The sequence below is a fragment of the Rhipicephalus microplus genome, chromosome X (genome assembly GCF_043290135.1).
Source record: "Rhipicephalus microplus isolate Deutch F79 chromosome X, USDA_Rmic, whole genome shotgun sequence".
NCBI lineage: Eukaryota > Metazoa > Arthropoda > Arachnida > Ixodida > Ixodidae > Rhipicephalus > Rhipicephalus microplus.
The window spans coordinates 255,405,965-255,478,053 of NC_134710.1; the positions used below are offsets into that span (position 1 = coordinate 255,405,965).

General features: G+C 43.7%; 1 protein-coding gene across 4 annotated transcripts; it reads right to left on the minus strand.

Moving 5' to 3' along the window:
* Positions 1 to 3,187: 3,187 nt before the first annotated feature.
* Positions 3,188 to 44,072, minus strand: LOC119186092 (inositol polyphosphate 5-phosphatase E-like). Of its 4 annotated transcripts, XM_075878962.1 has the most exons (6): positions 43,822 to 44,063; positions 32,386 to 32,490; positions 28,350 to 28,514; positions 12,522 to 12,568; positions 6,546 to 11,081; positions 3,188 to 3,683 (listed from the first exon to the last, which is right to left on the minus strand). In XM_075878962.1, the coding sequence occupies exons 1-4, from the start codon at positions 43,835 to 43,837 to the stop codon at positions 12,525 to 12,527; spliced, it is 330 nt and encodes a 109-aa protein (XP_075735077.1). In that variant the 5' UTR covers positions 43,838 to 44,063; the 3' UTR covers positions 3,188 to 3,683; positions 6,546 to 11,081; positions 12,522 to 12,524. The 4 variants fall into 4 exon arrangements, with proteins under 4 accessions (XP_075735077.1, XP_075735074.1, XP_075735078.1 ...); XM_075878959.1 differs by lacking the exon at positions 6,546 to 11,081 and having other exon boundaries at positions 43,822 to 44,072; XM_075878963.1 differs by lacking the exon at positions 6,546 to 11,081 and having other exon boundaries at positions 3,188 to 3,670.
* Positions 44,073 to 72,089: the final 28,017 nt, after the last annotated feature.

A 72,089-nucleotide genomic window follows, 5' to 3' on the forward strand; every position in this document is an offset into this window, starting at 1 on the left:
CTTTTAAGGACCAGCGGTTATCCTGCCAACACGCTACATGCCCGGCCCATGTCCATTTCCTCTTCTTGATTTCAACTATGATATCCTTAATGAATCCCGGTATTAATGATATCCCGGTTTGGTCCCAGATCCACTCTGCTCTTTTCTTGTCTCTTAAGGTTACACCTATCATTTTCCTTTCCATCGCTCACTGTGTCGTACTCAATTTAAGCTTAACCCTCTTTGTAAGTCTCCAGGTTTTTGTTCCAGAGCTAAGTACCGGCAATACTACTTCCTCCTGAGGCATAGTGGCAATCTACCAGTCATGACTTGAGAGTGCTTGCCAAATGTGCTCCACCCCATTCCTATTCTTCTATAGTTACTCCAATCTTGTGGTCTGGCTCCGCGGTTATTACCTGCCCTAAGTAGACATAGTCTTTTACAACTTCAAGTGCACTATTACCTATCTCAAAGCGCTGCTCCTTTCTGAGATTGTTGTACATTACTTTCGTTTTCTGCAGATTAATTTTAAGACCCATTTTTCTACTCTCCTTATCTAACTCTGTAATCATGAGTTGCAATTCGTCCCCTGAGTTACTCAGCAATGCAATGTCATCGGCGAAGCGCAGGTTACTAAGGTATTCTCCATTAACTCTTATCCCTAACTGTTCCCATTCTAGGCTTCTGAAAACCTCCTGTAAGCACGCGGTAAATAGCATTGGGGAGATTGTGTCCCCCTGCCTTACACCCTTCTTGATTGGTATTCTGTTGCTTTCTTTATGAAGCACTATGGTAGCAGTTGATACCCTGTAGATTTCTTCCAGAATGTTTATATATACTTTATGTATGCCCCGATTCCGCAGTGTCTGCATGACGGCTGATATTTCTACTGAATCAAACGCCTTCTCATAATCTATGAAGGCTATGTATAGTGGTTGGTTATACTCTGAGCATTTCTTTATTACCTGATTGATAGTATGAATGTGGTCAATTGTTGAGTAGCCTGTTCAAAATCCTGCTTGTTTCTTTGGTTGATTGAATTGCAATGTTGTCATAATTCTGTTACCTTTGAACTTTGTAAATAGCTTGTGTACGGTAGAGAGAACGCTGATCAGCCTGTTATTCTTCAAGTCACTGTCATCTCCTTTCTTATGTACTAAGATGATGTCAGCATTCTTCAAGATTCTAGTACTCTTCCTGCCAGAAGACACCTTCGCAAACAGGGTGGCTAGTTTTTTAACACAATCTATCCTTCATCTTTCAGCAGATCTGATGTCATCTGATCCTCACCAGCAGCTTTGCCTCATTGCATTCCCTCCAAGGCTTTTCTGACTTCTATAATTACTGGTGGGACGCCATCCGGGTTACTGCCAGTTCTTATATTAAAGGTCGTGGTTGTCCTGGCTACTGTACAGATCTCTGTAAAACTCCTTTACTATTTTAACTGTCCTATCCGTATTGGTAGTTACATTGCCTTCCTTGTCCTTTAGTGCGCACATCTAGTTTTTGCCTATCCCAGGTTTTCTTTTCACTGCTTTGACGCTTCCTCCGATCTTCAGAGCGTGTTCAATTTTTTCCATGTTATACCTTCTTATATCGGATACCTTACGCTTATAAATCAAATTAGAAAGATCTGCCAATTTTATTTTGTCTGTTGTATTTGAGGGTTTCACGCTTTGACGCTTTCTAATGAGGTTCTTCATCTCCTGGGACAGCTTACCAGTGTCCTGTCTAAGTAGTATACCTTCAACTTCCAATGCACACTCCGTAATGATACTCGTCAGATTATCAATCATTGCGTCAATGCTAAAGCTGGTTTCCTCGATAAGAGCCGAGTAGCTGTTCTGAAGTAGGAATGAATTCCTGTACTTTCCCTCTCAGTGCTAGCTCATTTATTGGCTTCTTGCGTATCAGTTTCTGTCGTTCCTTCTTCAAGTCTAGGCGAATATGGTCACTGAATCGTACCTTGCCAAGCACTTCCACATCCTGCACAAGGCCTGGGTGTGCAATTAGTGTAAAGTCTACTTCATTATTACTTTCGCCATCTGGGCTCCTCCATGTCCACTTACGGTTCCCTCGTTTTCGGTAGAAGGTATTCAATATCTGTAAATTTTTGTGTTCTGCAAATGATACCAGTAGCTCCCCTCTGCCATTTCGAGTACCGTTGCCATGATAACCTGCTGCCTGGTCCTGAGACTGGTTTTTCCGTAACTTGGTACTGAAGTCGCCCATCATACGTTAAACCCCATCAATTGAGCATTAACAGCCATGTTTTTACTGTTGTTCAAAACACCTCAATCGAAGAATAACTTCAGCTAACTTTCATCCTTGATTAAGCTGGCGCCTATAGTTGATATTACACGCACATTCAGCTGAAGCCGGCTACGTTCCTGTTAAAGAACAGGCTAAATGTCTTCCAGACGAACTTGTAGTTCACGGTGGATGTTCAGAGAGCGATGCCAAACAATCTTTCATGTGTTGTAGCTCTCAGGTACCACTTTACGCGTCTAAGCGATAAAAAAAAAAGCGTTGTGCTTCAGCTGTGCTTAGTGGCAGAGTTGCCGGAATCTTTAGAAGATGGTGCACATTTGGGAAGTTAACCTCTGGGCAATTGGCAACTGCTTGCATCGCAGACATGCTCAGCGTTTCTCCCTTCCATTTCGTAGTCTATACTGCAAACTCCTCTTGCAATGCTGAAGTTGAGATAATGTTCGAGTATACACGCCAGTAAACTTCTCGGCAGTGAGAAGAGTGGCAGATTCGAGTGTGTTCTGTGGCACAAGCGAAGAAAGCGTCTTCAAACCGATCCCTCTTAAAGCGCTTATTGAAGTGGTCTATTAAATAGTCCAGAAAAGGCCAAAAATACTGAAAGCCTAAAGTGCTCTTCCATGCAAGCCACTGGCACGTTACTTCGTTGAAGCTGCCTGTCTGTGACAAATGGCATTCTTATTTTCCCCAGCTGTCAAGTGTGCAGTGGGAGCAGCGTCGCTTTTCGAAAAATATTCATCAAGCATTATACCGTACAGCGTTTTGGCGCAATCATTGAGTCTTACAGAAGGGTGCTGACCTAACCAGGACATGAACTACTAAGCAATAGGCTGTTAGGAATTCGCTGTTTGTTGCGATGATAGCGGTAGCGGAGAGCGGCGAGCAGTCGAACAAAGTTCGCTGAAGCCTTCCCCCAGAGGCAGAATAGGAAGACAATTGGTTTTGAAAACAGCAATAGGAAGAAATGTTTACTAAAGCAGGTTATAGTTCGTACAGAGCCAGCCAGCACGACAATGTCGGCTGGGGTAAAATCCTATAACATGGGGTCGGCACGGCCTTAAATAACATTTTTGAATCTTTTTTCTGAGACCAGTTCCCGGTGCTCGGCGGAAGGGATGCAGCCATACCCGGAACTGCAAGGTGGCTCGGCGGAGGAGGCGACGTTATCCCCGGAACTGCACGATGCCGCCTTCTGCATGGAAGATGGTGCTGGGAGGGGGGAGAAAGTTTGCCAGAACAGCGCTCAATCTCGTGAGAAGCGCTCCTGAGCGAGGACCATGTCTGTGGCATAACAGCAACCCCGCCGCCAGACAATGCATCCGGAGTTTCGAGCCATCCAGCGCGGCTCGAAAGGAGGGATGTTGCTTGACCGTTGAGAATTGTGGCTGTTCTGCTCTCTCCGCCGGTGGTGACTTTCAAAGCCCTGGAGAAGATCACTGGAATGACGGAGTCGAGCACAAAGCTAAACCACTCTGGCCAAAGCAAGCGCTTTCCAAATGCTGATCAAATCGTCTAATCAGCAGAAACGAAAATATTTCCTCGAGATTAAGCTGAGCTAAAAAATAGCATCACGAGCAACGTATCTGAGGAGGAATATGCAACGTGGACTAACCTTTAGCTAAGTGTCAGTGCGTGACACTGCTAAACAAAACAGAATTTGTTTTTTGAGCGATTTTCAAATGTTACTTAGGCAGATTGTGGATGATCGAAGCTGCTGAGGTTAACTCAAATTGGCCTCGAAACTACAATTTGAATATCTAGCACTTCTGAATCACACACATTGGTGTCGCTTGCAAGCGTCAGACTGTTAAACAAAACAAAGTCATTCGATAAGCTCTAGCTCAAGGCGCTCAGCCAATGAGCATCCCAACAAGATAAATCACGCTTGAAATTGTAAGAAAATAACACTGAAAATCAAACTTGTGCGCATTACACAAAACAAAGGTAAAAGTTGACCAACACTGATGCACATACTAACACGTATTGCCAAACACAGAAGGTATTTTAAACAGTGGCTTTTACTCAGCCTTCTCTGTTAAAATAAAACTTTTGAGTATTATGAAAACAAAATTCTGCCTCTCCGACGCAAAGTCTGTCTCTCCGATGGCAAGGAAAGTAAAACTTACGAAAATCGAGACTCATTCCCTGCTCATCGGCAGATAACAAATTAAAAAAAAACAATTTTTAAAGCTGATTACAATATTCATTCTTAGTAATAGCAAGACCGGGCCCCTCTCAGACCAACTCTGAGGAGTCGCGCACTCCATAGCTTTCGGGGGATCCGGTCTTGACAAAGGCACAACGAACAACGCTGTTTGCTGAACTCTAGCAGCAACTTTTGGTGTACAACCGCTTAATTCGAACAAGGGGGCATCTGCCCTACGTCCTTTACCCCGCCCGTTCGACCCGCGACCCTATCGCCACAGTGGGGAACAACAGCCTGTGTTACAGCTCAGGCGTAAGCTATGCTTCCCTTCATGGTTGCCTCTACGCGGCAGTGAAAAAGATGAGACCAGGCGAAGATCTCGGCGTCCGAATTTTCCTGAAAGTCGGTTTTTCTCAACACGCTTCCCGTTCAACCTCAAACACTGAGACAATCTGCAGTTCAAATATTTCATAGAGGACCCTTTCGTTCACTTAGCCTTGAACCTGGCATCTCGAATGAAGACGTCACGGCACTTAACAATGGCTTTAGTGCACTTGGCGCCTGTCGTCTTTTCCGTGTTACGCTTTCGCCGATGCCTCCTTTTGACGGAATGGCTAGGAATGCCGGCTACTTCGACACACCTAATTTCAAGTTCACTGCCTTTGACAGGCACTGCCAAAACTCTAGACTGGTTAGCTAGCCTTTCTTCGAGCCCATTGCTACTGTCTCTGCTTGCGACAGAACGGGATTTCCAATGCCTTAAATGCTAACAAACATGCCTAGAGAGCTTTTGATCTGTGGGGGTCTATGGCTGTCGTGGATAGCCCTTGTTCTCTGGCTTTTGAAGTCGGCCTCATGCTCTCTTTCACGAGCTTTATTCTGTAGCACTTTATGTCGGGCATCCTGCTCAAGCTTTTGTCGACAGGCGTCAGCCTCTAGCGCCCTGCGACGCGACTCATTGTCAAACTCTTTTCGACGTGATTCATCTTGATCATTTGCGCTGTGAAGCGGCTCCATCTCCAGCGCTTTATGATGCACCTCGGCGTCCTTAGCTATGCGATGGGCCTCGGCCCCTAACTCCTCGCGATGCACCTCAGCGTCTGGCTCTGTCCAACGTACTTCGGCGTCTTGTACCTTGTGAGGGGCCTCAATGTCAGGCGCCTCGCGACTCTCCTCGGTGTCCCGCTCTCTCTGGCGCACTTCGGCGGCTTGTGCTTCGCGACGGGCCTCAGTCTCCATAGCCTTTCGGCATGCCTTATCTTTGCGCACTTCTTGATGCACTTCTACTTCTAGCACTCTTCGGCGAGCCCCATTTTCACGCACTTCCAACTCCATTGCCTTACGCCGTGCCTCATCTCGCTCTCTCTGATGCACGTTGGTGTCCTGCGTTTTGTGATGGGCCTCAATTTTTAGCGCTTTGCTGCGTGCCTCAGTGCTGTACTTGTATTCTCGACTTTCGCAGTCGGCAGGACTCAGAGTAGCAAAGTGGTGGAACAAAGCATGTTTAACCATATCAAAGTCATGCGCTTCCTCGGCGGATAAGCGTTCCAAAATGCTTGCGACTTTGAACGGAAGCAATGTGGCCAGTTTCTCCGACCATAGGTCTCGCCCAACAATGATCGTTGCAGACCTTTTCGAAATTAACGAGAAAACACATGATGTTCTCGTGCATTCTGAAGAGTTTGAGTCGGCATTGTGCTCGCTGCCACTTAACTGCTTCAATTTTACGATCAAGCTTTTTCATTGTGAGAGCATGCTTGCTCCTTTTTCGACTCTCCTCAGCCTTCCACTGTTCATGCCTTTGAGCTTCAAGCTCTTCATGGGCTCCCAAAACTCGTCAGCTTCCTCGGCCGTCGCCGTCACATTCTCTGCCCGCATCACCTCGAGAATCGCTTCCCTTGTTTTAGTGGACCCAGCAGAAATCCCCAAGGCTCCATAAATTTCAAGGAAGTCCTGCACAAGGTAGTGCCCTATCACAATCTCGTCCCTCGTGATGCTCTACTACTGATATTCACCGTACTCCAAAACTAATCTCGTGGTTTAAAGTAGGTGAATATTGAACTATAGCCTACAAAAAGCACAAAACACTCTCCTAACATCTGCCTGTGCTTGAGAGGTCTGGCGAAATGAACAGTAAACGTTGGGCACTCACCCAACCAAAGTAGCCAACGATGGTCCAACTTGTGGCTGCTGTCGAACAGTGTCGTGAAAGTGCTCTGGCCTTCAGGGATCCGGCCCAACTTGTCAGTGTTGTAATCCGGGGTAGCTTGACCCAGCTTGCCGAACGATGAGAACAGGGTAGCGTATTTCAGCGTATCCAAACGATGATATCAGGTCGGTAGTGCTCGAGCTTCCAGGGGTCCGATCCGGCGTGCCAAATGTAGAGTAGCGTATCTCAGCGTAGCCAATTGCTATCACGACGGTCGTCCTCGTGCTCAGAGATCCGATCAGACATCCCGAAGCTGCCAACCACTGTTAGGAATTCGCTGTTAATTGTGATGGTAGCGGTAGCCGAGAGCGGCGAGCAGTCGAATGATGTTCGCTGAAGCCTTCGCCCAGAGGCGGAATAGGGAGGCAATCGGTTTTTAAAACAGCAACAGGAAGGAATGTTTACTATAGCAGGTTATAGTTCGTACAGAGCCAGCCAGCACGACAACATCGGCTGGGGCAAAAGCCTCTAACATGGGGCTGGCACGGCCTAAAATAACGTTTTTGGGTCCTTTTTCTTAGACCAGTTCCCGCTGCTCGGCGGTGGAGATGCAGCCATACCCAGAATTGCAAGGTGGCTCGGCGGAAGAGGCGACGTTATCTCCGGAACTGCACGGTGCCGCCTTCTGCATGAAAGGTGGTGCTGGGAGGGGGGAGAAAGTTCGCCGGAACAGTGCTCGATTTCGTGAAAAGAAGCGCTCCCGAGCGAGGACCATGTCTCTGGCACAACAATGTGTAGGCAGTGTATTTAAAGGGGGTGATTTCGCGTTGCTAGCAAGCAACAAGCTAAGCAATGTTCAGGCAGTGACCCTGAATGCGAGAAACGAGAACTTTAGCGACGATACATGTCAGCTGGTAAATCAACCTTAAGCACTAGCACTCGTTTCTCGCCTGGTGGAAAGATTCACGGGTATAAATTTCCTCCGCTTCCCTTCAGGTGCTGATAAGGTCGCGCTCGCCCAGAATCTTACTCTTCGCGCGAGATGTCTCACGTTTGTTATTGCGCCCAAATGGAAGGCTGGTAGTTTCTGTCACGTTGTGATGAAATACCACAAATGTTAATGAACGCGAAGGAGGTGATAATAGTAGTGAATTCCAGCAACTCGCATCAGAATGCCTGAAACAAACAACCGATAGGCATGGGCCGTGCACAGTAGAGCGTAAGTAAACTCGTGTTGCATGTGCCGGCAGTTTTTGCCAGCGTTCTAGCATTCTGAGAAACGGATTATGATGCACTATGCGCTGAGCAAATCCGGAGTTCATTCCTTCTTCACTGGTGAACTGATCACTGAAGATTTTGTGTGATTCAAGGCTGCTCCTTTTCACGCTGGTGTAAGTACTAGAAACATGACTGCAAGTACTATGCTGTGCAGTAAAATATCTCGTACAGTTCTGAATCTGTTCAGGTAAAGAGAAAACTTGGTTGCATGCTTGCAAACAACAGAAGACACCTTGCCGCAACGCAATCGTTTCAGGGAGCTGAGTGAAGAGAGCTATGAAAAAAAAAAAGTGAACATACCATGTTTTTTGCATGTATTTGAGTGTTTTAGTGCATATTCGCAGCAACCAAGTTTTATGTGAGTAGGTAAAGTCCGCTCGCATGTGCACTTTTGATTAAGACCAAGTGAAAATTTCTCATCAATGACTACCTTGGGCTCGCAGACTGCACAATAAAAAGTCTATGATTGGAGTACTTTATTGATATCAGTAGTCGCAGTGTAACTGAAAGTCTGTCTGAAAACTAACGTGTGCAAAATAGTGTTGCCAACATGCAGCATATCTTACAAAAAAAATTTTACATTGCATATCGCAAGCATGCTTGGATGAACACAGTAAAGTAAAAAAAATTAACTAAAAGCTACCACTGCATCAGGACGACTTGACATACAGAGATTAATATAAAAAATAATTCCCATAGGCATGAAGTCACAGACATCGACAGGAAGAAATTCGCTCAGCAAAGTAAGCAACATCAAAATGTAATTATGAATGTACAAAAACATGCTGCGTATACCTCTCATTCTACGTAGTAAGCGGAACCCTCCTTGACCTGTCAAACGCGCTTCGCCCCGATAAGGACTTCGCCATCTACGCTTAACAAAGATTAACGATTAACGATGCTTCCTTCGATCGAGTGGGTAATCCCAATAATGCATTTTCAAATACTAGTCCATTCAATGGTGCGGCGAGAGGATACTTTTACTTAATCCTTTCACAACCATAAGCATGGGAAGAGGAGAAATCTGATGACTTGATATACATGTGCACCATCTGTTTAAACTACCACCGATAGTGACGCCACAGTAAAAAGCTGATGCCTGTGCCCTCCCTCTTCGAGTCTGTGTGACCCCCCTCCCCGAAAAAAATTTCCTATTCTGCCCTTGGGCAGAATAGATAAATTTCAGGACGAAAAGCATGGGCCTGAGTGTATCATACTCTGGCTGATATATCACAGCAGCCACATATCATTCCTTCTTGCACATGAGGCCTTGATTAAACAAGTGTGCTCTTCATTACACTGAAGTTTGAGTGCATGTGATCATAAGTTTGGTCAGTTGCAACAGCTACAGTAGGGCACTAGTTTATGATATAAAAAAGTGATGCTAAAAGTTTATTATAATTGATGATCCTAGCAAATCATAAGTCACACTCTAGTATTTGCAGTTTAATTTTACACTTATCAGATGTAGTATACCTGCTCATCAAAGAATAAAAGTCACACAGAAAACTATAGCTGTCAGTGGTACAGCAAAACCTCGATTCAACATATCTCTAGAGACCACTAAAAATCATTCATTATTTTGAGGAATTGTTCAAGTAAAGGTATTAAATATTTGCATCAAAATCATCACAACTACAAGAGTTGCCTAAGTATGCTGTGTATACATCTGTGACCATGTTATGATAGTGGCAGGTATGAAGCTGAGAATTACTTTCGCAGCCACGAGTAACTTTTTCAAATCGCTATACATTGCTTTGAAGTGTTGTTGAGATATAAGGGGGATAAAGTTGATAGTAGGTTATTCTGAAACAGTCAGTATTCTGAAACTTGTAGTTGTGAAATATTTTTCCTTTGAACCAATGGACATATGAAAGGAGATTTTCAAAGAAGCTGTTAATCAGAGGTGCACTATAATGAAATTTGACTGTACATCTAACAGCCAAACAACCCTTTCCTCTCCCTGCCTGCCTTTACTTCACAGTGCGCACCACCCAGTGTCACATTTTGCAATAATTTTATTATTCTGGTCACTTAATTACAGTATTATATCCGGAGCCCTCCACTACGGCGTCTCTCATAATCATATGGTGGTTTTGAGACGTTAAACCCCACATATCAAAAAAATTTTGATTGTTAGTTAACTAGAAGAAATCATATAAACTATTATATTAGTGGTTTACCACTTAAGGGAAGATGCGATTAAAAAAAGTTGCATTAATCTGTAGCCAAAGGCAATAAAATATTTTGCTGTATATATACTATTTTATGCTGATTTCAAATATGTAATTAGTTTTAGAGTAAGTTGCACAGTTTTCATTTGTGCCATGAAAATGTGTATTAGTTTGTTTTGAACAAACTTTAGAGTTCTGTGCCAATAATGGCTCATATTGCTCTACATTAAGTGTAGAATGCAAGTAGCTATCAAGAAAGTGTGTATAAAACATTTTGATGGTCAATAAAAATTGTAAGATGAGAACTCTTAGAATCCTCAGCCCATACTATCTGCTTACTTTAGGTTAGTAATTATTATACAGGCAATATCAAGTTTTAAAGAATATACTTGCACCCTTAACATACTAAGGAATATGTGGGAAAAATTTCAACCTTATTGAGGTATCAGAAGTACCAAAAACATGATGTCCAAACTCAAGAAGTTGCTCGAAAATGGATCTTGAAAAAAAACGCATCTTAAAGGTATAAGTGAAAGCTCATCTATGCGGAACAGATATGTTTGTTTGAGATGATATTTTCTATCACGAAAGTTTGGCAATCAAAGGTATTTTGAGCGTTTGGTTTTAGTGAACCCCTCGTGCAAAATGCCACGGCAAGTAGCCAGGTGACAATTTCCAGGAGTCTCTAAACAATAAGCTCTTTTTAGTTTTTCAGTAGCCAACTTGTGCTCTTTAAAAGCACTTTTAACTTGCTTCAAGTTTAATTACAGTCTTAAGTTTCTCTGTCATGATTGTAGAGAAACTGTACTTGTGAAAGCAAATAAAAACAATAAAATATGTATTTTGAAGAAAAAAAATGTGTATTTCAACTCATATCTCCCCTCAATACTGAATCATACTGTTGTTTCTAATATTTTTTTGCAACAATTCAAGGTACTACATCACACTACATATACATATACAGTTAATGTAGTCCACCTTTTATTAAGTTTTCACAATCACATTTCTTTTATGTGCACATCACAGGATAAGCATTTGAAGACTGCAACAGCAAAAGCTTACATCACAGCATCATGCTGTGCTTTTACTGTAAGAGAAGAAAAAAGGAGGACTTATGGCAAATTACGACAACGATGTAGGCACTAGTGAGGACTATACCAAAAAATGATGCGCATTAGTATGGGAGACTACAAAATGACATGGAATACTATATTTAGCTTGAAAGGTCCACCAGTACACCACAGGGTATTTTTACACCACTTTTTCCAAGCGTGAGTTGACAGCCTAACATCTACACAAAATTTGACAAAACAACACAACACTTGTGTACACTACATGCAATGAGAAAAGAAAAACAAACATAGGTAGTGGTGAACGTCAAAACCTTCCTCATTACAGCACACACTTGACTGGCTTTAAGGCTCAGTCAAATTTCAAGAGCAGCAGCTTGCCTGTGTACAGCTGCATGCAAAATAATACAGACTTTTATGACCACTTCATTGAATAACATGGAACCACACAAACTACATTTCAAAGTAGTCTGCAGAGTTAGATTTATCTAACAATAAATATTCATATATTTCTTCTTGTTCATTTTCTATGGCAAATAAATTTTAAAACCTACAAATTATAAAAAAAATTAAGGCTCAAACTGGTTACTTAACGTACAAGTGATGCTGTTTCCTGAGAAGCACCACATGAGTACAACTCCATTTTATCATTGAGCACGAATGAAGAGAGATATAAAATTTTTAAATATGGTACATTTTAATGATTAATGCAAGTATATAAATCTGATCTGACTGAGATAGACATCAAATGGCATTGAAAATGTCATTTGATGTTCCAGTTATATACCCCTGAGCTGTGGCCTTTTTTTTTTGTTTTTGCTCCCTGTTTCAATACAATATGCAGGTAAATGAAAGACAACACCCAGTAAAGCATTACATTTACCATCAGGTGCATGGCGAGCCATTAATCTGATGCAATAAATTGTATTTAAATGCAATTTCTTTGCTTTAATTCTCAGTAAGACCATAGAACTTAATATAATACAATGAATGACAACAGGTAACAGATCTGGTGCTCAGAGATGAATGAAAGATCCCCACACTGCATATTACATGTGGGGCCACAGGACGACACAGAATTCAAAAAGCTAACAGCTTTACCAGATAACCCTGTTCAAAACCTGTCCAGTCGCCTGCCTTCCGTCAATTTGGACATGGCAAACTTAATGCTTTTTTCTAACAATCTCTTGCCATATCACCAGTGTCAACCTAGAGTATCATCAACTTCTGTCTATTGCACAAGTTGATTGTATAAGTTTTGGTCAGGCAGAAAGCAAACTAACTGATATGCAAGTATGTAATGAAGCATTAAACTGCAAACAAGGAAACAATACATAGGCTCCACAATGAGATATCCTTGACTTCAGGAAACATTTCTCCATTACAATTGCTAATGCTCTCATATGATGACAAGCCGGTTCATAAAACACTGGAAAAAAATAGGATTAAGCCCATACCTTCTAAATAGGTGTGTCTTTTGAACAAGCCTGCCGACAGTCGTGTGCTGCAATACAAAAAGAGAGGACACCTCATAACTCAAACGAAAACTTAACTCACATGAATCTGCTCCTGGTCGCTAGGCTGCGTGTGTGAGAGCAAAAAATTTCAACTGAATTCTCAATTCACACGGAAGATAAAACAGATGAATAATAATACAGAGTACCCTGCAAAAACCTGTAGCCTTTATGTACATCAGCTATTAAAGCAGCGAAGTGAAAAATAATGAGGTATAGCTTCATTTTACAGTTTTTGACACCCATGATTATATTCCAAAGCTGTGCAAGCAAGCATTGCACCTTGTAGTTGCGAAACTTGGCAAAGCTGATCACCCTTGCACCATAGAAATTATTTTTGGATATAATTCAACCATGGTGTACTGAAATGCGCACTATAGATTTTAACAAGTTCAAGCTTTACCTAAGAACATTTTTTACTGTAAAGGATTGTCGAAAGAGAACCAGTTGCATTGGCGAATGTTCAAACTATCACACTTCTCGCATTTCAATGTGGCATTACTTAATGCAGCTCTAATAAAGATGTTTTAAATATGAACCCCAACATAAGATTACTATTTTCATTATTATTCTGATTCCAATGCATTACCTTGGCATACACAATAGCGGATGGAGCACTCTAACAGTTTGAAAAAATATGTGAAAAAAGAAAAAAAAAACACATAGCACCATGTTTACTACAATAATTTATGCACTTAATATTCATTACTGAGTTTTCATGTGCCAGAACTGCACCTTGATTGTGAGCCATGCTGTAGCGGGGGACTTTGGATTAATTACAACCACCTGGGGCTCTTTAACATGCACCTACATTTAAGCACACAGGTGCTTTTTGCATTTTACCCAATTCAAAATGTGGCCACCACAACTGGGATTCGATCACGCACTCTTAAGCTTGTCCCCGTGACATCTTCCGTGCTAAGCTACCACAGCAAGTAATTTGTGCATTTTTATTTTATTTTAGTGCTTAGAAAAAAGGGGCACAGAAATCCCTAAGTAATTACGCAAACACATCTCAACTAAGTTATACAAAGGCTATGGTGTGCAAAATGACACTTTGCCTTGATTTGAATATAGGAAAATGCCAAATGCAAAAAACCAAAAGTGGCAACAAGTGAAGACAAGCACCAATAAAATGACACAATGATAAACCCCCCACTCCTAGAATCCTACACAATACAGTAAAACCTTGTTAATAAGGATCTCCTGGGATTGTGGCATATACAAGTAATCTAACTGCCAAGTACTACTACAAGACTTTCTTGCCAATGCGTGAAAACTGGCACCACTTCACTGCCACGTGGGGCAAAATGAGTGGTTCTTAATAAAGAGAAAGGAAGAGAAAAGTGAGCCCCGTTATTGTCTGCTTCAGTGAGCGACACCGCCACAGGGCTCACAAGGGATGGGGGTGAGGAGGGATAAAAAGGGTAGAAGTAAAGGTATAGAAAAGAGGAAGAAGAAGCAACAACAAACTGAGGGGATAGGAGAGACAGGAAAGATGGAAACACGGTCACTGGAGTCCGAGGACGGGGTACACTTGCGAGAGATGTTGTCGGCGTCTGTAGATGGCGTAGAGCAGGTCCAGTAAGTCAGAGCTTCACTGTCGTCGAAAGCCGTCGGCGGCAGGAGGTGACGTAGGGCGAGCCCAGTCGGCCAGAGCTACGGTGACGCCGAAGGTCGCAAGCGCGCGGAGAGCGCGGGCGCACAACCGGTCGGCACGAAATCCAGCGAGCGAGTCCCGCCACGTGGGGCAGACTGCTCCTTCAAACTACTATACAAGTATTAATGTGTAGCGTATCACCTACTAGCTCACACAACAGACCTCTACCAGGGTACGTCACAGCGTGACGTCACCTGTGCACGTGCAAGGCGCTGGTTGGCAAAACACTCCCGCCAGTGGCCGAGTGGGGTGCAGTCGCTCGGTGCTTGGAGCAAGTTTTTTTTTTTCTTTTTGAAAGCTTAATCTTCATCTCACAGTGGCGACATTAGCTGTTGTATGTGGCAGAGAACATCTAGGTGTGTGGTGAAGTGCGTGATGAAATATTTGCCTCGTTGATCAGCTGTTAATCTCAGAGAAGTGAACACACGTGGCGGCCTGTGCGAGGAACAGCGGCATCGTCTTCAAAAATGTGCAGTGTTGACTGTGTTGTGTAGTGTGCGTTGAAAGGCATCTACAATATTGGTGCACCTTTATACGGACGGTGAAGCTGTGAATATTGTGCGTGGGTGTGTGCAGTGCGAATAACGCCATGCGTCCTGTTTGCGAAAACACTGGTATTCGTTGTGGGCCGGTCGCAGTAAGTGGTTGTCGATGGAACTTTACGATCTGACATTTCAGTCAAGATAAAAATGCATTTGACGCGATAATCTGCGAGTGGGTACATTTCAGCGTATGCGCGGCGTGCAGAAAAATAAAAGTGCATGATCTTTGGGTGATATGTACGACTACGCATGAGCTATAAGCAACGTTGTGGCGTTGCCGAGTCTGCATATACGCTTCACCACAGCTATAGCTGATATTATCGGATACCTGATACGTGTTAATGGCAACAGTGGAGATTTTCATTTCTCATCTACTTTGTACTTTTACGGCTTGATCCTTATGAAGTGACAATGCGCATTAGTTTTGCAGAATGAATGAGAATCTTATTCGTGACGTTGCGCACAGCAGCTCAAAACCAAGCTGCCGCCAATGATTTACCTCGTTTAGAACTGCATTGAACATACCACGATGGAAATTGAATAAGTTTACATTCATGCGATGCAAATATTTCTCAAAGTGCCAGTCACTATATATTCAAAACGTTCAATTTAGAAAAAAATCAGACTTTCTTGTGGCTGCCATCTACGTGAGTGAAGCCAACTACGCACTACTTGTGTCTTTCAGTATTCTAAATAAAGTTTCTCCATTCATAAATCTACGACGAGCAAATTTCCACACTATAAGAAGTGACCCTTCCGCAACCCCCTCCTTTAAAAAGCTGTGACTTTAGAACATAGCAATGCAGAAATTTCTGTCGAAGGAATGCAGACACGCAGCTCTGTTATGCAGAAAGATGCCGACGGTGGAACTTTCTTGCCAACCAGCACCTGCTCCGAGAGAGGGTAAGGTCTGCGGGGTGCCCGCAGAGACGTCACACTGTTTAAAAACAGACAGATGTCTATTACTTATACCTTTGTCATGTTGGAGGTGTTGATGTCATTAGGTTCAAATGTTCAAATGTTATTCAGTGCAACGAATACCATTCAATACAAGGTGGTGCTACATAGAAAAAAGTAATGTCACTCGTTTATGATATCAATGTTGAAAATCCAGAAAAAAATGGCCGGAAAAGTGAAAAGTAATTGTACAGTAACAAAAAAGTGAAGTTATTTATTTTAAAAGACAGGTGAGAAGTCACCTCCCTAAATAAAGATGCCTAGAAATTTTATATAGCAAAATATATAGCCACTATAAACCAAGTTGATCCGCTTAGCCGGTTGCCACAGCTGATAACACAAACAACACGGCTAATATGGCATAACGGCTGATTGACGACGCCAAGTTCATTTGTGTCTGTGCACATCTCACCACAAAAGGGTGTAGCAAGTACCTTGTTGAGCCAGCAAAGTGATGGCTTGCTGCTATTGTTCTCGCGAGTGATGTGTCTTCGAAAAACACACTTAGAAGTCTCGCACAAAGAGGCAGCAGTGAATGGTGGCAGGTTGTGTTTAATTTGCTGCCTATGAACAGCGTGCAGTATGCTTTACAACTGCTCCATGCTGCGCGGACTACTGAGCAGCTGCTTGAGAGACGCTCATAATTGGGTTGTCGGCAATAAGTTGTACTGATCATAAGCCGTTCCTGGCCACCATCACACCTCAGTGCATCTCTGATGCTTATTCTCATAGGTTGTTGGTGGCCTCCATTAGGTCGTGGTGTATTTCTGATGTTTATCCGTAATACTATATATCGCGTTGCAGTAACTGCTCTGGAGTAAGAATTATCAGTTGATTTGTCCCTACACCAACCAAAGAGCAGGAGATATTTTGTGGCGTATTGTGGCTTCCGCTACACAACAAGTTTAGGGGTACAGTGAAAATGACAAAAAGTAGTTACGACATTCACTAATTTATTTATTTACTTATTTATTTATTTATTTATTTATTTATTACATACTGCTGACCTGTTTACCAGGTCTTAAGCAGAGATGGGCATACAGAAATGTTTACTACAAAAACATAATTGACATCACACAGCATACTGACTGTGGTTACAATTCAACACTTCTGTATCAATTCACAAAAACTAAAAAAAAAACATTACAACAATGACATAGCTTTGCTGACTGAAACGTACTAAAAAAATGGAAGCATTGCGTAACTCTGGGCTGCATGACTGTACAAAAAAACAACTGTTAGGGGTTATTGAGAGCATGTAGAATTAAATCAACTGTTGGACACTGTACAGCATCGGGTGATAGGCCATTCCACTCACGGGTAGTTCTTGGAAAAAATGAAAACCTGAATGTGTCTGTTCGCTTTACGTAATCTAAAACTTTCTTTGAATGATGTGAGCGCACAGCATATTCACTTATTTGTCTAATGTGCACTGTTTTGTTGACACCAATTTTGTCGTGGAAAATGAGGTAAAAAAGCTTCCGCCTCTTCATTCTTCTTCTCTCCTGTAGTTTTTTGAGATCCGCTTTAATTAGTAGAAGTGAAGGGGAAGTACGCCAACTATAACAATTAAAAACGATTCGGACAGATTTTCTTTGGAACATTTCTAATTTTTCAATAGTGGACTCAGTAAAGGGATCCCACACTGCAGCTCCATATTCTAATACTGGTCTAATGAAAGTTTTGTGCGTGAGAAGGTTGATGTGTGTTGTGGCATTCACAAGCCTCCTTCGCAAATAGCCAAGCTTTTTCATTGCCTTTCTTTCAATATATTCTATGTGTTCATTCCATTTTAAGTCTGATGTGAGTATGAGTCCTAAATATTTGTGTTTAGTGACTTCGGATAATGCATGGCCATTGACGTGATAGGTAAACAGAAGCAGCTGTTTCTTACGCGTAATTCGCATTGCTACTGTTTTTTTATAATTAATTGTCATCTGCCAATTTTCACACCATGTTTGTAGCGTTGCTAGTGCAGTATTTAAAGATTCTTGATCACTGTAAATATAAATTTCCTGATGTAGTATACAATCGTCCGCGAAAAGCTTTACTTTTACGAGCAAGGTTAGCACAATATCATTAATAAATAACAGAAAAAACAACGGCCCCGAAATTGACCCTTGAGGCACACCCGATTTCATGGGGGCGGAACTCGAGGTGACACCATCAATGGCAACAGATTGGCTCCTCTTTGAAAGATAAGCAGTTATCCATGCAGGTAATTTCTCATTTTTCAAAATAGGTTTGAGCTTAATTAGTAAGTTTTGGTGACTCACACGATCGGAAGCTTTCTCAAAATCCAATAATATAACATCTACTTGACCATTCTTATCGATCGCTGCTGCTAGGTCATGAAACGTCTCAATAAGCTGGGTAACCGTAGAATACCCTTTGCGAAAGCCGTGCTGAAGGGGCGTGATTAGGTTATTTCTTTCGACAAACATAGACAAATGTTTGAATATTATATGCTCTAGAATTTTGACATTAGTGCATAGCAAGGAGATAGGCCTAAACGAGGATACAAGCGAATGGTCATCAGTTTTTGGTACTGGAGTGATCTTAGCGTGCTTCCAATCACTCGGAAGTTCAGCGCGCAGGAGAGATGATTTGAAGATCAAGCATAGGTATTTCGCATTCCATTCAGCATACCTTGTCAGAAAGGCGTTAGGTACAGAGTCAATGCCCAGTGACTTTTTTGGATCGAGATTAAGCAGAAGCGATAAGACACCCGCTTCAGTGATACAGACATCATCGATAGGTGGCATGGTGTCATAGGTGATGAAATCAGGGGTAACGTCATTATCACACGTGTACACCGAACAGAAGTTATATTAATCCCCTCTGCTATTTCCCTCTTGTCCGTTATAACATCACCATTAATAGATAAGCTTGATACTGGACTTTTTTTGGGTGAAAGATATTGCCAAAACTTATTTGGTGACGTCAAGAGAAAGTTTGTCAAAGCCTCCCTTTGATATTTTTCCTTTGCACTTTTCAATTTGGCTTTCAGTGTGTGACGCATCTCTGATATATTATCTAGTCCAGACAATGATGGTCGTTCTATTTGTCGCTTTCTTGCCTTCTTTAGCTTGCGCCCTAGGCGTATGATTTCTTTTGTAATCCAGGGGCTAGACCGGTTTAGTACCTTGCGTTTGTGAGGAATGAAGTCTTGGATACATTTAATTATTATGTCTTTGAAAAAGCACCACAATCGCTCAACAGAACATTCACTTTCTTTAGAAAGTGTTAAGAAATCGGAATAAGAATGATCAAGAGCGTCTATTATGTCTACATCACTAGCACGCGAGAATACGGGTACAAGAACGGTCTTTTTATCAGGTATTTTAGCATAGTACAGTTGAAAGCTTAATGACACAATTTTATGGTCCGAAATGCCGTCGTAAATTTCTATTACCGGACTGCGGTTATATATACCTCTACTAACAAGAAACAGGTCTAAAATTGTGCTAGATTCATTTTGAATGCGAGTGGGCATTTTCACAAGCTGCGTCAAGTCATGGAACAGCAAAACATCAAGAAAAGATACAGATGCAGCAGAGATGGCATGTGGAAATTCATCCGACCAATTTATCATGGGAAAATTAAAGTCGCCACCGATTAAGACGCTGCAACTACTCGTTTTATACTGACACAAAAACTCATTTAATTGTTCTACAAACTCATCACCACAATTAGGCGGACGGTAAAATCCCCCAACGACAATATGTAGCTCATCAAATAACACTTTAACGAAAACACAATCAATTCCCTTAATATTGGGTAATCGTGTCACATATAGCGATTCTCAAAACATGACAACACCGCCACCACGGGAATCTCTGTCATTACGGTACATTTTGTAGCCTGGTGCCGTTATTTCATCATCACCTATGTCTTAGTGTAGCCACGATTTTGTAATTATTAACATATGCGGTTTGTGGGCTATTATTACACTTTCTAGTTTAACGACCTTGTTAATCAAACTACGGGCATTTATGTTAAGATAACGAAACTGCTTAGTTTCCTTGCTTTTATGTCACTTCTTATCTCACAGTCTGCTCCTGCGTCGACTAATAGGAACCCTCTTCATGTGAATACTGTCCCATTCATACGTTTCGTTATCAATTCGAATTTTATCATATGACAGTTTCACCTTTACTCCCGCTTTCCTGCTATCAGAGGCACTATCCCATAGGTTCTTTGAAATTTGCCTCGTGGCTGCCGAGAAGTCCTCGGACACATAAATGCCCATTCCTTTCAACTTAGAACAGTTCTTCAGCACGTGTCTTTTTTTCCCTGTCATCAATGAACTTTAAGATCACAGGTCTAAGTTTGTCGGGTTGCTTACGCCCCATTCTGTGTAGTCTTTCGACAGATTTTCCCTCTACACCAAGCTTAGTTTTGAACAAGTCTTCAACTATTGCCGATTCCAGCGATTCTGGTGTTTCTCCCGGTTTTTCAGGAATGCCAAAAACCAGAAGATTGTTTCTTCTGCTTCTGTCTTCTAAATTTGCCAGCCTTTTTTCTAGTCCTTGCACTGTTTTTTCGAGATTGGCGACTTTGGTACTCAGTTCCGTGAGGGTTGACTGATGTTTCCACCTTTTTAAGTTTCGACTCTATAGTATCAAGTCGTTTATGCATAGTCTTTTGGCCTTCAAGAAGTTCTTTCAACATTTGTTCGGTAGTCGGACCTGGGTTCGATTCGATATCGCCACAAAGTTTCAATAGAGACAGTACTCAATAGAGACAATAGAGACAGTACAAGTAACACATGCATAAGCTGGTGGGGCACGTCAGCTGAATAAAGCAAGGATCACTAGTTTTGACACAGGAATACTTGCTACTAACCTGCATAAAGAAAACCAAAGGGTTGATCATGGCGGTTACAAGTGGTTAGCCAACGTGCCCACTGAAGGAAAGCCGTGATGTTGGGCTGCTTATATAGGCGTCATTCGATGACAGTGGTGGTGTCCAATAGTTGAGAACAAGCGATGCCTCTTCTGCGCAGTCGCCGAGATAGATCGGCGCAGCGCCAACGGAATCCACTATCTTGTTTGATGCATCGGCCGTGAATGTCGCCCGTGCCAGAAGCAACTGCATAAAGAAAACCAAAGGGTTGGTCATGGCTGTTACAGGCAGCCAGCCGACGTGCCCACTGAAGGAAAGCCATGATGTTGGGTTGCTTATATAGGCGTCAGTCGATGACGGTGGTGGCGTCCAAGAGTTGAGAACAAGCGATGCCTCTTCTGCGCAGTCGCCGAGATGGATCCGCACAGCGCCGACGGAATCCACTATCTTGTTTGATGCATCGGCCGTGAATGTCGCCTGTGCCAGAAGCAACTGCATAAAGAAAACCAAAGGGTTGGTCATGGCTCAGGTTCTGTGGAGGTTGAGTCAGGGATTCACTACACCTACAATATGGTCATACTTTTAAAACAAGTATGTTACAACAAGTTTTACTGTAACAACAATTCCCTAGTATAAAATTTCTGCTCAAACTTTTTGCCATGCAGACTAAAGTATGCATACGTCATGTCTATGCCAATCTTAGCTGATGTGTGCCCTGAAGGCCAGACAGAGGGTGCAATGTTAGCGAGTAAGTTTTTATACATTTCTTTCAACCAGGATGCTATCTTATGCGGGCACGAATTATGCAAGGCATGGGCACCAGTGGAGGCCACTGCCCCCTCAAGTTTTTACCAGCCCACCTGTAGCCCCCCTGGCATAAAGACAACCCAGATAATACTGTTTGGCCTCAAGTGCAAGTTCGAGATATGCAAATACTGAAATGTTGTAATTGAATTATAAATCTTCAATTATAACAACCTCTGAACAGTAAACTCGACATAGAATATTTTCATGTTTTGCAAGCAAGTACAATGCTTGAGCAAAGCCTATTTGATATGAGAAATCAAGCTTATATGCATTAACGTAAGTATGTATAATATATTTACATTATATGCTCACATAACTACTAAATGACATATTATCCTCAAGATTAAGACACACACACAATGGCCCCTTCTGGGTCTTCTTTTCCTGTGTGTCTTAATTTTGTGGCAAGATATGTACCTCAGCAAGAACCAAGTGGGCAAACAAACAGGTCTGTTGAACCAAGTAGTAGCTAAGGAACTTGTAAATGATTAATGATTACTTGAAATTATTTGGCAACATCACAATTACATTAAGGTGGTAGGCTTACGTCAAAAGTCAATTTTTTTTTTTGCGAGATCGATTTTTTTTGTTTTTGGTTTTTTTGCACGCCCGGACATTCAAAAACGTGTAGCAACAAAAATTATCTTCCTATCATCATTAGTTTGCGAGTCACAATTAGATTTTTATACACCATGCTCATATACCGAAACCACAATGTGTTCGTTACGAAAGTGTTTTTCGTTTACAGTAGACTCTCAGTAAACGGAAATCTGTTAAATGAAAGTACTGCTTAAATGGAACCAGTGCCTCTGCAACGCTTGGTTTCGGGCTTGTATTCTGCAGTTATGTTCACCTCTCAGTAAAAGGAACTCCTGTTAAATGAAACATATTGTCATGGTCCCATCACGTTCCGTTTACTGAGAATCTACTGTATAATAATAATATTCAAAATACTTCATGACTTTTATTTGGACTGTTACATAAGAGGATGTCATTATATATAACTTTGTGCTTCTAATTGTTTTCAAATCTTTAAAAACAGCCACATGGAGGATGTAAAGTGCTCATGGAATGTTTGTTGTTTACCTTGGTCGGCATACGTCAGGCATCGTTCTACATTTCTTCCTCGTGTCAACGCTGCAACGTGTGTGTTCTTCGGCCACCTGGATGTGAATATATATTCAGACCAGCATGGCTAAGCGCAGAACTCAGAAGACAAGGAAGCGGAAGTTTGGTGGAAATCGCTACACCCTGACGAAGCTGCCTCCCGACATGGACGCGGGTGTTTCGGCGAACGCAAGAAAGCTTTCGGGCATTACAAAAACGTACGAGGCTCCGCCGCAAAATTCTTCGCTCCAAAAGAACAGGCTTTTGGACATTGACATTCTTTCCTCGGTGTTTTTATCACTAGTGACATGCCCTGGATGCATGAACCCAACGCTGAAGCTCGAGGAACGCTCTCACCTAGGGATATGCTCAACCTGTGCAGTCGTGTGTACTGACTATAGGTTTGAGCGTCCATTTGATACGTCTAGAAAGGCGGGACACGTAACGAAAATAATGTTCATCTCGTTTACGCGAGGCGCCAGTTAGGAAAGGGCATGCAGGTGTGGAATTCTTTGCCAAAGTCATGAACATGCCTGCTCCATGTCACTCCGCCTACGACAAATTATTGTCTCGACTTTCTGCAGCTGCAGGAAAAGTGGCGTCAAAATGTAGGGCCGATGCTGCTGTGGAACTTAGTCGTATTGTGGGAAGTGCCGAGTGTGGTGTTTCAGGTGACAGCACATGGCAGAAGCGTGGTCATTCATCTTTGAATGCATGTGAGTCTGTGATTTTTATTGACACAAGAAAAGTCATAGATGTTGAGGCCCTTTTCAGATCGTGTAAATCTTGTAAAACTAAACAAAAGTTGAGGCCACAAAGTGCTTTTTATCAGGAATGAAAGGCAGACCACACTTCCTGTCAAGCAAACCATGAAGGAAGTGCTGGCAGTAAGGAGACGGTTGGTCTGTACCGAATATTTGAGAGGTCACAGCCAAAAAGAGGCTTGAATTACCTGAAATTCTACGGTGATGGTGTTTCCAAGAGCTATGCCTCTGTGGAAGACATGTATAGAAAAGACAGTGTCTAGAAACTGGAATGCGTTGGGCATGTCCAGAAAAGTTTTGGCTGCCGCCTCGGAGAACTCAAGAAAGCAGTGCGTGGTCTCGGAAGTAAGGGAAAGGTCAATGATGTCCTCATTGACCGCCTTCAAAACTACTAAGGCATTGCCATAACGACTAGTGCGGGCAACTTTTCTGCAATGAATCAGGCTACCCTTGCCAGTCTTTTTCATTGCAGCTCTACCGACAAGCATCCGAGACATGGTCTGTGCCCACTTGGACCGAACAGCTGGTGTGGGTACAGAAGGGTTGAAGCACTCGGCCAAGGAGAGTATGTGCACAAAGGACGACTTTCGAATGACGTGCTAACAAAGTTAAAATTGTGTACAGCTATTTGCGTTCAGATGAACTTCTGATGAAATCTTTGCATGGAAAGACACATAATGCAAATGAGTTTTAATGGTCAGATATAGCAGTGGGCTCCCAAAAAGGTCTACGTAAGCTTGCCTACAGTAATGTTTGCCTTGCATGATGCTGTGGCAAACTTCAATAATGGCAGTGTAAGCACTCTAGACATCCTGAGCCAAGCTGGCATAGAACTAGGGTACTACACGACGAAAGTTTGTGTTGCCAGAGATCACAAGCGCATGCAGAATGCCAAACGCAAGTCAGCTGATGGGACGAAACAGGCCGGAAAGAAAAGAAGAGCAATCACACGAGGAAAAGGAGACCATGATGCTATTCAAGAAGGACCCACCTAGGAATCAGGGGCATTTTAGGACTTTGTGCGAAATTTCTGACACCTTGAGCCCGCTCTAAAATCTTTGTTTACCTTTTCCTCAAAATAAGAATTTGCTGCAAATCATGCAATGCCAACTTTCATAACTTTTTTCTCAGTGTATACTTCGAACGAAAATTTAGTACAATGTTTCACCACTTATATATCTGTGTAGCGAACTAGGATAAAAGAAATTAATTGATTAGTTTTGAATTCACAGCTAATTTTGCAAACAAGTTCAGTATAAATTGGCACTTTTTCTGAGTCTTTTGGAGTTTTTTAACATAATTTCCTTGATATTTACTGTATATTATTTATCCTAGTTCACTGCATAGCTCCAACCATTGATTACATAAATGCCAAAGCTTTACTGAATTCAGGCACCCGTTAGTCACTTATCATGGCTGATGTAACTATCACTTTTCATTTAATATTTGACAAAAATGGCCTCCTAAAAAACAAATAATCAATATTTTGCACTCTAAATGACTAGGGAAGATAACTGAGGCACGCTTGTTCCAAAAAAGCAGTTATTTTATTCCTGGCTCCTCCGGTTAAAAAAAGTTTTTTTTTTTTGGGGGGGGGGGGGGGGGGGTGGCCTACCACCTCAATGAAATATGCTACCACATGTCCAGTTGTACTATCGTGCTCAGTATGAGCTACACCCATTTATTGATTGATTGATTGATTTGTGGGGTTTAACGTCCCAAAACCACCATATGGTTATGAGAGACGCCGTAGTGGAGGGCTCCGGAAATTTCGACCACCTGGGGTTCTTTAACGTGCACTCAAATCTGAGCAAACGGGCCTACAACATTTCCGCCTCCATCGGAAATGCAGCCGCCGCAGCCGGGATTCGATCCCGCGACCTGCGGGTCAGCAGACGAGTACCTTAGCCACTAGACCACCGCGGCGGGGCAGTATGAGCTACACCGCGGGAGCATATGGTCAATGGCAATGTAAGGTTGTATAGTTGCACCAATCATGACATTTTTTTTTTGTTATCAAGAGAGGAATCGGCCGTACCTGTGAGTGCACTTCGCCCTAACTTCCTTTTATGCTCGTGCTAGTTTTGCGCTGTGGTTATATAAGCTTCGAAAATGATGCCTTGGAGGGTGACAGCAAGTTAGTGGGGGCGATGCACACCCGCAAGAATAGCCAGACTCTCTCCCAATAACTTGAAAATATGCTATGATCGGCGCCACTGTACAACATTGCAGTACGCTCAGCCATGCGCTCACGTGGTGTAGTTCATACTTATAGTACGTACAATGTTGTGTTTACTGAAAGAAAGAATTAAGTGCGACAGTTTTTAAGAGATGCAAACATAATTAAACTGATCAAATAATCAATTGCATTAAATTGCTAAACAGCCAAAATATCTAAATGCAACAATGGAGTGAAAGCTACATGCCCAATGCACCTGCTTCTGAACTGTTGGTCCGGCATAACAACTGCTCCTATTCAGCACAACTATATTATGGAATATTTATTACATCTGCCATTCTCCAATGAGTGTTATTCCTTATAGACATTCAAAAGAGACACATTGGGAACTTCAACTTCTGGATTCTTGAGCAGAAGATGAATCAAATGACCGACACCATTCTATTTGTATTTAAAATCTGAAGTGTTGGCCAAACATTATAAAAAGTTTAATTGTGAGTTTCAATGTCCAAAAACTGTACATAAGGCAAAGGTGAACACCATTGTGTAGTGTTCCGGATTATTTTTATTTATTGGCAGTTCTTTCAGATGCACTGAAAACATTGTATACTAATATTTTACTAATATTTTAGCATTTATCTCTACTCAACTGATGTCACTGTAGTCAGGATTCAAATCCACACAACCTCCAATAACTGCCGATGAGGTTATGAGTTGCATTAAATTCAGGATCACAAAAATCACTGAAGTCTGTTGATTTTTGTTTTCTACTTTCAAAAGACCTTGTAGATCAATAGCAAATACAAGAATTGGTGTAATATTTATATATTACAATAATAGTTCAACAGTCTAAATGGGTTCCCTCATATAAAAAGGCTGAATCGAGCAAACATTGCACACAAACTGAACAAATACAATTCAGTTATTGAGTAGTATAGATATTTCAAGTAAAGAAATATTTTCATGAGATGTGGCACATCAACTAATATATTTCTAGTAAAGTGATAAATTGACTGTTGCACAACCCTTAATATTCACGTCTTTGACAGATAAGAAGCCACATGCAACACCCAGTTGCAAAATTCTTTTCAAGAGAACTCTGACACTGGTAGTCAACCAAGACAGTGTAATTGTATAGCAATAATCATTAACGTTATTCCTTACTTGTCTCTTCCAGGTCGTATCACCACTTCGTACAGCCCATACAGTGGTTGATGATCAGAGATTTGCATTAATAGAATTGAGTCATAGAGAATACACTCTATATGGCCTTTTCTCTTGATTCTATAAAGTATTCAATCCTAAATGAAAATAGGTTTTCAGTGAAAAATGAGGCTGACAATATCAATGCCACGAATTGAAAAGTTCAAACAGAAGCTATTACTGTGTACGATGGCACTCTATGCTTCACACCATCAAACTGAGTTGAACCAACTTCGAATTTGTGGGTCAGTCCAAATTTTATCTTTCCTTCTTGAAAGCCAAAGATGCCTGACCTGATGAGCAGAGACGAGAGAGATGCTGCATACAACACTGGTGAATGCAAAACATACACAGGAAACTAGGCAGTTCTCTTCTAATTCAAACAGATTTTTAGAACTCGCCAAGAAAAGGTGGTGCTCTTTTACGAGAGATTTTTAACACTGCAAATCACTCTGCAGATAGCAAACCAAATACAGCCTCGTTATCTTTCATATTAGGGACACGGTACAATTGCAAAACTGAAGCTCAGAAGTTGTGTAGTAGTTTCTGTTTAGCGAAAATCAAAAGGATAGCACCACCTCCTAGATATCTGATTCCAAGGTCTCTGATAAAGAATGAATGCATCTGCATTTCAATTAAGATCACTCTAGAAGGGTTGAGAGGCGGTATAGTTAATATAGATTCGTACTGAAATATTGGGAGCACAAACCAACAGGATGCAAAGGAGGAGACAAACAAGCGTATAAAACAGATGACTTGTTTGTTTGCACCTCTGTGTCCCATTAGTTTGCCCTGCTGATTTCAGTATGAAAGGTCATTCCAAGCTGTTATAGGAAAGCTTTTAACAGACTTGTCTGGAATACCAGTGCATTTTAATAGCATATCTGAAAACATTGCTAACCTCCATTTCGGCTGAGCAGAAAAGACCGTACTACCACTCTGCTTTAATTTTGCTGTTGTAAATTTTGCGATAAAATAAATTATTCAAATTGGGGAAAACTTTTCATTAGCTACTTTGGTGTTGTGGCTTATGAAGGCAACTTTTTTTTAAGAAGCTTCAGCTTTAAAGGACACTACTGCAAGTTTTCACTATACCGTGGGGAAAGCAATGTCTAGGGAATGTTTAAACCAAATCATTTTCTAACAGGTTCGTTAATAGAAAACTTGAAAGCAATTTAACTGCTTTGTTACTATTTTACCAGAAGGTGAGCTTCACCACTAATGCAATTACCCTCCCTGCCTCAGCCATTCTTTGCAAGCAGAGTTTCTTCACCCATGTGGAACGTGGTGTAGGGGCCACACCATGTTCACATGACTAGCTCCACCCTCCTCTCACCTTCTCTACCTATTTTGCTTCATGGCACATATCTAGAGACAGTGTATTAGATGATTAATCAATGTCACATGCCATAGAAAGTGATACTACAAGCAGTGTGTGTTAAGCATTTGTGTGCATGTCTTTGACTCGTGCTCCGTGTACAGCTTCTATGAGAGAAAAAGCCCACTACGTTGTTTCAAGTTTTGGCCGCTTTCACACCATGTTACAGTCAGTTTTATGCTTTGCAAGCCCTATTGCCCCCCTCCCCCCCACAATCTACACATCACTTTGTCTGATTTTAAATGCACAAACCTAATCAAAGGGCATTCTTTAAAAATTTCAAAAAAAAAAGGATGGGGGTATACAGAAGATGCGATTATACAAACCATGCAGCACAGCACTTCTCGGCCGATCAAATTTCAGGAGGTTCTCATATGCAAGTTGTTTATTTTCATGGTCATCCTTCAGTAAACCGACGACCGAACGATCATTCATGAGTCGAAAATTCAGATCGCCACACCAAAATACATGGTCAAATCTTGCAGTCACATCTGCAATGAATCAAATGCACACTCACAAACCTTCTAAGAATAAAAAAACACCTGGCCTGTGCAAAACGCACAGCACACTCACAGCAAAAGCTGGAAGAGTGGCCTTTCTAGAGCCTTTTCTGAACACTCTTGTAGACACTACTACAGGTACACTTGCATGATACCCACTACACCAAAATCACCATAACATTTGTGAAGTAGAGAAGCGTGCACTATTTCATTAGTATTTGTCTTTCTTCAGGGGAGCATGGTGCTCGCTATGCACCTGTAAGACATTATGTGCAATTTGCTATATTTGCATTATGTGCATTATTTGCTGATGCTGTAGCTAACGACGACAAACAATTATGACTCAGCCTTTTGTAGTGGCCTGGAACCATTCAATAGACCCAATTGTTAAGCGATTCGCATTATGTGATGCTAGGTTGCTTAGTTACTCTTCTGAAATGCTCTTATAACACGATTCCTGAACTGACAAGAAGCGTGCATAAGGGAAGTCGGCAGCACAATCTCGAGCACAGGAGTGGCTCTGTGGTAAAGCACTGGGCTGCCACAGACAAGGCCTGTAGCCCCGTTTACACGAGAGATATTTTCTCATTTCATTTTTTTTTTTTCATACTTCATGCGATATTGGTTGCGGACACTGTCGGCGGACAAGTACGGCGCTGGAGACAGTCTTTTTTGTGTTATCATAGCAGCTTTCACTGTAAAAATAGTAACTTACTAGGAAATTAAAGATAGGAAAATGTGAGCAAATCAGGGATAGTAACAGCACGTTTTTACAAAAAGACCTCATATTGATGTCCAGTTTCCTTTATTATTTTTGCCCTTATTGTGCTGTAAGAGCATGCAAACAGTAAACAAAGCAAAAAATAGCCGAGGTTGTTCATTCTAAAAGACAGGGTGTCCAATTATAGACACACAAAAGAAGTCATGACACCACAAGAGGGCCTGGGGTGTCTTTTAGAATGAATATTCACCAATTAGCTCTGCTCTTTGTTATCTCAGCTGACATTGGTTGGTCAATACTGGCTTGATATTTGTTTATCAAGCATGTTATGGACACGAAAGCAGTAATTAAGAAAAGCGATAAGGATAACGCTGGTCTGCGAATATGCGATATGCAGTTGTTTCCTTTTGTAGAAAAACTTCTACATCTACAACTATGAAAAAGAAGCTCCAACATTGTAAAACCAGAATTATCTACCGAGCATTCATACTTGTGTGATTTCTTTATTACCCATAGTATCGAAAATGGTGACTAAAAGCTGTTGCAAAGGGCAAGTACCGCATCAAGAAATAATTGGCATGTTTATGCTCACATGTTGAATCTTATTACAGGATTTTTACAACAAAAGCCACAGGGCAAACATGAAGTGTTCAGGGTGGGTTATTGCAAGGTATAATGTCATGTTTCAGAAAAATGCCTGAGTAGAACAGCCTTTACAAGGGACCCCAATTCATTGAAGTTTGTGATGTGATGAGCTGCTTTCTTTTTCTTTTTTTTCATGCATGATGGCGATATTCAGAAATGTGAATACTGCTGCAGCCAAGCAACTGAATTGTATCTAAGCCTTCAAGTGTGTTTCAGCTAACTTGAACAAAACACTTATAAAAGCAAACAAATGTACAGTACTGCTTTTTATATTCTGGCATGAACTTTTGTGTTAAAACTATTTCAATATTTAATCAAGATTAATCACAGTAGATGGTCTCTAAACCAAAACGGAAGGAACCAGGAAAATATATATTCCATTTACCAGAAGTTCCATTTACTGAGAGATGAACAGGGGCGGACAATACAAGTACTAAATCAACAATATCAAAGGCAGTTGTTCCATTTTATCAAAGGCAGCAGTTCCATTTAGCAGATTTCCCTTTACTGAGATTCTACTGTGGTTAACATTTGGAAGACTTTTACTAGTATACAAGAAGTAAGTCTTCGGAGGAGTTGTAAAGGGTATTGCTTTGTCAAGCAGAAGTATAGCTGACTTTCTTTTCTTTCTCCTTTTATTTTCACTTATTTTAGCTTATGGGAAATGTGCAGCACCTACAAGTGGAACAACAGTCTACTGCGCCACTGCACTTTCACGTGCCACCACTTCAGTTTCAAGTGGCGTGCTACAAATAGACACCTCTTTTTCTGCTATGCCCACATTACACGCAAGTGTGTGTGTGCGAAGACGACATATATGATGAAACGGGTAGGCCTTCGTAACGTCAACAATGCAGGATTCCTTTAGTTTCTCAAACGAAAAGAAAGGACAAATTATATGGAATCAGTCATGTTTTCAATGTGATAGAAAGCACAGACGTGTGGCAGTGTATTCTGAAAGGGCAATCGGCTGGCCAGTGTAGACCACAAAGCATAGACAGTTAACATCCATGTTTGTATGGATTCTTTCTAGTCATTTTGCCTGATGGCATTTGTCTGACACCTGTTAGACAACCCCTTGCAATGGGCGCAAGTAAAACGTACGATCTCTGAACTGAACGTGTTGTATTAAGTAATGTCTGGAAGTTCCACGAAATTTTCTGCACTGTTGTGCAGCTCTATTTATAGACGTTGCTTGCACTGCACAAGTCCTTGAGTAACTGTCACACGCCAACCTTGCAAATGATCTCTTAGCTGTCACTAAATGCAATAAAATGGTGTGGTGCAGCATCGCTTGCATGCACAGTGCTGTTAAGAGCAATAGAAATACAAGGGGAATAAAATTCTGCAGTCCACGACACATTTTGCGAGACATGCGGAGATGCTTCCCTAGTGTTACTGTTTACGAATTGCGGAACAGTAGAAAAACAGCCGCATCCCACAAGAAAGAATTGCTAGATCTGTCGATGGTTTTCCACCAACAAAATGTCGACTGCTTATTTAAGATCACTTTGCTGGCTGCCACTCACTTCCATCAGCACCGTAAAAATATCAGTTAAATTGCGTGGAGTTTAAATTCACACAAAAAAGCTACAGCATGAACTTGATAAAAGTGCCCGGATGATCACTTGCTTTATGCGGCATACACTAATCCAAATTTCAGTAAATTTTTTAAGCAGAAAACTGAAAAACTTTGTTCCAGGTGCATAGTTCTTATAGTTATGGCATAGTTTACGACTAAGAAATTCATACGTGACACTGCAAAACAACTCAACATGGCTCTACTGATGGGTCAGCTGCTGCACAAAGCATACCAGTTCCTTTCATTCACTTATGCACTGCGGTGCCACAGGCTCAGTGCTTGTTTCCTAGAGCTACAAGAGAGAATAAAGCCAAAATAAGCATCCTTTTCAGCTACATATTTTAATGTAAAAGTTGGGCGGGCATATATAGTATGACTGTATGGCCAGTGCAGAAAACAAAAACAGTGAAAGTAACACGCTAGCAGATGCTACAACGCTGTTTACATTTAACCGCTTAGTATGGCACAGAAAATAAATTATTGAAACAAGGCTGTTTGGTCACTCTGAGCGGAGCTTCACTTCCAGGGCCTCACTGGCTATTGCGGCTTGCCAGGGCTGGTCAGTAGTCGCCAATCCACCTTTTTCATTTTCTTGTGCTGCCTGCTGCCATTTTGGTAGCATAGCTGATGTATATCTTACTTCTTGATGCTGCCAGCTGTCTTCATTGTTTATGTATATACTATGTCGCACACAATGTGTTCAATAGTTGTGGAAAGCGAAGCAAGCGTTCCAGGTAGTCAATAAAATTTATCTGAGATAAATCTGTACATCTCTCAAGCCTGTCGTTCTGCATATAGGTGAGGAGTGGGCAGGGGAACACACATAGCCAATTTCATTCAGGTCCAATGACCTCAGGAAATTGCCAGAGTTGACCTTTAAGTCATCATGTACAGATTCACATGAGATAGACCACCCTTTGCTTTTGTGCTGAAGTTGAGTTGTGCTTGTTTTGGTAAGTCAGTCTGATGACAGATCTTTCCATAATCTTGAATACGGTCTGGAACTCTTTTTTCCTGAGCTAGAAAAAGAAGGAATAAAAGCATCAACAAAGTTGGATGCAATATAACAATACTTTAAAATATCGAAAACACAAAATTTTTTTTCTTCGTCTTTTTGGAACTGATATGCGGCTATTGGCCAGTATAAAGCATCACTTCTCTATCACGCTATGAATTATTGATTGTGACCCATATTATTAGGACAAGTCACTAGTGGCTACTTTTAGCCTTAATGCAGCTTGCAAATAAGTGGTATTCTTGATGTGGCTGAAAAATCAATTCCTCCTAAAAAGGTCTACTCATTGTACTTAAAGGAATGCTGCAAAACAAATATTGCATGTTTTCATTGTATGTAGGGGACGCCTAAAATAGGGCATTGTTGTTAATGCCGTACCTAGTCATGCATTTCAGACAGGGACTAAAAAAAAAAAAAAAACGTCGCTGTCTAATGCATTACATGCCTCAGTTCCACATCACTATCTGTGTGCATTAACATTATGCCACATGTATAACATGACAATTGTCTATACTATATACAAGTGAGACAACTCTACCAAGTTCCTGCTTACCAAGAAACATAGACCTTGTGAGCTGAAATTTCACAATAAATGTGGTGCCCCCTGCCTTCATTGCAAGGGATGATACTAAGCAATACAAAGTCTGACTCTTATCTCAGTTGGCTGCCTAGCTATCAACTAAATGAAAAGCAGCTATCTTAAATTATTTTGCGGCATTTCCTGTGTTGTATAGCCCTCGACACTGAGAAACAGTGCTGAGAACTCCCCACTAATATGACGTGCTAAAGAAAGCCATTTGCCCCTTAAAAAGCAGCACTTTGGCACCACATGTTGTGGTAAAATGTCATCATTAATGCTGGTATTACATCATCAATTAATTACTATTAACCAAAAGGACTGGATCTGAGAGTTCAATCTTAATAATTTTTCAAGCAGTAAGAAGTGCAATGTACAATTAGACTAATCAAGTTCTGCTCATTCTGGATAGCATGGAGGCAGACAACATGGCATAAGCAAATGCATGTTCTGAACAAACTCAAACGTTGTGCCAAGTAGCACTTAGTGTGCAGTGGCAAGTCTGCTGAAGACGCTTATCTTGCCTTAAATTAACTTCATTGCATTTTTCTTAGATACTGTGCGGCGTCTTTTGAAAGATCTAAATGAAACAAAAGGCTTCAGCATCCGTGAATATTATAGCAGAGAAAATAGATTGAGTAGCAACATGTGACAATAAATGGACAATTGCATTTGCTGCAGATGCAAATGAGTCATACTAAAAGGGATACTGAACAAATCTTTTGCTGTGGAGATATTTAGCTCAACTAAAAGCTGGGCACTGAAAGTGGTTAACACAACCTTCCTTTCAGGCAGAAACTAAACAAAAATAATGAACTTAACCGGTTTTTCACAAACTGTCACTTCTGGTGGCCATGCCGTTAACTACATGAGGTGGTGTTTCTCATCTTCAGGAACAGGAATGCCAACCATTACTCACGTGCTAGGAAATGAAAAATATAAAGCTACTATAAGGAACTGCCTAAAAATAAAATCATGATGTTTGAACAATGCAATAAAAGCAAGTGTCGAAAAAATGTGCGAAACTGTCGATTCATAGAAAGCTTTTTTTTTTTGGTACCTAGTTTTCTATCATTTTGAGAACTTGAAATGGTGGTCACGTGGACAAAAATTTCTGCCACTAATAATGTTTCGGGAAAATACTGCAGAACTAATGTCTATAGTAGGTTTATCCATTATTTTTTGTAGAAACTGATTTTCGGCAAGTGCAACGGTTGGGACAGTTAGTATGGAATGATTAACTTCATTTCACAAATACTTAAATTTACATCCCACAAATGTTTAGACAATTAATTTACAAATTAATTGTAAAGGCCTGTGTAGCAGGATAAAAGACAAGGACAAGTGAAAGGAAGCAATAAACCATCACAATGTGGCGCTCCGGTGTCACTATCTTCTGTGTAAGGATGTCAATATACGGTATGACATCCGAAAACAAAACTGAAACTTCCTGTGCAAAATTCGTAAGCCTATTATTACAGGTACTATAAGGCTTGAAAGCACTTATTCTATCACTATGAGGTACTTAACGATGAATAGTTGAAAAAAATATATTGATGCCCCTGTAACACCTATAAATTAAATGGGAGAGAATGTATGTTGTAGTGCTTGCATAGAACTTGATGTCATAAGATTCAATATGAAAAACAACAGAAACTTCTTTTAGAGCATAAATGCAGTTTGCCTGGCCGAGGTTATTGCCTTGTGAACCGAGGAAGAGTAGAACAAGCTTAACACTCTCGCAACTGGGCAGCAATAGAACATTAGTGAGGGATCCATAGAGCCTAAGAGCTTCCACTAGCGAAAAGTCACTTTGTTTAACTTGGTCTCAACCAAGGCTGATTGGAACACTAATGATTGCGAATTAATGATTGCACATGTTGGTTGCACATGTTGGTTGCACATGTTGGTTGTGCACCACATAGGAAAATCAAGAAGGCTACAGCCAATGTTAAGAACACACATACTAGTATGTTCCATAAGTGCTTCAGCCACAAGTCTCACCAACTTCTGCAGCCTTTTGAACAGTTAATATGAGCATGCCTTAAAGCTCTAGCGATTTTTCGAAAGTACACATTGACGAATAGGCACTATGTCATGCTACACCAAACATGTTGGATGCATAAGAAGAATAGCAATACTTTGTTTTCATGCCACACATCATGCAGCACACAAACATCATGGGCATGCTTTAAATCAAACATATTGCAGTGGGCAAAGGAAGAGCAGCTTAGATACAACAGCTGCATCAATATTGCAATGTCTCAGGTTCATCGTATTCTATCAGTCACACGCAGTGTCAAGCTGGCCAACCAGCAAACTGTGGCACTGACTACAAAAGTCACAAAGTATGTACCCCGAGAACTCAAATGCATTCTGCTGCTTTTCCTCAAAATAAAGTTTCTTCTCCCTCTTCCGAATGTAGAGTATGTAATACAGAGTTGTCACAGTCAACATCTGAAACAACAGATCTATTTTTAAACGTAACTCTTATTATGAAGATGAGTCAGATGGTCTAATATCTGTGATAGACCATGGCAATCACAATTGTGGCAGAATAAACTTTGAGGGATTGCAATCATACAGTATATGATGCTTTAGGTATTGTGTACTATATATAAATATTTGACATAAAGCTTCAGGCATAATTTTGAACCTTCACATTGTTCTGATTTAAAATAAGTGTGAAACATTTTTTTAATATATTCATTCCTAGGAAAGCACTACAGCGAGTGAAACTTGCAATGCTATTTAGCTTGCAGAACATTGGACCGCTAGCTAGATTAGACTAGTCAATACTGATGGTAAAGAATCGCAAACAAAGCTATACATTAACACTATATGAGCTTTATGTCTTGGTCTCAACCGTGTTCATACATTTGTGCTTCAATAGCATGATTATTTAGCATGCCTTACACTTTAGCATCTGCTCTGAATTTAAGGAACTGATGCGGGAGCAATGGCAGAGTTTCATGTAAGGGAGAAAAAAAGAGGGGAGGGGGTAACTTGACCTTCTTTTATGTAAATATACGCCCATTTGTGCACATGCATTATATGCACACATATAATATAAATATTGCAGCAGATGGTTGAACCCGCCACCCAATCTCTCCCGTTTTGCTTATGAACTGATGCTATAAAAAATAAATAAAAATCACAGTGCTTTCATTAATGGAAACAAGGCAGGTCCTACACTTTCCGGCTCATTACTAAATACTTTAATGGTAAGATGAATGTCATTAAACTAGACATGAAAGTTTAATGACCAAGAAAAAGCTAAAAAGTAGAACACACTAGTTGAGCAAGTTTAACACACCTACCCCTCGAACAGCTACTCAGCTATGAAAAATCAGTAGTAAATAAATTGGAGATTCACAAGTGTGAGATTACGTAGGCATACACATGCATTGCATGCCTATACCTAAGTATGAGAAAAATACTGCATTCTGATGAAAAATCCTGTAATCAGAAATTCATCACACACAAATAAAGCCATGATTTTAACCTACGGAACATCTATCAGCAGCTTTGGCTCCATCACTGATACAAGAAACTCAACCAGTGCTCATTGAACCTGACAACATTTGTTATCTCTGAAAGAGGTACTACAACGTAATCACCAATACGTTTCATTAAAGGAGCTTATTGCCTCACGAATTGGCTATTGCAAAACGTTTAAAATCCATCCAATATGAGCGCTGTTAGAGTTTTGTCGCCCCCACTTTCTCTCTCTTTTTGTACCAGCGAGAGCGCTGTAAACTGTAAAACTAGGGGGATGCCAAAAATATGCATCTATTCTTCACTGTGCGTCATCAAATAAGCAATTTCTTTTTTTTTTCTTGAAACGCATAGCTTACTTTCAGTGTGATCTCATGAGATCGGGCATGTGGTGGCATCTTGAAGTGGCCATGGTAACTATGCAGCTCACGGTGCTGAAATCAGCCAATGACTGTGAGCTTTGGGTTTATGGCACAGTCATTTGTGTTTATGGCATTATTCGTTTAGAGAAGAGGAAGAGGAATTCGTTTAGAGAAGAGGAACGTTTAGCTGACTGATAAATGTTTGTTATTTTCAGGCCGCGTCCGGCACTATAAAATTTGGCTCATGTGTTCAGGAACCTTGAAGACCAATCAGTATAGTTTTCTGACCATGCTAAAAAGTGTTTCAGGGCCCTTATAAAATGGCCCTGTGACACAATGTGAGCAAGCCTTTTTAATCCAATCATCTGATGCTCTGGAATGTGCCGATATCATTGCGTGAGTGGTAACGCCAAAATTGAAGCCGTGAAATGTTAATTCACGGGACAAACTACCTTGATTTCGGACTACGGCGACACACATCAGCTATTTTTGTTATGGGAAGTGACGTCATGTCATGCGACGTGACAACAAAGGCCATTAGTTTTTATTGGCTTGGCGCGATAAGTAGCGTGGAATATTCATATGCTGGTGGTAGCTAGGCCATATGAGTGAATACTAAAAACAGTAAAAACCCTTTTTATACTTTCTCTCACAAAAAAGAAGTCCTGTTCCTAAATGATGTAATTTCATAACAACGAACACGACACCTAGTCTGTGAATGGAGCTATGATATGCGATCAACTAATAGTAGCAATCCTTGCCACATCTTAGTGAGCCGAAATTGAGAAATGGCCTAAGGATATTTTATTTTAGTGTGTTAACAATTATACGAACACACTTAGCGTAACTTTGCCAATGCCATCCTGTATATATATATATATATATGGGAAAGAAGTGTATACCTAAGGGCTCCTTTTTCCGTGTTTTAACACACTATTAATGAGATCTAACAGACAGTAATGCCAAGGAATGTACAGGGGAAGTTATTAGAACCAATGCAATGTAAATAAGAAGAAAGAAAAGTGGATGAAAAAATAACCAGCCGTGAGCAGGAATCGAACCTACGACCTTCGAATAACGCGTTCGATCCTCTAACCACTGAGCTATCACAGCGGGCTTCCCTCCATCCACTTTTTTGGGTTTATATGCGAATTTAGAAGTAGGAGTGACATTCAGCGCCATCTATTAGCCAAACAACGAGTGTGAAAACACTCTTATTCGCTTGTTTGGCGTCACGTAGCACGTGAACTTATTAAGAGCGGGCAGCTGATTAATTGTCCCTCTCATACAACCTAAACACACCAAGTCTGCCAGTACGAGACCCTCGTTCAATGAAATAAGGGAAACAAGTGTATACCTAAGGGCTTGTTTTTCCGTGTTTTAACACAATAATAATGAGATCTAACAGACAGTAATGCCAAGGAAAGTACAGGGGAAGTTATTAGAACCAATGCAATGTAAATACGAAGAAAAGTGGATGAAGAAATAACCAGCCGTTAGCAGGAATCGAACCTACGACCTTTGAATAACGCGTTCGATGCTCTAACCACTGAGCTATCACAGCGGCCTTCCCTCCATCCACTTTTTTGGGTTTATATGTGAATTTAGAAGTAGGAGTGACAGTCAGCGCCATCTATTAGCCAAACAACGAGTGTGAAAACACTCTTATTCGCTTGTTTGGCGTCACGTAGCACGTGAACTTATTAAGAGCGGGCAGCTGATTAATTGTCCCTCTTATACAACCTAAACACACCAAGTCTGCCAGTACGAGACCCTCGTTCAATGAAATAAGGGAAAGAAGTATACCTAAGGGCTCGTTTTTCCGTGTTTTAACACAATATTAATGAGATCTAACAGACAGTAATGGCAAGGAATGTACAGGGGAAGTTATTAGAACCAATGCAATTTAAATAAGAAGAAAGAAAAGTGGATGAAAAATAACCAGCCGTGAGCAGGAATCCAACCTACGACCTTCGAATAACGCGCTCGATGCTCTAACCACTGAGCTATCACAGCGGCCACCTTCATCCACTTTTTTAGGTTTATATGTGAATTTAGAAGTAGGAGTGACATTCAGCGCCATCTATTAGCCAAACAACGAGTGTGAAAACACTCTTATTCGCATGTTTGGCGTCACGTAGCACGTGAACTTATTAAGAGCGGGCAGCTGATTATTTGTCCCTCTTATACAACCTAAACACACCAAGTCTGCCAGTACGAGACTCTCGTTCAATGAAATAAGGGAAAGAAGTGTATACCTAAGGGCTCGTTTTTCCGTGTTTTAACACACTAATAATGAGATCTAACAGACAGTAATGCCAAGGAATGTACAGGGGAAGTTATTAGAACCAATGCAATGTAAATACGAAGAAAAGTGGATGAAGAAATAACCAGCCGTTAGCAGGAATCGAACCTACGACCTTTGAATAACGCGTTCGATGCTCTAACCACTGAGCTATCACAGCGGCCTTCTCTCCATCTACTTTTTTGGGTTTATATGTGAATTTAGAAGTAGGAGTGACAGTCAGCGCCATCTATTAGCCAAACAACGAATGTGAAAACACTCTTATTCGCATGTTTGGCGTCACGTAGCACGTGAACTTATTAAGAGCGGGCAGCTGATTAATTGTCCCTCTTATACAACCTAAACACACCAAGTCTGCCAGTACGAGACCCTCGTTCAATGAAATAAGGGAAAGAAGTGTATACCTAAGGGCTCGTTTTCCGTGTTTTAACACAATATTTATTTATTTTATTTATTTATTTCAAAGTACCTTAGAGGCCCCATGGGGGGCATTGAGTAAGGGGGGCTATACATATATACAAATAAACTGGAAAAAATATACAAGACAGACAATTGAGCAAGGGGGGAATACATATAGACACCTCAAAATAAAAAAAAGTACAAAAGAATCAATTGAGTAAGGGGCGCAATACTTATATACATCTCAAACTAAAACAAATACAAAAGAAACAATTGGAAAATAATAAGTCAAACAAAAAGCACCAACATGTACAAAAGTTCAACATGTACAAAAGATACACGCATAGTAACCGTGGGCGAAACACTGTATTTCCTGCACATGCAGCGGCCACAAGGCAGAATCCTCGCGCACATGAATGTGACAATCACAAAAATGAATCAATACGGACCAATGAATTATGATACGGCATCTACTTGCTGAGGCTTGTGAAGTGGCTTGATGAAATATGACGGAATGTGTCAAAGTTTGTCTGGGATGCAATGTCGTCAGGCAAACTGTTCCACAGACGGATAGCACGTGGAATTGCGGACTGATTGAACGCGTTTGTTGAGCCGTATACACGGGAATAGCTAAGATGATTGTGTAGTCTACGTGAAGTGAGATATGGTTTTTGCAGACCAGTAACGGTGATTCGGGAAGAATGGGTAATTCTATGAAAGAATGACAGCAGGGCAATGTCGCGACGAATGTTCAAGAGTGTGAGTGAAAGTTCCTGTTTGATTTGTGATATACTAGAATGCGGACTGTAGTTATTGGCAATGAAGCGGCTTGCTCTATTCTGGATTCTTTCCAATGAGTCAATTAAGTATTTTTGATGGGGAGACCAAATCGAAGAGGCATATTCTAGTTGAGGGCGAACCAGTGTCAAGTAAGATAATTTGCGAATGCCTGATGGTGCAGCTTTCAAGTTACGTCTCAAGAAACCTAGTGATTTCGAGGCGCTGGCAGAGATTGCCGTAATGTGGTTGGACCAGGATAGATTAGGTGTCAGTATTACGCCCAAGTACCGATATTGTGTTGCAGTCGATAGAATGGAATGATTAATACTGTAAGAAAATTCGGATATGCTAGGTTTACGTGTGAACGACATTACTTTGCATTTTGAGACATTTAGTGTCATCAGCCATGTACTACACCAACCATTAATTACGTCGAGGTCGTTTTGGAGTGACAGGTGATCTTCACTGTTCTTGATTGGACGGTAAATAATGCAGTCGTCAGCGAACACCCTGATGCAAGAAGAGACATGTTGCGGAAGATCATTGATGAATATGAGGAAAAGTAATGGCGCGAGTACGCTGCCCTGTGGTACACCTGAAGAAAGGTCAGATACGGAAGAAGACAAATTGTTAACTGTTGTGTATTGCTGACGATTCGACAGGAAATTGCGAAGCCATGATAATGTACGGGAGTCTAATTTCAGGGCGGAAAGTTTCGATATCAGGCGACAGTGTGCAACCCTGTCAAACGCCTTCGAATAGTCGAGGAATACGCAATCAGTTTGATAATTATTGTCCATATTTGCATGAAGCTCTGTGGTAAATTCAAACAACTGAGTCTCACACGAAAAGCCCTTTCTGAAACCATGCTGATTTTTGAAAAAGAAATGATTGGATTCCAGATGCCTGTAAATATGTGAAGCGATGATGTGTTCTAGAATTTTACAACAAATACATGTAAGGGAAATAGGATGGTAATTTTTGCATGAGGTTTTATTTCCACTTTTGAATATTGGAATTATTTTCGCCAGCTTCCAGTCAGACGGTATCATGCCTGTTTCGAGAGACTGCCGGAATATATGAAGTAGTATTTTGCTTGTGACCGTTACCGTATTCTTTAGCACCTTTGAGTTGATTCCATCCACGCCGCATTAAGACGACAACTTAAGATTATTTATGGCTGTAATTATGCCTTCTAATTGAATATCTATTGGTTCCATAAATTGGTAATCGAACTCAGCTACGTTGGGTATGTTGGTACTGTTCTCTTTCGTGAAGACAGAAGTGAAAAAGGAATTAAATGCTGTTGGACACTGGCTAGCTGTGAGAGGGACGTTGTTGCAGTCATGCAATGAGATGTGTTGGTTTTCACTGGAGGGGTTTATGACTTTCCAAAATTTAGCTGGGTTGTTTTTCAGTAGTGTGGGTAGATCGTTAGAATAATACTTTTCCTTAGCCTTACTTAAAGCTGTGCAATATGCTTTTATGCAGGTTTTATATTTAAGCCAAGAAGAAGAACTACCCGAGCACTTAGCATTATTGTAAAGCCGTTTTTTCTTATTCCGCATTCTCAGAAGCTTTTTATTGAACCATGGATTTGATTTACCATTGCTAATTTTAACCAGTGGAACATGCTTGTCAACTAACGTACACAAAACTTGCTTGAAAAGTAGCCAGTTCTCTTCTACGGATCTATTGTGGAAACATGGCAGGAGAGTGTTTTCGGAAAATAACCTTAGCTTTGTGTTAATTGCCTGATAATCGCCTTTATTATAGTCCCGAATTTGTTTTGTATCTACACCGGCTACGGGAAGGGGTATGTTTATATCTACTTGAAGTAAATTATGGTCACTGAATCCGTCCAGGTAATCTGTATTACGTATTGTTTCCGGAGCGGTCGTGAGGATAAGATCAAGGGTGTTCGTACCACGTGTAGGTTTCAGAACAGTTTGAAAGAGGTTGAAATCTAGAGTTAAGTTAAGAAATTCAGTTGACATGTGACAGGGCGATGACAGTGTGGCCCAATCAATGAGCGGAAAGTTGAAGTCGCCTAGTAAGTAAATGATATCGGCTTGGAAAATTTCAGAAGCGTTGTTTATACTGTCACGTAGCATATTAATGAAGGAAGAGTCCGAGTCTGGCGCACGATAGCAGCAACCTACGAGGATTTTGGAGGAAGGGACTGTACAAGCTACCCAAACTATTTCGAGGTCAGAATTAGTGTTGATAAAAAATGAAGTAATGGTTTTCCTTATGCCGACCAGAACACCGCCTCCTCTTTTACCAGTGCGATCACACCTGTAGATTTGATAAATGCTGGCTGAGGTGAATATTTCGTCGTCACTGATAGCAGGATTTAGCCAAGTTTCCGTGAATGCAATGATATCAGATTTTCTGTCATCCAGAAAAGCAGATATCAAATCCTGCTTCGACATAATGCTGCGTGTGTTAGCGATTGACAGCGACAATGAGGTATTAGCATGTTTCGGTCGTTGATTCTGCACGCGCGTGCAACGCTGTAGCTATCTGACAGATTCGATAACTGTGTTCGTCGCAGAGTCATAAATGTATGTCTTTGAAGCGATGCGTAGCTTGTCCACAGAGAGCTTATACGCACTTTTCTGCGTTTTCGCGAATTCAATCAGCTTCTTTCGGGACAGCCGAGTTTCCAGTGAAAAATCTTCTCGTATGGAAATTGCGGAACCTTTTAGTTTGTGTGCAGACGACAGGATTTGTTCTTTATCCTTAAAAGAAGGCTAATTTCGCTATTATAGGTCTTCGCTTGTCTTCTGTATATTTGCCTATTCGGTGCACACGTTCAAATTGCCGTTCCGTCACAGTGATGCCTAATTTCTCTGAGCAGAAGTCGATTATTTTCTGCTCAGATTTTGCCCAGTATTCCTTAAGTTCATCGTCCAGTCCAAAGAAAAGAAGGTAAGAGCGCCGTAATCTATTTTCAGAGTTATTACACCGCGACGAAATTTCTGTCACTTGGCTTGATACTGTACGCAGTGCATTGGCACTTGCCTCGGTTACACCTGTGTTATGTGGTGACGTGGTAGTGCTTTCCAGGGCCGCGACTCTAGCCATAAGCAACTGAATTTCCTTGGTGGCTTCAATATGCTTCTCTTTCAGAGCTTTCAATTCGGCTAGTAAGGTATCCTGGCTTTCTTCAAGCTTCCGTATGGCGTCTAGAGCTTGAGAAAATGTGTCGGCTTCAGTTTTCGTCATAGGGCCCGGGTTAGATTCCACGTCACCGGCGAGAAGTAACAATAAAGAGCAGAAAGCGCGGCACTTCACAAAAGAAACATCTTTCATACGCTGTATCTTATCTATGAATTCGGGTGGGCACGACACCGCAACTAGGACATAATTACTAGTTCTGTAGCAAATGGCACCTTTCAGGTAACTAACCTGTAAGAGCAACCATCGTAAGCTTGGTATGCTTGGCGCGATGTCGTGCCCGAAGTGGACGGCTCCTGGCTGGCTTATGAGTCCCGCGCCGTCTGTGCCACCACCTGGTGCCGCGATTCCAGGTTGCCAGATGGGGTAGTTTGTTCCCACCGGAACTGGCGTGCGGTTTGCCGAAGCAGGCGGCAGCTGAAGAGGGGCAGCGGGCAAGTCACAATTCGGAAGGAGATGTACGGAAGGCACCATCCACGAAATGGCAGTCTGTAAGAGCAATATTAATGAGATCTAACAGACAGTAATGGCAAGGAATGTACAGGGGAAGTTATTAGAACCAATGCAATTTAAATAAGAAGAAAGAAAAGTGGATGAAAAAATAACCAGCCGTGAGGAGGAACCGAACCTACGACCTTCGAATAACGCGCTCGATGCTCTAACCACTGAGCTATCACAGCGGCCTCCCCTCCATCCACTTTTTTGGGTTTATATGTGAATTTAGAAGTAGAAGTGACAGTCAGCGCCATCTATTAGCCAAACAACGAGTGTGAAAACACTCTTATTCGCATGTTTGGTGTCACGTAGCACGTGAACTTATTAAGAGCGGGCAGCTGACTATTTGTCCCTCTTATACAACCTAAACACACCAAGTCTGCCAGTACGAGACCCTCGTTCAATGAAATAAGGGAAAGAAGTGTATACCTAAGAGCTCGTTTTTCCGTGTTTTAACACAATATTAATGAGATCTAACAGACAGTAATGCCAAGGAATGTACAGGGGAAGTTATTAGAACCAATGCAATGTAAATAAGAAGAAAGAAAAGTGGATGAAAAAATAACCAGCCGTGAGCAGGAATCGAACCTACAACCTTCGAATAACGCGTTCGATGCTCTAACCACTGAGCTATCACAGCGGCCTTCCCTCCATCCACTTTTTTGGGTTTATATGTGAATTTAGAAGTAGGAGTGACAGTCAGCGCCATCTATTAGCCAAACAACGAGTGTGAAAACACTCTTATTCGCATGTTTGGCGTCACGTAGCACGTGAACTTATCAAGAGCTCGCAGCTGATTAATTGTCCCTCTTATACAACCTAAACACACCAAGTCTGCCAGTACGAGACCCGTTGATTTCAACTTTGTGTATATATATATATATATATATATATATATATATATATATATATATATATATATATATATATATATATATATATATATATACAAAGAAAACCAAATCAGAAGAAAAAGAATTCCAAGGCACCATACTGTGGATTCGAGCCAGCGACTCCTCGCTCCTCAGTCCGCTGCGTTAACCAACAAGGCCGTGCCGCTCATGCTATCCATCTCACCAACAGCGAGCTACATATATACACCATTTACCACTGGCTTACTGTCAACAGCCATGCAGCCGGACGTTGATTATTCTAAAATTTTGTTTATTTTTGGGGCAATTGATTTCTACCTCATCCCTTTGAAAAATAAAAAAAATTCTTTATATCAACCACCGATTTTATCGCCAATCCCCCGTGGTGGGTGGAAGCCACATTTCAAGGAACAAGCAAGCAAGGAAGCGAGCTTCCTCCTTCATCAAGCTGCTTTCGACGTTGACACCAACACTGCGATGTCTGGGACAATCTGAAGTGGACGCTTTGAAGAGCATTGGAACTGCACTTTTTGCTACTGTCCCCGGTATCAACTGAAGCCATGGAAGGAAGTGCCCGACAAACGCCCGTCAAAATGCTGTATGCAGATCGGCCTTTCTGATGCCATCGTGTGTTGTAAAAACCCCTGTGAAACAGCTCCAATGGAATGCAGCTCTAATGGAATGCCAGTCCCGCTGAACCAAGGCGGGCTCGTATACATGCCCAAACACAGGAAGAACGTGCTGCTGTGCGTGTGAAACGCTGCAGCTTAACACACATTCGACCATGTTCACTACAGTTTGTGTGGTTCCTAAACATCCTAGCTTTACACCAATAACATTACGATGAGCTGCTAAGCCTTTCATTGCTTCGGCCGTGTGCCAAAACTGCAACTTTTTGAGAGTCCCCTAGCTCGAACAAAATTTTAATCATTTCAAAACTCAAGGAAATATGAGCCATTATTTATGTACAACTTTAGCATATTATTTCTGTAGTAGTTCCATCGTAAATTTTCACAGAACATTATCGTTATACCAACATGAAAGTAAATAATTTATTATCAACAAAAATTGCAGTGTACATAATAAGTACGTTAGAGAAGACACTACGCTAAACATGTTTTGGGATTACAATAGCATGCACCAGAGCAGACCTTGTTCACATTTTTCGAAATTATTCAGACAAACGCAGGCATGCATGGCAAGGGCCAGAACAACAGGAGTGATACGAGGCTGCTCTGTGCAGCTTGCAACCAGACTACAGCACTGCATAGTGGAATGGGCCAGAAGGGCTCGCTGAAGCACAAAAAAAAAAAAACCCCAGCAATTCAGATTCTGTGTCCTCTTCCCCCTCCCTCCTTCACTCACCAGATTCTCTCATGAATCAATAAAGCTGTATATCTATGCACCTGCCTTAAACAAGGTTGATACATCATCTAAACACCCAAAATATGTTAAAAATGAAAATGATCCCAATACAAGAAGTTGCATATCTTAATGAGCTCCTAGTTACAAGTGACAAAACTTTGTACAGAAATGCATGTTCACCTAACACACCATGAAAAAGGAGCTGCTAAAATTTACCATTCCATTCATGTTCCACGTAGCCACAAATACATTGACCTTTCTGTCTGGGAAGTAACGGTTTAGTTCTTCACCAAGCTGTGACCACTTGCCACTGACGTTTCCAACCAGATATCTCCTAGAGATGCATCAAAATGGCAAATTTCAGGCAGCAAGCAATTTGTATTTGCTACTGCTTGAATAATGATTTATGCTAAAGCTTTCACCCTTCATAATTCCTTATCATCATCATCATCATCAGCATGATTACGTCCAGTGCAGGACAAAGGCATCTCCCATGTTCCGCCAGTAAACCCGGTCCTGTGCTTGCTGCTGCCAATTTATACCCGCAAACTTCTTAATTTCACCTGCCCACCTAACCTTCTGTCTCCCCCTAACCTGCTTGCCTTCTCTGGGAATCCATTTAGTTACCCTTAATGACCAGCGGTTGTCCTGCCTACGCGCTACATGCCCGGCCCATGTCTATTTCCTCTTCTTGATTTCAACTATGATATCCTTAACCCCCGTTTGTTCGCTAATCCACTCTGCTCTCTTCTTGTCTCTCAAAGTTACACCAACCATTTTTCTTTCCATTGCTCGCTGCGTCGTCCTCAATTTAAGCTGAACCCTCTTTGTAAGTCTCTAGGTTTCTGCTCCGTAGCTAAGTACCGGCAAGATACAGCTGTTATATACCTTCCTCTTGAGGGATAGTGGCAATCTACCTGTCATAATTTGAGAGTCATCTAAATAAATTGATTGATAAGTAACATTTTTACATTTACACAGATGGAACACTGTAGAGCACAGGCACTGTTGGGACTCCGGGTCCTGCCGGTCTCGTTTTCGGTAGCTGGCCCCGTAGCAGGATCCATCGTCCGACAATTCAGCGAGAAGGAGCGCCCGAACGAACGACAGAGATTTATTTACATGTTGAGAAGTGATCAACTGATCCAAAGAGAGAAGAGAGAGAGAGATACAAAACGTCTTCGGCATTTTATAGCGCCGCGTTGCCAACACTGGGCGCATTGTCCGCATCGTCAGCCAATACGGTGGCCCCGGCACCTCGGCCACGAGGGAGGGGAAATACACCTCACAACACATGGAGGGGCACAACCTAACACGATGCCCAAATATGGTCACGACGCCCCAAAAAAATGCCCAAACATGGTCATGAACGCACAGCAGATTCCGGAATTCTCCCGGCGAGAGGGAGGAGCCTGAATGGGGAGGTGGGGGCACTGACCTCCACTATAGGGAGCTGGATGGCGCTTAGAGCGCGCCGGCTTGAAGCCACCGGAAGTCGGCGGCCTTGTCCAGGAAGCAGGTGCTTGTTCCCGCCTGACTGCTGGCGGCGTGCGTGTTTTCTGGACTTCTCTCAAAAGAATGCCTGCCTGCTGTGCTGTTAATTGCACAAGCAGGCCAGAAAAGTCTTCTGGAAAGACGTTTCATGCGTAAGTGCCCTTAAATCATTCTTAATTCCCCGTAACTGACTTGCACGGAGCATGAGCACGGAGCATTTGCGATGCGTTGAACGGCGTGTTAAAGCTGTCCGGTATTTGTCTTGCAGGTTTCCGCGTTCCCAGCCCCACTTGTACCAGCAGTGGGTTGTTAACCTCAAAAGGGACAAATGGAAGCCATCTCCAGGCAGCAGACTTTGCAGCAGCCACTTTACCGAGGCGTGTTTTTACCGCTCGGGTTCAAGGACGCGTCTGAAAAGCGACGCCATCCTAACGCTGTTTTCTTTCCCGGAACACTTGCAGAAGAGGTGAGACTTCTTCTTCTCTGTGCACCAATCATTACTACGCAAAGTCATGGCCTGCAAGAAGATCTTTCCCGGATGTAGCTTCTCACATGCACGGCAAAAGTGATATATACCACTGCCCAAGGCCACACACCTGGGTGATATTTGAGACGGCACGCCGTGCGCGCTGTTGCGACGCCGCTCCGGAGAATTCCCGATAGCACCTTTCTCGCGCGGTAGACTAGCAGTGCGTGAGTGGAAGACGATATGTGCGACCGCACTCTCTGTTGTGCAGTCCGAAATCCGAAGGCCTGGAGTGCACATATGTACGACGCTTCATTAAACCGCCGACTGCTATTCGGTTGTGGGAACACTGCAATTCGTGACCTCCCCGGTGGATCATTTGATTGATTGATTGATCGATTGATTGATTGATTGATTGAGAGGTTTAATGTGCCGATGCTTGACGAGTCATGATCTGGGACCCATGCGGCGCAGAAGCTATGCCTGGCTTACGGTTCTGCGTATATGATCCAAGTTTTAGTGCTGTATTGTAGCACCCGCGGTTTCTCCCTGTTCTTGATGTCGACGTTGCAAGCGTGCTCGACAGTAGAGCTCCGATTGTTGTGAGTCAAAGTGAGCTTTCAGGGCGTCTACGATGTTAAGTGTTGCGGAACCAAAAACATGAAGAAACTGGCCTGACCACATAAGAAGCAACACGTTGTCTATCCGCAGCCTAGGTGGATTGTGTCTCCACATTGCGCTGAACGTTGTCTTGCTGACAACCGTGCAGGCACCATTTTTGGGTGTCTTAACGCTTCTTGGTGCATGCCTTTCCAATGTGTGCGCCATTCTTGCAGTTTCGTCGTTAAAAGCATTATTGATTCCGGACAGATGTATGCTGCGGTGCGGAAACCAGTCCCTTGCTGACTGCTAGCTAAAAAGCACCGCTCGGATGTTTTGCAAGGTGAAGCTGTATTTCAGGGGCAAAGAATCAACGTTGCACGGTTACCAAATGGTCCAGCATGTCCTCGCTTTTTTCTTGCATTATTGCGGTGTTTTGTGTACACAAGTACTTTTTCATGCCTGGATGTGTCACCTGTAACTGCAGCTTCCTTCATGCATGCAAATAAGTTTATTTTATAAGATTTGCTGTTGTTTGTGCATAAATTGATGGTTGAGTTGTGATGGTCACTATAACGAAAATCATGCCTTTTTTCAGAAAACTCCGAAACGAAAACCACCCAAGGATAGAGCCCCAATTCCTGACTTATCCACGTCAGATCCACGTCAGACTTATCCCCGTAACCCTAAAGCGACGGCCACTCTCTACCACGAGAAAAAAAAGGAAAAGATCGAGAGCAAACCAAACAAATACGACAAACACTCAGAAACCCGCAGAGACACGTGCAAGCGGCCGTAAAAGCTTCTATGAACGCGGCCTGCGTCGCTAGATCCCACGCCTTGTACAAGACCGGACAGCCACTCCAAATCTTGAGAAAAATCAAGCGGACGCGCGTCAGAAAAAAAACAGTTTTATGTGCATACGCTGTCTCATTAAAAGCGCATTAAACAAAACCTGATCTGTGCCTACATAGCCCTTATTGTTACTTGGCTTACTCTTCTAACCACGAGCAAGTATTTACAAAAAGAAATGAATGAAACGCGATCCAAAGAACAGCAGCACGCCGGCATAACTCGCGTCGCGCGTACCGCGTAGCGCAGCAGACGACCTCCTTCCGGGACAAGCGGCGGCACTTCTGGTGGCTTCGCAAGCTCCCGCTTCGGGTAGCGCCGGTGCGCCATCCAGCTCCCTAGTGGAGGTCAGTGGGTGGGGGTCGACGACACAGTCGGTCAAGAACCGGTTCTCCCCGCAACTCCTCTTGCTTGGTTCCATAGCGCAAAACCAGTGCGTTGACCTTTGTTTTCACTTGGCTGCAAGGCCGTCTCAGGTGCAGGCTATCCCGGGAATGCGTCGACGATCTCCCAGAGAAGTTCGCAAACCTTCGGAGAATCCCAACGCTGGGGCCGGTCGTAACAGTCTCTCGCACCGGGGGGGGGGGGGGGTAAAGATCTTGATGGGCTGAGGTTTGCAGCCACTGTCCGGAGAGATCAGCGCCGGCAGTCGGTTTGGTGACGACCGTCTTTGATGAAGTAGAGGGCACCACCTGCTTCATTGTGGGCTCAACAGACATCACATACGCACATGAAAACACTACTACTCAGCCGGTGAGCGCCGGACAATTCCGCCAAACACCACCAGGCAATTTCCCCCTTTAACTGATATTAAAGGAAATACACAATTTATTCAAAATGTTACTCATACGTTAAGGTGACACAAAACAACAACACTGGAAGCACACCGAACCCGAAAGCCTGGATAGCCGTGTCTTCAACGTTTTCAAGCAAGTACACCTAAAAGAGTAAAACAAAACAATCACTAGCCCTTGTCTAGGTCAGGAAAAAATGCCAGAGTTCTCGAGACATCCTCTCGCGTCAGGGGCATCGACTTAAGCCATCAGCGTTGCCATGGAGTACACCCTTTTTGTAGCGTATTTCAAACGTATATTGTTGCAAAACGAGGCTCCAACGCAGCAGGCGGCCGTTCTTAGAGGACATGGTCTGAAGCCAGGTGAGAGGACAATGATCCACTTCCACAATGAACTTGCTTCTGGCAATATAACAAGCCAGTTTCTGGACTGCCCAAACCAAGCACGCACATTCTTTTTCGCTAGCGCTGTAAACCTGCTCGCGAAGGGTGACTTTCCGGCTAACATAGAGGACGGTATGCTCTTCATCCCCCTCATCCCTTTGACTAAGAACTGCCCACATGCCTCTATCACTAGCGTCGCATTGCACTATGAAAGGCCTCGAGTAGTCCGGTGAACTAAGCAAAGGTTGGCTCGACAAGGCCGCTTTCAAAACGCGGAAAGCCTTTTCTTTCTCCTCATCCCAGTCGACCATTTGGGGCTCGGTCTTGCGCAACGCGTCAGTAAGGGTGCTGTCAATGTCGGAATATCTAGGGATGTACTTACGATAGTAACCAGCTATTCCAAGAAAAGCCCGAATATCGGTTTTCGTTCGGGGCTGAGGAAAGTCTCAGATAGCTGCCACTTTCATTTCAGAGGGACGGCGATGCCCTCGACCGATAACATGCCCGAGATAGAGTACCTCTGCTTGTGCTAGCTGACACTTGGGCGCCTTTACCGTTAAACCTGCTTCGCGTAGGCGTGTCAGTACTGCTCTCAAATGGGCCAAGTGTTCTGGCCAGGACGAGGAAAACACGGCGACGCCGTCCAAGTAAGGCATTCCGAAGTCCTCTTGACCCCGCAAAACCTTATCCATTAAGTTTGAAAAAACAGTAAGGCGCGTTCTTTAGGCCGAAACTCAACACTTTAGGGCGGAATGTCCCCAATGGTGAAATAAATGCAGCATACCGGCTCGCCCTCTCGGTGAGCGGCACCTGCCAGTAACCTCTCACTAGGTCTAGCGTTGAGATAAATTCCGCGCTGCTTACCCTCTCGACGCGTTCCTCAATGTGGGGAATTGGGTATGTCTGATCCTTGGTGATGAGGTTTAACTTACGATAGTCTACGCAAGGACGCGGATCTTTGCCGGGTACCTCCACAAGAATTAACGGGGAAGTGTAATCACTTTCACACAGCTCAATCACGCCCAATTCCAGCATCCTGTTAACCTCTGCTTTTATTAGCCCAAGCCGGCGAGGTGACACCCGATACGTCTTAGATCTTACCGGTTCCGACGAGGTAAGTTCTATGTCATGAGTGAGGACGGATGTCCGGCCTGGCTCGCTTACAAATCTGTCCTGAAACTCGGTCAAAAGACCACGCAATTCCTGCTTCTGCTTCATTGTCAGCTGTGACTTTGATACTAAATCCTCAACTCTTTTCTCGATCGGGACTTCGTCCGATTCGGGAGCTAATTCAGGAATTTCTGCCGGAACCTCTTCCGGAACATTTAAAGTCATGTTCACGATGGCTTCCCTCTCTTTATAGGGCTTGAGTAAGTTGCTATGATACACCTGGTGTACCTTACGACTTCCTGGTAATTTTACCACATAGTTTGTGTCAGACAATTTTCGAGTATTCTCGGCCGGGCCGACCCATTGCACTTCAAGCTTATTCTTTTGGGAGGGTCTCAACAACATGACCCTGTCTCCTGCAGCAAAGTGTCGCGCTTTAGCTGTTCGATCGTAGTAAAACTTAGCCTTCTGCTGTGCTTTGGTCATCGCACTCTCGGTCAGTTCTTGGGCTTTTGTTAGACGATCCAACAAGGTGAGGACATATTCCACTACTACAGGATCATCATCCTGACCTTCCCACGACTCTCTCAGCATACGAAGAGGAGGTCGCAGTCTGCGGCCGTAAACAAGTTCCGCTGACGTAAACCCTGTTGTCTCATGTGGTGCAGTTCTTAGTGCAAACATCGTTGCAGGTAAGCACATTTCCCAGTCAGTTTTTCGTTCAAAACATAAGGCTCTTAACACTCGCTTCATCACGGAGTGAAGCTTCTCTATCGAGTTCGACTGCGGATGGTAGACTGAACTATGCAATAATTTCACGCCACACCGCTCAATAAAGGTTGTCGTTAAGGCACTCGTGAAAATGGTGCCCTGGTCTGATTGTATCTCGGCAGGAAAGCCTACCCGGGCAAACACGGACAGAAGTGTGTTCACTACTTCCACGGAACTTAGCTCTTTTAGCGGGACCGCCTCTGGAAATTTAGTAGCTGGGCAGATTAAGGTCAGGATGTGACGGTAGCCTGAAGTTGTCTTGGGCAAAGGACCTACTGTGTCAATTACCAACCGACGAAAGGGCTCCGTGATTACGGGTACCAGCTTCATTGGAAATTTCGCCTTATCTCCCGGCTTACCCACTCGCTGACACACATCGCAAGATTTTACAAACCTCTCTACATCTTTAAAGCATCCAGGCCAGTAGTATTCCTGTAAAAGACAATTTTTCGTCTTCTTTACGCCTAAGTGGCCTGACCATGATCCTCCATGCACCAAACTAAGCAAATCTTGACGATACGCCTGAGGTACGACTACCTGGTCAAACTCTACTCCTCGCCTATCTAGATATTTTCGATAGAGTATGCCGCTCCTCTCTTGGAATCTCACATTTTGTTTGGCGATTCCCTCTTTCGAACTGTCCTGGAATTACTTAAGCGTCGGGTCACCCTTTTGTTCGGTTAATAATGAAGCGGGGCTCACCTGCAGCAGCCGACTGAAATTATCCGAAGTGGGCATTACACACAACTCTTTTGTAGTTCTATAGTACCTGGAATGTGTTACCCTCTGTGCTATCCTCTGTACTACCAGGAATCGGCTTGGTAGCAACGGCATTTTCTATTTGCTCGGTCAACGAGGCGTAATTGACCCCTTCCAATTCGGGAGGATGTTCATCGTCGCCTTTAGGAATGGTTGCCTCCGCGACTACGGCTTCTGCAGCCTGTTCTCGCACAAGTCGATTTGTTACCGTGGTGTCCAACTCGCAACCAGGCCCGTTGTCGATTTGAGGCTTGTTTGCCTCAGTGAATGTTGCTCTCGCAGCCAGCGCACGTGCCTTCGATCTAGTCAGTGCCTGCACTATGCCTTCTCCCAACGTTACACCTTTCTCCTTCAGCATTTGATCTGACTTATTTGAAAATAAGTAAGGATACTGAGGGGGTAGATATGGCGATACCGTGGCTTCTGTTTCCAACGTACCAAATGCGCCTTTAAGGACAACTTTAGCTACGGGAAGGCACTGACTGTTTGCTTCTACGGCTTGTCTAATCCAGGCACAGTCTCCTGAATACTGTCCGGACTGAACAAAGGACGGATGAACTACGTCCATAGTGGCTGCGGAGTCTCTAAGAACCCGACACTGCTTGCCGTTCACGGTAAGGTCGTACATATAGGGCTCTAACAACTTCATGTTCTCGTCGGCTTCATTTAATAGATAAAAAGGCCACCTTTTCTTTCGGCCGATGTTTCGCGAAGTGCCCTGTTTCGTGGCAATTGAAACAAGCCGCCGGTTTTTTCGCCTCAAATTTCCTTTTGCTTGCCTCTGCCGACGCCTCATGGTTAGATGCCTTGTTTTCTGCACCCTTTTGTGCGAGACTTGTCGGTTGTTTTCTAAACGGCGCCTTATTCGGTCGTAGGAATTTTTCCCTTTTTGGCTCGCTGCTTGCCCCGAGGGCGCGGCGCGTAACGAATTCTTCAGCGAGCTCTGCGGATTTTGTTACGGTGTTCACGTCTGGTCTATCCTGCACCCAGAACCTCACCTTTTCTGGTAACCTTCGATAGAATTGTTCCAGACCGATACACTCGAGCACCTTGTCATGATTCCTATACGCCTTTGCCTGTTTCAGCCACTCCCCCATGTTGGCCATTAACTAGTAAGCAAACTCCGGGTATGAATCATTGTTCTCTTTTACGGCGTTGCGAAATTTTTGTCTGAAACCTTCCGCTGACAACCTGTATTTCTTGAGAAGGCTCGACTTTACCTCACTGTACTCGTCAGCCTCCTCTTTCGTCAGGCGCGCGATTACTTCAGATGCCTCCCCCGGAAGTAGTGACAACAAGCGTTGGGGCCATGTCTCCTGGTCAAAACCTTGCCTTTCGCAAGTTCTCTCAAAGTTGACGAGGAACAGCCCAATGTCCTCCCCTAGCTTGTACGGTCTCATTAGGTCTGTCATTTTGAACCTGACCCGCTCTGCGGTACCGGATGCTTCGCTGCCTCCTGCTCTACTATTATGGCTAATCTCTAGCTCGAGGCGCTTCATTTCAAGCTCGTGCTTTCGTATCTTATCTGCCTCGGCTTCTGCCGCTTTCCTTTCGGCCTCCGCCACCTTTCCTTCGGCCTCTGCCGCCTTTCTTTCGGCCTCTGCCGCTTGCCTCTCCTGAATCTCCTCGACACATTCTGACAGCTCGTCATCCTCCGCCCCCAATGCGAGAATCGCCTCTATCGGCTCTGGTTTTCTTTGAGAGTCCGACACCTCCAGATTCAACTCCCTTGCAAGTAGCAACAACATGGACTTTCGCAGGGAATCCAGATTCATGGCTGCCTCCAGTACCGCTGTCTCTGTTCCACAAAGATTCCTGTCCTGCAACTAATTAACCTTGACGGCAACGACAGCTCTAGATTCCTGCCTTGCCTCAAGTTTTCCGTTAACTTAGTCTACAAATAAAGCTTCAAAAAGCTCTTACACAGAATCCTGCCCTGTCACTGTTAACCTTGACGCCACTGACAGAAAGAGCTTAACCAAGCTATCACACAGTTTCTGTCTGACGCAAGTTACCTGTTAACCCAATGACCAAGACAGCCCCTTTCTACCAGCTTTTACTTAACACATAGAGTAAATGCCTGGTAAAGTTTAACAGAGAAAGCCGGCACTCACCCAGTTCGCAGTCATATCTCCGGCGTCGTATCTCTCGGAAGTGCCGTTCGATTCCCTCTGGAAGTCGATGAGCTCGTGTCATCCTTCTCCTGTCGTCCCGTTGTTGGACTTCGCGCTCACTCCGTCCAATGGCCGCTTTCGGGGTTATCGGCATCCCGCCGCTGCCATCCAGTTGTTGGGACTCCGGGTCCGGCCGGTCTCGTTTTCGGTAGTTGGCCCCGTAGCAGGATCCATCGTCCGACAATTCAGCGAGAAGAAGCGCCCGAACGAACGACAGAGATTTATTTACATGTTGAGAAGTGATCAACTGATCCAAAGAGAGAAGAGAGAGAGATACAAAACGTCTTCGGCATTTTATAGTGCCGCGTTGCCAACACTGGGCGCATTGTCCGCATCGTCAGCCAATACAGTGGCCCCCGCACCTCGGCCACGAGGGAGGGGAAATACACCTCACAACACATGGAGGGGCACAACCTAAGACGATGCCCAAATATGGTCACGACGCCCTAAAAAATGCCCAAACATGGTCATGAACGCACAGCAGATTCCGGAATTCTCCCGGCGAGAGGGAGGAGCCTGAATGGGGAGGTGGGGGTCGACGACACAGTCGGTCAAGAACCGGTTCTCCCCGCAACTCCTCTTGCTTGGTTCCCTAGCGCAAAACCAGTGCGTTGACCTTTGTTTTTGCTTGGCTGCAAGGCCGTCTCAGGTGCAGGCTATCCCGGGAATGCGTCGACGATCTCCCAGAGGGGTTCGCAAACCTTCGGAGAATCCCAACGCTGGGGCCGGTCGTAACAGCACAAAAAATGGCATTAACTTTCTAATGCCTTAAAATTTAATGCTATTTGTGCAGCGCCACAAGGGCGAATCACGCAAAGGCTTAATGCATTTCATCAGGTAATGCCTTCACTAGAACATATTTGACTGAGAATTGTGTTCTGTTGCCTCCAAGGCATGCACAGTGTAGCATGCATAAACCATTTAAAAACAGCATGTACCATGTTATATTTATTATACTACTTTTACCAAATCACATCATTTCCAAAAGGAAGGCAAGAAGTTAAGATAGCAGCTTGCAATGAGCAATATGTAAACGGGGGCCAGAGCTAAAGCAGGCGTTTTGTCAAGTGGACTTGTCTGTGTTACAGCCTTGAAAAAGAGAAGTCCACTCGTCCAAACGTCTGCTCCAGCGCTGGCCCCCTGTTTAAGGCGCGTTTACACTAGAGAGACACAACACCGATTTTGGTCTGCGGGCTGCCTTTAGGAGTGCCTTTTTTCTTGTCGTCGGCTTATGTACACTGAAAAGATACAAGCAGTTCGCCGGTAATCTCCATTCGGCCCTGCCTGTGTCTTGTCGTGCTCACAATTTTTCGTTGGCCAATTCTGCAGTCACATTGGGGACACACGCAGCGACACCGGCTAAACTTGCACACCTGCACCTCATTTTCAGCCATGCTCTCTGCTCTAAATTGTCCCTCTCCTGTTACTCGGCGCTGCCCCGGCCATAATCCACGGTAACGATGGACGAGGTTAGGGATACACAATAGGTTAGCGAATAAAAGACTTTTGGTGGGGCTCAAGTTGCCTATTCAAACGCCGTGGAAGCCTCAGAGAGGGTATTGTTAACTCGCTCAAGATTGCCCGCTTAGTGGTGGTTTGAAGCAGACATGGGGCGAATTTTCGCTCTGCCTCCGATCTCCCGATGACACGCCGACGACAGGTCTGCGGATGCGTTTTGCTGGGGTTTTTGTTTTCTCAACATGTTACACTACGAGGAAATGCTGTCATTTGAGGCGTCGTCGTGTTCGCCTTTGTGTGACTATGGGGTCTGCCGCGTGTTTTCATCGGAATCTTGTCAGTGTCGTGTTGCTCTAGTGTGAACGCACCTTTACAAATTTATAATGTTATTTCCAAGTGGCTCTTTAATAAAATTCACCTCAAGTGCAACAAATTTCGCATGACAGGTGTTATGTGGGATTTTAGGCTTGAGATAGAACTTGCAGGGACCAGGTTGCTATGATTTGTAGCAATGTATAAAAGACAGAAACAAAACTCAAGCTGATGGCACCACTGCATGCTTTGTTCTACATTTCACTATCCCTGAATGCATTTAGGAGTTGTTAAAATGCGTGTTTACCCCAAATTCTTCATTTCAAAAGTCATTGTTATTGACATCACCTGGTCAATTTGGATTAAATTTAGGCATGTGGCAGCTCCACTGAGAAAAAATTTAATTCAGGAACCCAATGCTTCAACTACTCAATGCCAATTATGGAGCCCTTGAGGTGCCGGTATAATACAAATCTTTAAAATATTGCAGAGAGAAAGGTGCAAGAAGAAGACAGCTTTACTGTCACCAAAATATTTGAAAACATGTACTGGTATGTCATACATTATAATAAATGTAGTCGACTTCATAGAGACGCGTACTGGCTATAGTTCCCACATTGGGTCTGATGGGGGTGGGATCAAATATATACCTCAAGTGAAGTTTTGACAGTGGGCTGGCAGCATTCATAATAAAGTGTGAAAAAGGAACTACACGCAGAACACCGAACATCGTAGTTGCCATTTATGTAGGAGCTCACAAAAGTGATTGGCTTAAGTTATTGTGTGTAGCATTCCAACCATAAAACATGCACGAGAAAATCCACGTACCACTGAATATAAATCGTGCAGTTTGTGCAAAAGGGCTTTTTCTTTTTCTTGTGACCAGTGCCAAAAGGGAGAAAGAGAGACGATAGGGTACAGCCAGTGTATGAAGACCACTTATGGAGGACACTGTTCATGCCTGTGACCAACTGTGATGATGATGATGATGATGATGATGATGATGATGATGCATATGGTTCAATGGCAGGTAGGCCAAGCCTTGAGTAAGAGTTCCATATAGTCAACTTTAATCCACCACCCAAGCAAAACAGTGTTGTTCTTGCAAATCAACTTTCATTTCAAACATATCGAAAATGTCAACCACGACATGCACACTAGTAGGCTTGTTTTTCCTTTAAAAGAGAAACAAGTTGTGTGCAATATATTTCGTTTCAAGTCTAGAAAAAAGAAAAGAAATTATTTTACTCCAGACGGAACACTAGAAAGAGAAATATTGCTTAATATGACACTCATGCAGGGCAGCTGCTACTGCTCCAAAATACAATATTTGAACTAGAGACACCGTGTGTAACGACCTCTTCTGCATGGCAACCTACTAAGCCTCATTATAACTTAAGTTTGGAAGCCAATTGTTTATGACTTGAATAATGTTTTTACCACTTACATTGTTTATTATCATTCAAAAGTTGCAATCACTCTGTGAAACCTGGCCGCTAGACATGTGGAATTCGGCCCACAAAATAAATTCAGCATGCAGTTAACTCAACCCCCCCCCATTTTTTTTCTTTTACGTACTGATGTGGTGTAGCCCACGAACGTCCGGCGAGCATCCTTAGTTAAAATCTTGAATGAATAGTTGGTTGGTCATGGAGGAAGGTCACTAACATCTTGAAATTCTGACATGCCTGAAGCTGTCCAAGAGTGGTGTACCTCGGTAACACAGCATGTTGAACCAGTTGGGGGCTCCGTTTTTGCAGAGAGACAGTTGATGAGCTTTCTTGGCATAACTACCATTGGTTACATCACTGAGGGACTTGAGGCTGCCTGTACTCACGCAACTGGTCTGACATAGCAGTTGCTCTGTTGCAAAACTCAGAGGTCGATTCAAGCTGGTGGACGATGGACACTTGACAAGACTAGAAAGACGAACCGATTCCACCCTAGGCGTCAACGATGGAGTCTGAGAATCAGAAATGCAGTTCTTTTCAGCAACACATCTGGGTGCTAGCTCAAAGGCTTCGTCATCAGGCGACGAACTTGCGCTGCCATGTGCTAGTGAGGCTGCAACAGAGTTGTCGTGTACTAGACGGAGCTCTTCGAGAGGCGTTTTTATAACAGGAAGGCTTTGACTTTTTTTTGTACCGCCTTCAATTCTTTCCTTTCGGGAGATAAGCCGAGAGGGCCGCTTGGGAGGGTCATCTTTACCGGCTGGTTGGTATCGATTCATTCTGGTGTACAGTCTCTATTTTCGATCACATCGCTGGAAAGAAATAACAGTAAACGAGAAGGAATGAGCTTCACTATGTTGTACATACCCCCGGACCCCAAGTTTTAAAGCAAGATACTTCTGTGCAACAGCTAAACACGGTCTCTGCACCACACGGCAGCCATGAGTCGATACGTTCATGCAGTATAGATGGCCACTTACAAACCTAATAATTCCGTTTTAAGCAGGTACACTCGATGGGGAATGTTCGCAGATCGTTCAAGCACTGAAAACTACACAGTGTAATATTATTACGTTAAACGTGACCAGCGGTGAAAACGATACGTACCAATCAACTGTCAAAGGCACGGCAACAGTAGCACCACCGTCACAAGCCCAAATAGCAGACTGGTATATTAAGCCGATGTCAGGGCGTGCGTCAGCAGTAAACAATCAAATACTGGATGCGCCAAAACGCGGAAAATATTGTGGCAGAAAGCTGCGAAACGAAAACTCTAGCAGACACTACGGACGACATAAAAATGACTCACGTGAACAGGCAAAACAAACGAGATGCGCCTGGCGATTACGCTAATTGGGCTCTTACACAGTTGTAATCGACGGCAATATTACAGTGTCTAGAAATATACTGCTATTTTCCTAAACACTAGCAATATTGTGCCATGTTGTGCTACTAATTCAAATAAAAATACTGTTGTGTAAACGTTAAGCTTACTTACACCACAGCTTTGAAATTTGTGTTGGTATTGAATTAAGACTCGCAAGCAGATAATGAAAAAATAGCTATGCGCGCAGGAAGTTTGAGCGTGTTTTGTGTGGGAAAGATTGGAAAGAGCACGTACATGCTCCCATTGCTATTCTAATACACTATACCATTACATCCATTTCACGCTTAAAATATTCTGTATACGTAATGCTACCAGTAAAAAAACCATGCTATCACGTTCAGTTGCCAACTTTTTTTCACATATTCATAAAGCTAAATTGTTTAGCTTAGGGTCGCCGTGGATATTGGCAAGACGCGACCTATTGGCAGAGACTGCTGCGCCGCGCGGCGCACGACATAGAGTTGTTGTTGTTAGTGGTTCATGAGGAAAAGGAAGAAGGCACCTAATTTCTGTCTGCCTACAGGCGACATGGCGCAGTGCCTTTGGGGTGGGGTGGAGGGGGATGAAAGAGGATAGGAGAAATAGTGTGTGGTGTGTAAGGAGGGATGTCCGGTCCGCTTCAGCGCGAGCAGCAGGCCGTCGGCAAGGGCAAGGGCAGCATGACTCCTGGGATCAGCGGTAGGCAGTGATTCCTGACTCCTCCACGAACTCCGCCAGGCTTTGGAGTGCTGCTGGATGTGGACGAGACGGGAACAGCAGGTGTTCCAGGGTGGAGACGGGCAGACTCTGTCTCCTGTAGGCCGCATAGGCCCTCAAGCGTTCCTGTGCTAAGCCAGGGCAGGCACAGAGGAGGTGTTCGAGGGTCTCTGGGTCTCCGCAACGGCTGCAGGCCGGGGAGGGACAGAGGCCCTTGGCGTGGTGGTAGGCCGCTGTCCACACGCAGCCGGTCCGCAGTCGCAACAGGGAGGCCCGTTCTCTCCTGGTGAAGCCCGTCTCTGCGAGAGGCTTTGGTCCTCGCCCGCTGGCCACCCTCGGGTCTACATAGACTTTCCCACAATACAGACCCGAGGGTGGCCCACAATACAGACCGAGGGTTCCCACAATAGTTGCCATCATTCCCATGGTCGCTGAACGATCGCAGCGCCGGAGTGCCCTCTAGTTAATTTTGAGGAACTCTATGGCGCACGAGCCACCCCCACACAGAAACAGCTGCTGTGCTGCACGGAAGTGACGTCATGCACTTTTTGGTTAGGCGCTGATTGAATAGGCAGAGTAGCTAGCGATACCTCTAAACGTGACTGTTGTGTTCTGGGTTTCGGTTTCGGAATGACATATGAGGATGCCAGGGGGCGCCGCTCTGGCATCCAGGGTTTCAAGGCGACTGTAAAATAAAATCAGGTGTGTTGGATAACCGTGGAGTGCGGTTGTTGTTCTTTCCTTCGGCGTTTCGCGCCAACCCGCGTGTTCGGGCTGGTCGGCGTCCCCACCGGCCGCGTACGTCTCCGTCGGCCGTCTTCTTCTTCTGCTTCGTCGGGACCAGCCAGCCCCCAACACAGCAATGGCGACGAGGACCTGTAAGAACCCATTTCGTTCTCCGTGTTCGTCTTTTTCTTGCTTGTAACGGACCTACCCTGATAACCCTAGACGCTCTTGTTCCCAGCAAGGTGGCTGCTGCGTGCTGCGTCGCTTCATTTTTTCATTCAGCTACGCCGCCTCTGCCTTCGTCTTCAAACAGTGTACTGGCGTCATTTTCTTCTCGTCTGCACCTCTCCATTCTTCTTGCTTGAAATGGCGTCTCCTATTCCACCTCCCCTATTTCTTCATTCGCCCGGAGACCCGCCACTTCCGTGGGCGCGGGCTGGAAATTGGTGTTTCAGGCCTACGCAGACGCGGTCGGGGAGGACGCCAGCAAGCCCGAGCGTCTCAAGGCCCTGCTGCTCAACGCGTTGAGCCCTGCCGGGTTAAAGCTCTTCTATACTTTGGACGCCACCAGCGCGTCGCTGACGCCAGCGTCGGGCGATGCCTTCAAGAATGCTGTTGCTCTTTTCGATGAGTATTTTAAAGATATTTCGTGCGATTATCTCGCACGCGTCAAATTCCAAGAAAGGCGACAATTTCCTGGTGAGCCAGTCGCCGAGTTCATTACTTCTCTTCGAACGCTCGCCGCGTCGTGCGGCTTCGGCGCGCTCGAGGACGATATGATCCGCCATCAGCTTTTCACCGGGGTAGCCTCGCAAAATGTGCGCTGCCGCATGCTTCAAAAAGGCTCCTCAATTTCATTATCCGAAGCCCTCTCGATTGCGCGAGAGGACGAGCTTATTCGCTCCCAGTTGGAGCAATTCGCTCCGCATTCAGTGCAGTAACTTTCTGCTGCGGGGGGCCAAGACGGCGGCTCTTTGTTTCACGGGACGCGTCAACATGGCGGTCCTTCGTCTCGGCGTGGCGGCCAACATGGACGCCCGCCTGCACAGTCCTTCCGTGGCGGCCAACATGGCGGCCTCTCTGCGTCGCGGGGGCGAGGAAGCCGGCAATATGGCGACCCCATTCCGCCGAATTCTGGTTTTCAAGAACAGCACCGAGCTCCAAACTCGTGTTCGCAATTTTCTTCTTCAAGCGCAACCGCGCATTGCTTTCGTTGCGGATCGGCTCGGCATTTAGCCAATTTTGCGCAGTGTCCCGCGAGAAACCTCACTTGTCTTGCGTGCAGAAAAATCGGACATTTTCAGTCCGTATGCAATTCCCGTCCAGCAAATCTTCCGGAACCAGTTTCTTCGTCCGCTCCTTCGAGCACTGCACAAACCAATACGGTCACTGTTTTAAATGTGGATGGCCTCCACACTACGTCCGAGCCCAGCATCGTAGCTTCAGTGGGCCATGTGCCCTTGTCATTTCTCGTGGACACTGGTGCCTCAGTCTCTTTAATCAGTGCCGCTGATTTTCATAGTTATTTTTCCAGCACTTGGCTTTCGCCTTCACACGTCGTTCTACAAACATATTCCAAGGAAAGATTGATAATTTAGGTGCTTTTACAGCTCAGGTCTCCTATCGCAGTCGCACTGCTTCCATTACTTTTTATGTAACTGCCAATGGCAGCTCGCTTTTGGGACGTGATGCCAACAGGGCTTTGTCCATCAACATCGTCGGTGCGTCTATGTTGTGTGCTCAAGTCGACGTTCAAGGTGATCTTCCGGCCAACGCGCCTTCTGAATTCCACCACCTGTTCACCCGTGAACTGGGTTGTGCGCGCGGTTTTGTGCATAAAGTGATGCGTCGACCAGGTGTGTGCCCTGTGCGTGCCAAGCTGCGCCGCATTCCTCTTCTTCTCCGTGAGCAAGTCTCTGTGGAACTGTCTCGCCTTCAAGCCAGCGGAATCATCGAGCCTGTTTCTGCTTCCGACTGGGTTTCTCCACTGGTCGTCATCAAGAAAAAAATATGGATCCCTTCGACTATGCGTCGACTTACGAGAACCGAACAAGGCGATCGTCGTAGATGGTTTTCCACTTCCTCACGTTGAAGAACTGCTTCATCAGCTCTCCGGAGCGGTATATTTCTCCAAGCTGGACCTCGCGTCCGCTTATCACCAAGTTGAACTTTCCGAGTGCAGTAGAGACTTAACCACATTTGTATCGCACGAAGGCTTGTTTCGGTTTCGCCGCGTGTGTTTCGGGCTTGCATCTGCCCCTGCAGTGTTTCAGAAAATGATGTCAATTATTCTTAAGGGTTGTAATGGCGCCCTTTGTTACTTGGATGACATTTTGGTGTGGGGACGTACTCGCGAAGAGCACGATGCTAACTTGCATACTGTTCTCAACCGCATCAGTGAATGTGGTATGAAACTTAATAACAAGCGCATTTTTTTGTGAATGAGTTACAATTTCTAGGACATAATGTCAGTTCCCGTGGCTTGACACTTGTTGAATCTAAAGTTCAGGCCATTGTCAATGCCCCACGGCCTACTGATGCCAAAACCTTGCAATCTTTTTTAGGTCTTGTTGGTTATTATCCCAAGTTTGTTCCTCACTATGCTGATGTTGTTGAACCACTGCGTACTCTACTTCGTCAAGCACAGCCTTTTAACTGGTCAGCTAAAGCTGAGCAGAGCCTAATTCGAGTTAAGTCAATACTGGCCTCAAAGCCAGCTGTTAGTATTTTCAATGAGAAGCTTCCCATCGTCATCACGACGGATGCGTCCGATGTTGGACTGGGAGCAGTGTTTCAACAACTCAGAGATGATCAGCTGATCACTATCGCTTTTGCATCTCGTACATTGACCCCTGCTGAACGCAGATATTCAGTAGGAGAGCGTGAAGCTCTCGCGTGTCTTTTTGCCTGTGAGAAATGGCATGTTTACTTGTGGGGCCGGCACTTCACATTACGTACAGATCACCAAGCACTAGTTACCTTTCTTTCTGCAGGATCCGAATGACGCCGCCCCATTCGCATTTCCCGTTGGTGTGCCAAACTCATGTATTATAATTTCAGTGTTCAATATTGCAAAGGTTCTAATAACGTGGTTGTTGATGCACTGTCGCGCCTTCCTCTTCAGATACCAGTTACTGAAGAGCGGGATGAGGAAGTTGTTTCATTAGTTACTTCCTGCATTACTAAAGCTGAGCTTCAGGCAGCTACAGCTGCAGATTCCACTTTGTCTCAAGTTCTCAAATATTTACGTGAAGGATGGCCTTCCAAATGTGCTCTTGCTTCTGAATTCTTGCCTTACTTCGCAGTCCGACAGGAACTGTCTTGTGTCGAGGACTTGCTTTTCCGCGATGAACGCGTGATTCCCCCTGGTTCTTTCCGTAACAAGCTAATACAGCTTGCCCATGAGGCCCATCCAGGCATTGTCCGCACCAAACAGAATCTCCGAGACAGGTACGGGTGGCCAGCCTTAGACAAGCATGTCAAGCATGCAGTTTACAACTGCCATATATGTCAGGCAGCTGACAAGTCTATGGAGGCGGAAATGTCGTAGGCCCGTGTGCTCAGATTTCGGTGCACGTTAAAGAACCCCAGGTGGTCAAAATTTCCGGAGCCCTCCACTACGGCGTCTCTCATAATCATATGGTGATTTTGGGACGTTAAACCCCACAAATCAATCAATCAGCTGAGAAGTCTGCCAAACCTGCATTTTCTCCGTAGTAGCCAGTCCAGTGGCCTGATCGGCCTTGGCAGAAACTCGGCATGGACATCATCGGTCCTTTGCATAATGTTCCGCAAAATGCCCGGTTCATTGTTTCTCTCATTGACTACTATTCCAAATGGCCAGAGCTTTGTTTCACACATACGGTTACTTTTGAGGTCCTCATTGAGTTTCTGTCTTCAATCTTCAGCCGGGAAGGTTTTCCTGATGCCATAGTTACGGACAATGGTCCACAGTTTCAGTCCCAACATTTCGAGGCTTTTCTTTCACAACGAGAAATTCAGCACTTGAGGTCATCACTTTTCTATCCCCAATCAAATGGGCAAATCGAGCGCTTTAACGCGTTCTGAAGGAACATATCCAGATCGCCCAATTAGAGCACCATCCCCTCAAGCAAGTCTTGACTGAATGTTTAGCTTCGTACAGGTTCACACCACAAGGCACCACTGGAGTGTCTCCTGCTCAACTTCTCCATGGTAGGCAACCACGAGTTGCTCTCGACATAGTCTCTTTGCCTCATAACATAGCAGTGTCGTCTCCTGATCAAATCCGTACCAGGGTTTTTTCTCAGCAACAAGCAATGAAAAAGTATGTCGACACCCGTCGAGGTGCAAAGCAGTCCAAAGTTCGCACTGGCGATCTAGTCAAGGTTCGTGTGCCAGGCAAGCGCCCCAAGTATTGAGGTCCTTACGAAGTCTTGGGCCAGGTTAGCCCCACTTCTTTTCGCTTAAGTGATGGTAACATCTGGAATGCTTCGCGCCTTGTTATTTTTCATACGGATTCGCCTTCAACACCTAAAAGTCTTCCCCATCACGTTCCGTCCGCGCCTTTCAACTATCCATCAGATTATTACATGTGGCCTCCATGTACAGGCATTTCTTCAAGGGGGGAGGAGTTACCAGTGGGTGTCACTGGTTCAAGTTCACCAAGTCATACGGTTCACTTCGAACCTTCAAATTCGGCTGAGACCGTTGAACCGGACTCCGGTCCGCAAAATTCTTCCGAAGCTCATGCTGCGAGCTCTGATGAGACCGCGAGTTTTAACGCTCGTTCAGAGCCTTCACAATCTTCTACTGCTCTTGATGTGTCACATCAGAGCAGAAGTGACCAAAGAGCATACACACCTGATTCTACACCCAAAAGGGCCCGCCCTAAGCGGAAGTGGCAGAAGCCGCGTCGGTTCGAAGACTATGTGATGTAGAACTCTTGTTCCGAACAGTTGTGTACATTTTTTTGTTTGTCAGTGCATTTTCAGGACTCGTAGTGTGTGAGTTCGGTGTGCCGTGCTCCGAATTTTCATGTGTTCTAACGTACATACCTTGTATATACTTTTGTATCGATCATGTGTAAATATAAACAGTGTATAGGTGAATTTTTTTTCGAGGAGGGGATGGTTGTTGTGTTCTGGGTTTCGGTTTCGGAATGACATGTGAGGATGCCAGGGGGCGCCGCTCTGGCATCCAGGGTTTCAAGGCGACTGTAAAATAAAATCAGGTGTGTTGGGTAACCGTGGAGTGCGGTTGTTGTTCTTTCCTTCGGTGTTTCGCGCCAACCCGCGTGTTCGGGCTGGTCGGCGTCCCCGCCGGCCGCGTACGTCTTCATCGGCCGTCTTTTTCTTCTGCTTCATCGGGACCAGCCAGCCCCCAACACAGCAGTAACGATAGAAGCCGTTAAAGTTACGTCCAAACGTAAAAGTAAACAAAAAATATTAGGTCTAGCGTGGCAATACAAAACCGGCTTGTTAGCCATTCCATACCAATCGGCTGCTGTGGCGTAGTTCACTCCACTTTCGGCTTCGGTGGGAGACGGACGTGTGATGGCTCGCTCCGTGCGAGGTGCTTCGGCGGCCGCTGCTAGCCGCGGTGTCAGGTTCCCTTCTGCACCATCGGATTACCGGTTTTTGTTGCCTACATTGCCGTCGGGTGACAGTATGGAAGAGTGTGTGTTTCTGCACGGGGATTTGGAAAAAAGACCATACCAGTTGGAAGACTTTCGGGCCCCGTTGGAAGAAGTGGGACTCATCAAGGCGATCACTGGCATTGGAGCCTTTCAGATGAATCACATCTGGCTGGCGAAGATGCGAACCAAGGATGACAAAGAAGCATTACTAAAAACAGGTGGACTCCGAGTCAAGGGTGGCTTCTGTGCTATCATCGACCCTATCCAACATGATGTAACCGTTAAAATCCACTGGGTTGACTTTGCGGTCTCGAATGAGAGCATTCGACAAGCGTTAGGTGAGTTTGGTGAAGTTCTGAAGGTTTCCAACGATAACTGGACCGTCGCGGGCTTTGAACACGCAATATCGACGACAAGGGTGGTACGACTGAAACTGAAGGAAGGCGTGGTGCTAGAAGACTTGCCGCACCTTTTTAAGATTGGAGGGGGCACCGTCCTTTTTGTGGCTCCGGGTCGGGCTCCGCTTTGCCTAAGATGTCACATGCAAGGAAATATACGACGAGACTGCCAGACCCCCCGCTGTGTATGCCGAGCGTTTGGACATGAAAGTCAAGATTGCGTCAGGAGTTATGCCAGAGTTACGAAGACCGTGCTGCCAACAGACGACACCCAAGATAATCTAATGGACGCCGAAGAGGCTGAGAAGTTGGCCCCTGGCAGCAACGCCGTAGGACCCGACGCCACGGTTCAGGCAACTGGAGAAGAGACAGCCGACGTGACAACGCAAGACGGCAAAGACTCAACGAAAGAATCCGAGGAGTTGGCCGCAGCAGGCGGCCAGCAGGAGATTCAAGAATCGATGGAGGAAGACATGGGTACCAGTGGCAATATCGCTACGCCAAAAGCCGGCACAAAGTCTCCGGAAGCAACCACGGGACGCGGCAAGCGTTACCGAGTGGAGAGCACGGAACGCAACCTAAAACGCCCGGAGCGTCTGTGGCATCGCGTCACGGGCGCTAAGAGTAAAACATATGCCCTCGAAACCCGGTCGGCGTCATCGTAGCCGGTACGGGGACAGGATCGAGACGCGTAAGACCCCGGTTTTCCCACTGCACGGTATACGAGACACGGTAAGCGCAGCATTGTAGTTTTCATCTTTTTCATCAACATGGCTAGCATGACTGCGCCTTTACGCATTGGTACGGTGAATGTACGTGGTCTAGGAACGCGTCGCAAACAGTACCAGTTGAAACGCTTCATGCAAGAAAAAGACCTTGACTTGCTCGCGGTCCAGGAGTCTAAAGTTAGTACTGAGGACGCGACTGATAGCTTGGTAGCAGGATTTTCATTGCGGTACAATGCGTGTGTGAGCTATGCAGTGGGAGCATCAGCCGGATATATTATTTTTGTCAAGAACTCTCTTGGTATTGTAGTGGAAGAGGTCAAAAGTTGCCTACATGGGCGTTTTGTTTTGTGAGACTTTTGTTACGGGAACACTAAATTCAGAGTTATCTGTGTATGGGCACCTACAAATTCGAGAGACAGATGTTTGTTTTTTCGGGAAATGCAAGCGTGCCTTGAATGTCAGAAATGTGTGATTCTGTTGGGTGACTTCAATTGTGTTTTGACCCAAGAAGATTGCACGTATACTGCTAAATTAGGTGATGAAAGCGTTGGTTTGCTTAGAGACAGCCTTAATAAGTACTTTTTACATGACGTAGCTCTGTTTGCGATGGGTGGCAGTCGCCATCACTTCACACATTTTCAAGGTTCGAGTCACGCACGACTAGATCGAGCATATGTTTGTTTTGAGATAGTACCTTTATGTCAGAACTATGACGTTCATGCTGTTTCCTTCAGTGATCATTGCTTAGTTTCGTTTGAGATAGGTAGAAAGTGCAAAAAGAAGGTTGTATGGGAAACATGGAAACTGAATACTAAGATAATTACGCACGAAGGGTTTGTAGATAAGACAAAGAAGGAAATCGAGAATTTTTTCAAAAACGCAGAAAGGAGTGCCTCGGAAAGACGGGAATTATTTAAGCAAAAGATAAAAATGAACGCAATAGAGTGTGGTTGCTACATGCAGTATCAAGCTCGAAGACAGGAACGTGAGCTACGGGCAGAGCTAAATGATTTGGTGAATATTGAAGCAGAAAACCCGGGCTTATTCACACATCAACTGCAGGTTGTCAAAAACAAAATTGAATGTCTTGAAGAAGATAAATATAAAGGCGCAATTATACGAGCAAGAGCTGAGAGATTCCTCGTGGGCGAAGCCCCGACAAAGGAGCCTTGTCAGATGAAAAGGCATATGCGCGAGCTCACGACATACTAGAGATAGAATGGAATGGTAAAGTATTGAAAGAACATAAAGATATTATGAAAGCTTTTGAAAACTATTATCAGGACTTGTTTGCTTACCGCGAACCAAAGGAGCTGGGATTTGTAGATGAGTTCTTGATAGAAATGCCGACACTTAATGCTGAGGACACAAATTTATTGGAAATGTCTATTAGTATAGGGGAAATTGAGAAGGCTATCGATGATCTTGGCATGGGCAAATCACCTGGTCCAGATGGCATTAATGCCGCCTTTTACAAGGCGTTCAAGGAGGATATGGCCGCCGCATTGCATGAGGTTTTTTCAGAGTCTTTAGATCGCGGAACTCTGCCTCCATCGTTTAATCCAGCACACACCGTGCTGATTCCTAAAGGGTAAGAGCAACATGTTTTACGCAAAGTGACAGGATACAGGCCAATCATGCTAACAAACGTAGATTATAAGGTGTTTATGAAAGTTCTGGCTAGGAGGTTGCAAGGAGTTATATACAAGTTGGTCGGGTCACATCAGACTTGCGGCATCAAGCATAGGAGCATATTCACGAATGTTCATGTTGCCAGGAGCATTTTGGAGTATTGTGACGCTGCGCTTTTAAAAGTAGCTATGTTGCAAATTGACATAGCCAAGGCTTTCGACATGGTTCCACACAATATACTCTTCATGCTAGCTGAGTACGTTGGTCTTGGTGCGATCATATGTAAAGGTATTAGATTGGCATACAAAAGTTCAACCACCAATTTAATTTTAAATAGAGAACTCTCACAGCGCATACAAGTACTTTCTTCCGTGCGCCAGGGGTGTCCTTTAAGTCCTTTGCTCTTCGCTCTATTTTTGGAACCATTGTGTCAGAAAGTGATTCACCATGCAGGGAATAATGGTTTCAGGTTGCAGTCATGCAAAGTGCGTGTTTTGGCATACGCCGACGACATCGCTTTTTTTGCAGTTGATAGAGAGAGTGTCACTTCGTTATTAAAAATCACTCAAAGGTTTCATTACACGAGTGGAAGTTTAATGAATAAAGAGAAAAGCATTGGTTTATGGCATGGTAATTGGGACCTTACGCCCAGTTCCTTTGGAAATATTCAGTGGCTCACGACGCCTAGTCGTTACCTAGGGGTACCATTGGACAGGTATCAAGACAGTGAAGCATTTTGGCTTGGAAAGGCTGAAGAACTGCGCGCGACCGCTGAAGGATGGGGCGGTCGTGGCTTATCAATTTTCTCTCGGTCAGCTGTATGCAATGTGTTTCTGGCTGCTAAAATTATGTACCTTTTGCAAGTACTTAGTTGTAAGCGTAAAATCATTCACAAAGTTCACAGGATATTCGCCACGTTCATCTGGAGCTCTACGTGGGAGAGAACATCTAGAACGAACTTGTTTCGGCGAGTTAAGCAAGGAGGGCTGTCTCTGGGCCATCTGTTTCTTAACCAAGTAATATCACGTTTCCTGCTCATTAGAGACCAGAGAGACTCGTTTTTACGTTCTTTATTTCAAACAACGCTGTTACACCACATGCCTGACTTCTTTGTATTTTCAGACAGGCGAGAACGACACACCTTGTCACCGTTCTTATGCGAAGTTGTGTTCTCATATCGTTTCTTAAGGGCGACGTTTTCGATAGATTACCTAACTAATGTGAAAAGAAAGCGCCTTATGAAACACCTTATACAGAATGTTTTTCCGGTGCCTCTGTACCGTTCAAGGTATGAAAAATCATATAGTCATGACGTACTAAAGCGAGTGAAAAACATGTGTATACCACCAAATGTGAAAACCTTCTTTTTTAAACTTCATACGGGAACCTTGCCAGTAAAAACATGGCTTGAAGAGAGAGGGATGTATGTACCATGGGGAAGCAGCTGTCTCCTGTGTAACAAACCTGAGACCATTGAACATGTGTTTATTGATTGTAAGAACGCTATTTTCTTTTGGGACATTTTACAGAGGACTTTGAAAAAAGATTTACCTCTTACTTCATATGGAATTCGTTTTTTGCCTTGTGATAGTTCTGTGCAAAATTTGGATGTTATATCTTTACTTGGTCTTCATTCGGTTTGGCGTAGTATGCTATCGTACAGACACTGTGATGTGAGAGTTCTATCCGTTAATGAGTGTTTCGTGGAAGCTGTTATAAAAGTGCGAGATGTGTATAAGACTACCGACTGTGATGATGATGTAATATCTTTGTTTGACGCGTTATCACGCATGAAACACGTGTGATACTGATTGCCATATTAGCTTGACCCGTAGTTAAGAAGGCAATAAAGAAAAAAAAAAGGCTGCTGTGGCGTAGTTGTTTAGAGCTGCACATCAAAAACTGGTGAGGTCTGTGGTTCAAGCCCCATTGCAGCCTTTGATACTCTATCTTTTTTTT

Excerpts from the sequence above, each read along its gene's own strand:
- LOC119186092 (XM_075878959.1), bottom strand. The coding sequence starts at position 44,064 with ATGGTGCCTTCCGTACATCTCCTTCCGAATTGTGACTTGCCCGCTGCC. Across the intron at positions 32,491-43,821 it reads TACGATGGTTGCTCTTACAG|CTCAGGAAAAAAGAGTTCCA; the intron begins GTTAGTTACCTG and ends TTCTTTTTCTAG.